The 71,265-nt window shown below is 43.0% G+C and overlaps 3 protein-coding genes across 5 annotated transcripts; 1 reads left to right on the forward strand and 2 right to left on the reverse strand.

Moving 5' to 3' along the window:
• Positions 1 to 30,255: 30,255 nt before the first annotated feature.
• LOC124511252 (zinc finger protein 181) lies at positions 30,256 to 39,371 on the reverse strand. 2 transcript variants are annotated; one of them, XM_047078279.1, is made up of 4 exons: positions 39,056 to 39,371; positions 34,012 to 34,132; positions 33,689 to 33,775; positions 30,256 to 32,494 (listed from the first exon to the last, which is right to left on the reverse strand). In XM_047078279.1, the coding sequence occupies exons 1-4, from the start codon at positions 39,062 to 39,064 to the stop codon at positions 31,017 to 31,019; spliced, it is 1,695 nt and encodes a 564-aa protein (XP_046934235.1). In that variant the 5' UTR covers positions 39,065 to 39,371; the 3' UTR covers positions 30,256 to 31,016. The 2 variants fall into 2 exon arrangements, with proteins under 2 accessions (XP_046934235.1, XP_046934236.1); XM_047078280.1 differs by having other exon boundaries at positions 33,689 to 33,772; positions 39,056 to 39,370.
• An 11,494-nt stretch (positions 39,372 to 50,865) lies between these two features.
• Positions 50,866 to 53,089, reverse strand: LOC124511611 (major allergen I polypeptide chain 2). Its single transcript, XM_047079013.1, has 3 exons — positions 53,028 to 53,089; positions 52,333 to 52,514; positions 50,866 to 51,086 (listed from the first exon to the last, which is right to left on the reverse strand). The coding sequence occupies exons 1-3, from the start codon at positions 53,086 to 53,088 to the stop codon at positions 51,000 to 51,002; spliced, it is 330 nt and encodes a 109-aa protein (XP_046934969.1). The 5' UTR covers position 53,089; the 3' UTR covers positions 50,866 to 50,999.
• A 3,591-nt stretch (positions 53,090 to 56,680) lies between these two features.
• LOC124511202 (major allergen I polypeptide chain 1) lies at positions 56,681 to 58,582 on the forward strand. Of its 2 annotated transcripts, none has more exons than XM_047078208.1 (3): positions 56,681 to 56,749; positions 57,013 to 57,200; positions 58,432 to 58,582. In XM_047078208.1, exons 1-3 carry the CDS (start codon positions 56,701 to 56,703, stop codon positions 58,459 to 58,461), a joined length of 267 nt encoding a protein of 88 aa, XP_046934164.1. In that variant the 5' UTR covers positions 56,681 to 56,700; the 3' UTR covers positions 58,462 to 58,582. The 2 variants fall into 2 exon arrangements, with proteins under 2 accessions (XP_046934164.1, XP_046934163.1); XM_047078207.1 differs by lacking the exon at positions 56,681 to 56,749 and adding an exon at positions 56,795 to 56,856.
• The last annotated feature ends 12,683 nt before the right edge of the window (positions 58,583 to 71,265 follow it).

The raw sequence follows: 71,265 nt of genomic DNA on the forward strand, positions 1-71,265 counted from the left end.
CTCGGGGCGCCTGGGTGGCACAGTCGGTTAAGCGTCCGACTTCAGCCAGGTCACGATCTCGCAGTCTGTGAGTTCGAGCCCCGCGTCGGGCTCTGGGCTGATGGCTCAGAGCCTGGAGCCTGTTTCCGATTCTGTGTCTCCCTCTCTCTCTGCCCCTCCCCCGTTCATGCTCTGTCTCTCTCTGTCCCAAAAATAAATAAACGTTGAAAAAAAATTTTTTTTGAAAAAAAAGTCAAATTATCTCATTTCAGAAGCTGAAAACAACCTGTGAGGTTGAAGAGTCCCTTTAGGATGCAGGCGGGGGCAGACCACAGAACCACACAAAGGTCCCCTTTCCTCACGTTTGGTTTCTTCACCCCACAGCGCTGCTGTCTGTCCAGTGGAGCAAAGCAGGTCTCTCCTGACTTCCCCCACGCCCTCCCTGCTTGCCTAGCCCCACACTCAAGGTAGCAATTTAGTAACTTTGGGGACTTGCTAGTTCCCTATTTTCTGAAAATATGTGTATTTTTAGATGGTAATTGTCATGGAAACCTCTCTTAGAAGGGATTTCACTGTCCTTCATCCAGAGCCTGAAATCCTGCATTTCCCTGCCCTGCTTTTTCCCTTTCACATGTGAAACACAGAGGGAAGTCACCAATAGCCCTTTCTTGCTTTTAAACTCTAATTCTAAATTGTATGTTTTTCTGTGCCACTGCTGAGTAACCAATTTTCCCTAAGATCATTCGGAACGTATTTTGTCCCTAATGCAAACTTGCAGTGTCCCTGTGGGGCTAGTGGAGCTTCAGACCTTGTGGCAGCAGAAGGAAATCCTGCTCTCAGGTCTTCCTGTCCCCTTCCTCCCTCTGTCCTGCAGCCACATCTTCAGAGTGGAGGGGGTTCCCAGAGCTGGCCTCTCAGACCTTTCAAGCCCTGTCTACCCCCAGAGGCGTCATGCCCACCTCTGACTGTGGGACACAAAGAATTTAACAAAAATCCCCTACCCCTGGACAAGCAGAGCAAAACTAATTCCATTTTGTGCTACACCCACCATCTCATGTATAACCCCCACATGACCTACTTATTGCCTAAGACATTCCCCCACCCTAGTCAAGCCGCTGAGCACACCCTTACTGGAAACCGGCTCATATAGGAATATAAAACCCCTAACTGCCAAAGAATGTAAACCCCGCCTTTTGATCACCAAACTTGCACACCAATTCTGACCAGAGTGATAGGCTAGTTCAGTTACTATAGGGTAAATTGTAATTCAATTGGCCACCTGCGTGTGGACTGACATGACTATGCAACTTTCTGTGTGTGTTACAATCTTATTGGCCACTGACCCCTATAAAACTGCTACGCCTCTTAACCTAGGGGTCCAAGTCCCTGCTCCGCTGTGTCGGGTATACTTGGGCCCAAGCTCGAGCTTGCAAATAAACCCTCGTGCGCTTGCATCGGTATCGGCTCCTTGGTGGTCTCTCGGATTCGAAATCTGGGGCATTACATGACCCCACAACTCAGCTGTAAAGGAACAGGGTTGTGGCTCTATCCCTTCTCATTTCTCATGTTGGGCTTTAGCCAAAACATTGGTTGCTTTTGTAAAGTGTGACCATCTCCCGTTGAAAGCCATCTATTGTTTACAATGTAGACTCTACCAGAGCGCCTGGGTGGCTCAGTCGGTTAAGCATCCGACTTAGGCTCAGATCATGATCTCATGATCCGTGTGATTGAGCCCCGCGTGGGGCTCTGTGCTGACAGCTTGGAGCCTGGAGCCTGCTTCAGATTCTGTGTCTCCCTCTCTCTGACCCGCCCCCGTTCATGCTCTGTCTCTCTGTCTCAAAAACAAATAAACAAAAAAACTTTTTTTTAATGTGGACTTTACCTGGAATGATTTGCCTTCACCGTGTTTTAAGTTTGAAGAAAGCAGGTCTAATGTTCTGTGTACCTTGGCCATTGTTCCGTTGTGCCAAAGGCAAACTAACTCTGAGGAACAGGAGAGAAGGGGGTCTGTCAGGGGGCTGTGGTTGCTCCTCTGAGGGGATTGGGAAGCCCTGCCCAGGGCCCAGGGGACGCTCATGAAGCACCTCTTCCTCCTCCTGTTTCCAGCTTCCAGGCCACATTTACTGATGTGGAAAACAAAGGCAGAAGAAAAACAATTGAACAGCCTTACAACTTAGAGCCCATTGATAAGGCCTTGAGACGACAGACAGTGACCTTCCAGGAACTCAGCTGCCTGGATGTTAGTAGTTTGCTAAGGGCAAAAAGCAATCTTAGCTTAACATTAGTCCAACCTCCTGGATCCTGTAAGTCTCCTTTAACATAATAAAAATTCCCTTGGAAACTTCCTTTATCTCTACCCACCCTCCCCCAGATGTATGTTAGCAATCATCCTCCAAGCATATGGTCCACTGACATACATCTGAAGTATCTCATGACTGAGGTGTTTCTAGAAAGTAATAAATGACCTTTTCCTAACACCAGTGAGCACCTGGAAACTTTCCTTCCAAATTCGTTACACTTCTGCTATCCCTAACCCCCTCCCGACTTGAAAGTATATAATGGGCCACTTCACACAACCCAGTGCAGCTCTTTCTGCCCAACGGTCCTGTCCCTGTGCTTTCCTAAAACCTCCCTTTTTGCACCGAAAACCCTGCAAGAATTCTTTGTTGACCATTTGCTCCGGACCTGAACATTTCACATCATTACCACCAGCAAGGAAAGCATCTTCATGACAATGATGGCCACTTCCTAAATACAGCCCGAGAATGTAATCTAACTCAGCAAAAAAAGAAAGCCACTTAAAAGTGAAATGAGAATGGTGGAATATTGAAAATGTTTTTAAGAGCATTTTGTTATGCCCAGAATTCCTGATCCCCAAAGACCACCAGGGAGCCGAGTCCGATGCAAAAGCAAAGAGCCTTTATTCGAGGTAGCTCGAGCTCAATCCCCTACCTGCACCGACGCAGCGGTGAGATGCTGGGGAGAGAGAGTGAGTTTCAAAAGCACAAAGGTTTTATAGGGGTCTAGGGGCAGTTGGTGAGGTAATGGCTGTGGCCTCAGCCAATTGGCTGGGGAAGGGTCATGGCCTCGGCCGATTGGCTGGGGGAGGATCGGAGTCCTGTTATGCAGGTCGCTGGGCGTGTTTTGATCGGGAAGTTTCAACGGGTGAGCGGGAGGTTACTCAAGGGGAGGAGGTGTGGTCAAGGTGGAGGACACAGAACAAGATGGAGTCGGCCGGTGTAGGTCCGTCCTTTCACATGTAAAGATGTTAAACATACATATAAAATGAAAAGTAAAATTTTAAAAAGAATGTGAATCTATTTTTGTTCTTGTAATGTGTCTAAAAAGGAATATATATATATATATATATATATATATATATGAGATGGGGGAGCATAAGGCAGGATGAGGGCAACATACAAGCTAGCACACCTCTCCCCCACAGGTGGGATCTGTGTGATATCCCTTAGTCACTCCTGGCTGCCCAAGACCAAAGGAAAGGAAAGAAAACAAATGCTTAACTGATAGAGATCACGGTCCTGCAGGACTGGGGGGGGGGGGGTCTTCATTAGTTTACACATATCTTAGTAAATTACAAGAAAAAGGCAATCTTATCAACGGCCAGCCAGCGGATCTCCAGAGCCCTATAGACTCAGTTTCCTGGAGCCCCAACCTCACCCTCCCCTCCAGAGTGAGGTAGGGAACAAAGGCAAGAAGGGAATGGCAGACAGTGTTGAATTTCCTTATAACCTGGGGCCCATTGACAAATACTTGAGGCTGGCAGAGGAAAACATTTCTCCAGGGACTCCCTACCTACTTGATATTAATGCTTTGCTAGAGGAAAAACAACCTTAGCTTGGCAACAGCAGGCCTGCACTGATCTCTGAGTCTTTAGCATATGAAAGTCCTTGGAAACTTTCCTTTTGACTTTACCTCCCTCAAGTCCATGGTATATAACCAGCCTTTCTACACAATCCCACTGCAGCCCTTCCTGCCAACACGGGCCCGGTCCTGTGCTTTAATGCAATCACCTTTTTGCACCAAAGGTGTCTTCTAGAATTCTTCCTTGGCTGTCATCTCCGGACATGTGATGAGGTTTTGGAGGGTCCGGAGATGACACATATACCTGACCCATGGTCTGGAATTCATCTACCCTTACCACAGAGTATTCTTAGAAATGGAGGTTTCCCTTGGAATCCAGGAGTTCACCAGAAAGATGTGGTCTCCAAGGACTTAGACGTGGATGGGATGTGCTCCAGCTCTGGTGTGGCCCCTCTCTCATCATCTTGCCACTGTCACTGCCACTTTTCATCCTCGTCCTCGCCCTTCCAGGTGTCTCAGGTCAGCCTCCTTTGGACGAGGGTCTGGGAGAGTGACTGGGACAGCAGAGCTTCATAGAAGTTCCTCTCCCCCGGTGGGGCAGGAGGGCTGGCCGAGGAGAGTATTTGCGCCCTTCGGGAAGGATCTTTATCCTTCCTGAGCGGCGAACACACTGGAGGTGCCAGCAGACACAGTGGCTTCTCTCTGGGAGTCCCGCCTGCTCACCGAGCAGGGACCCCGAGGGAAGCCGCGGGGCCAGATACGGCCTCTGGGGGGCGACCCAACAGCGAGGGGTGCAGGCCCAGGAGGCTGCATGCATCCGAGGTGAGGGGCGGGGCAGAGGTGACCCAGGATCCATGGGGACACTGGGGGGCACCGGCGGGCGGGGGAGCTGCCTGCACAAGGTGCCACGAAGAGCCGTCCGCTTGCGGGCGAATCCCTGGACTCTGTAGAAAAGTCAGCGGGGTGTCCTAGCTTGCGACCTCCTCGGCGGCCAGCGCGCCCTTCGCCCCAGGCTCGCGAGGGCCACCGGGCCGGGTTGACAGAGAACGGGCGCGCAGCGGGCCACGCACGGGCTCCAGAAAAGTGGACGAAAGCAAAGGGCGAGGCCAACGGTCTGGCCCCGCGGGACTCGCTAGCCTCTGGCCGCGCGCACCGGGCTGCAGTCGGAGGGACCAGGCGTCGCCTCGCTCGGTGGGACCGGCCACGACCGCGGCGTGGGCGCCCAACCGCCGCCTCAGCGCCCTGGGTCCTCCGCCCTTTCCCTTGGGTCCCCGAGGGCGGCGCCTGTCGCACGCGAGTCCCGGCAGCCGGGACCCTCCGATGGGGGACCGGGCTCAGCGGCGGGGCCAGCCAGGTTCGGCCGGATGCGGGGGACGTGGGGGAGCTGGCCCCGGGAGGGAGAGCCCCAGGTCGCCGGACAGGCGGCAGCGGGGCCAGCGTCCAGGTGCTGAGGGACACGGGACAGAGCGCCCCGGGCGCCAGAGCCCCCGGGCGCGTCTCTCCAAGCGCCGCCGCACAGGACAGCAGTTAGGCCGTCGCCCCGCCGCCGCGTGCGGGTGGCCCAGGGCCCGGGACAGCCACCTCCAGATGCTTCACGGGGTGGCCCGGCATCCCGGAGCCGGCGGCGGCGCGGCCGCCCGGGGAAGCTGAGCCCGCGGCACCCGCAGCTGGGCCGCCGGGATCCTGAGGTGGCACCCAGGTGCCCCGACCTGCCCGCCCGCCGCCCCCACGTCAGCCGGTCCCGGGGGGCAGGGCCTCTTCACTTAGCTCTACGCATGTGGGCACACGGTCTTCAAGGCCCAGAACTTGCCTCGGCTCGCCCAGGTGGTGGCGGCCCTGCCAGGGCTTGACCCGGGCTGCCTGGCACACCTGGAACCATCAGATCCTGGCGAGTCCTCGTCATGCGCACGTCACGAATGACTTCGTTGTGTTCTGTTTCGATGGTCCTTAGGGCGCTCGGCGCCGGGGCACACGAGTGATGGATGAGCGCCCCGGAGGGCCGACTCGGGGGCACTTGCAAGTGCGCCTTGGGCACACCGGGCCTCCGTCTCTCAGAAGATGAGGGCGGGGCCACGCGTGGTCAGAACACCTCCGTGGCAGATTGCTCCCGGAACTGAGTCGCGCAGCAAACCCCGCGGCTGTCAGTGAGGCGTCTTCTCCCAGGTGCAGGGACGGGGGTGCACATGGGGAGGGGGAGGGGCCCAGGGTCCCCTGCCCCGGAAACTCCTGCCCGGAAGGCACCGACATTTCTTAGAATCAGTCCATAGACCAGGCTTCGGAATCCTAGTCCGACTCGGCAGTTTACTAACGCTAACTTATCCAGGCGGCAAAGATGCTCTGTATCTATCTCCATCTGTTCAGGGCTTTGGAATTTTCTCTCGGCAATATTTGGTACTAGGATAACAGGCTTGTGGGCTAGATTCCACACATGCCTGTGTTTGTAAGACCCCAGAGCTAAGAACCGTGCTGGCAACTTTAGTTGTAACACCCCTGCACGCGCGCGCGCACACACACACACACACACACACACACAGAGAGAGAGAGGGAGAAATATGTGACAGAGATCTGTCATCCACAAAGCTATAATATATATGTATTATCGGGCTTTTTTCGAGAAAGTTTGAAGCCACTGCTCTATGGTTTTGGGACTGTAGGTCTTCCACGGCTTTTGCCAATTTGTTTGTAAGTACTCAATGGGATTTGTGCATCAGTAGAGGTTGAATCTGGAGCTTGTACTGGGACTGCCAGATTGCCCATAGGGTGAGAGCTAGCAAATCTATCGGCGGGGGGGGGGGGGGGGGGCATGTCACATGGACCCTGGGAGGGGCTTTGTGGCCATATCAGTTTCATCAGAGGCAAAGGCAGGCTTGCTTGGAAGCCCAGGTGGCTGAGGTCCTGACCGCTGGAAAGCAGGTAACTGCGAAACCAGTTACGGATCGACTGGTAAAGACAGACACTGGGGAGAGTGCCTCTCTGCTACTGCCATCAGGGCCTCCAAATGTGACTGAGGGGTGGCTCCTAGGCTCAAGGAAAGGCTCAGAATTGGAGGTAGGGCTCCTGGTCGTAAATGCAGTGGACTAGTAGAGACTGGACGTGTTGCACACTGAATTTTCCTGCGTCAGGAGGAGATAACTCACAGCGGATCCCCGGGGAATCAGGAGGTGAATGCCTGGAAATGGTGAGCCGAGCTAATTATGTTCAATATATGTTCAATAATTATGTCAATTATATGTATAATATAAGCTTTTAACTTTCTCCAATATAAGCTTTTAATTTTATTTGTTTTTGAAATTATTTCTTTTTATGTAAGGAAACCCAAAAACATCTCATTTTCTGCTTCCTTAGAAAAGAAGTTGCAAAATGGAAAGACTGTAGTGGAGCATATTAACAACAACTCCCACTCCTCCTCCTCCTCCTCCTCCTTCATCTTTTTCTTCTTTCTCTTCTTCCCCTGCCCATCTCCTGCTTTTATAATGGCTTGAAATTACTGTACTGAGCAGTATACTGTATGAATGAGGCTTTGTTCATTCAGCAGACTCCCTGTTGTTGAACATTTCAGTGGTTTTTAGTTTATTTCACTTTAGAGATATTACTTCAATGAATAAGTGTTTGCATGGTTCAGGACAGATTATCAATGTTAATTTTAAATGGGAAACGTGGGTTAAGCATTAAGGGAATAAGGAAGACGTTAGTATGATATTGTGATTTTCCTCTAGATTTCAATGAGTAAAATTAAAATCCATACTCCCTAGATATTAATGTGATGGATTTGACCATTTTAGAAACGTGGATTATTTTCCTCACTTAGATGAAAGCTGGAATCCTGAGAAACTTCACCCTTCTTTTTATAACATGAGTATGTTTACTAGAGACAACCTGAGACCCACAGACAATATTGTTAATCAGCTGGTGTTGGCTGTTCTCCATAGGGATCCTTCAGACAATGGAAATTTTGGGAATGAAACACTTTCTGGTTGATGTCTACTTGGCTTCTATTGACAGAGGGATGGGAGTTTTTGCTAAGAAGGGGGCAATATGGATCCATTCTCAAAGAATTGTGGTTGTGTGTTTTGACCCCCCTGAAGCTCTCAGAGGGTTTGACACAGGGGTTTATTTGCCTTTCTTTTGGCAGACTTGGGATTTTCTCAGGGCTGGAACAGCCTTCCAAGCAACACTTGCCAAAAACAACTAAAAGCATATACTAGCCACTGCTGCCATGGATAGAGATAACAGACATTGGAAGCAGTAGACAGACCAGAATTTCTAGGAAGAAGCCAGTTGGAGAAGGAGGTACAAGGAGTACTAAGGGCTTTGAATAGCTCCCACATATACCAGAGAATCTAGAAGGCCATGTACATTCCCAGGGCAAGTGCATGCTTAGAAAATACCTGAAAAGACCCCAAGCTTTCGCTTCTGGGTGATATTTAGGCTCCATACAAAGGAAATGCAGGCTGAGGCAGGAATGTAAAAGGCATAGCCAAGCATATTAGCACTGCTTGAGCATAAAATAGTTGAAAGCTTTTAAAATACTTGTCTTTGGAAAACATGATTCTATTAAAAGAGAATATTCACTGGTATCAAGATCATAACTAAAGTATTCAGACTGGGAAGTGCTTAGTTTATTAGGTTGGGCAAAATGAAATTGCAGATATTTGGCTCTTTTTGACCTAAATGAATGATAATTTCATATGGTTCACCTAAAATAAAGTGTGAAAAAAGTAGTATGCTATCCTATTATTTCATTAGAAACGTGTGATATGTTTTTACATGAGTTTTTGAAGCAAAGCAGAATGAGAATTAGCAAAATGTCTGATATTTGATATGGTTTCTTACCAACAAAAATGCGTTTTTCCATTTAAAAAGATGCTTATTACTTAACTGCTATTTGGAAAGATTAACATTCCAATTTGACATAAGGTCAGAGAGCAAAGTCCACAGCTGAGAGTGTTGAGGCACTGGAGGAATAAAAAAATGACTCTCTGATGACTACACTGATGGCTTGTCCCACAAACTGACAAAATGCCCCCCCACCGTCCCATTTTCTCTTTTCTGATGCTCAGGAGGACACACATTCCAGCTTCTCTTACACGTGATATGGAGCCTTGTGAAAGAGTTGTGGCTAATAAAAGATTGTGCAGTGTTATCTTCACTACATTTTCTCTTTTGTGCTCGAGTTTGCTTCCTTGACCCTAGTAGTTTTGTTTTTTCACTTTAACATGATTTAGTGCTCCCTTGGGGAATGTAGTTTCCGGTCATGCTGATGGGGTCTCGATGAGGAATGGGACCCACTGCCCCTGAGCTGGACGTCTGGGCTATTTCACATTCACACATTTGTAACTGTGCCTGACTATCCTGAAGCCAGCAGGAAGACAGGAGAAAGAGTGAGGCCCTGGTTCCTGGGAATTAGAAGTAAATAATGACCTATCAGCTTATCCCACAAACTTGGAAACCATGTCAACTTCCCTGTTTACTTGGGCCTCTGGGCACTTAGTCCTGATCTTCCCAAGTATTGAATCATATGGTTCTGAATGACTGAGGAACAAGCAACAGGGCCAACAAGTAAGGGTTTCATGCCATTATTCATGGCTACCCTTGACAGTGGGAGCCATTGAAGGTCTGGAATGGTACTGAATCCTGCTTATATTTGCCAAGCACAACCTTGATGTTATGTGGTGAATAACACATAGGCCAAGGAGAGATTTATGGCATGAGGCAGGGAGGTGGTGGTGGTGGCTGTGGGTCTGGAAATATGAGAGAGGTGCCATCTGAATGTGTGTGTGGAGAGAGAATAAACTGATGTTACCAGGGCCTGGGCATTGGGGAATTAAAGGTGAAGAAGGGACCCAAGTGTGGTTGGATTTAGGAGGCACCATCTTGAAGATCTTCTGGGAATTGCCTGGCAGGATGGGTGGAGCCCTGCATGGCAGGCCCAAAGCTTAAATTATGTCTATGTGCCCACCTACCTAATGTTGCTGAGGGTCGGACACAGGAATTAATGATGCATGAGGTCTCATTGGCACCAGGGTGATAATTCATGTGAGTTGTGCAGCTTGGGAGAATGTTGAGCATGGTGTCAATATGTGGGGAGATGGATTGGGGGTCTTTGGGAGAGATACTGTTCATGGCTTCAGCTCTCCCATCATGGCAGGCAGTGTAACCTGTGAGGACATGGCTGTGTATTTTTCCTGGAGGAATAGGCTCCCCCAGAGGAGGCTTAGAAAATCATATATTGCAGTGTGATGATGCTGAAAAACTTGGCACTTATGGCCTCTCTAGGTAAGACTCATATCCACCCCAGTGCTTCAGGCCAGGCTCTGCCTTTCCCTTTTCCCTGTGGGACAGATTAGTCAGAACCATACGCAGTGCTTCCTTCCCCAGTTCCCTGGGTAGGTGCTCTGGTTGTTGGGGAGTTATTTGCACTGCCCTATCCTCTTCTCATGCAGCCCCATTACCGGCTGCCACAAAGCCTTGCAGGAGGGAAGGGGTCAGGAAACTTGCAGTCAACCTTTTGGATCCCATCTTGCTTTCCCTCTCTGGCCAGGTGGCCTCTCTGCCCCAGGTTCTGATCCCCTTTTTTAGCTGATATATCCCTATATCTGCCTAGTCTAGGAATTATAGTTACTGACATCGTTGTTAATACTTACGTAGCTCATGGGCTATTCTTGAAATGTCCTCCTCTGAGGTTCTTTTTGTAATATTTAGTTTTCTTTCCTATGGTCTGTTGCTCTGAGTTGCTCTGGGACAGCCCTGGACACTCACCTGTCACCAATACGAGGGCCCTGTTGACATTATTTCATATTCTCTCTGCATGTGCACATTGTTTTTTAACCTGTGCCTCTCTCATATGTCAGACCCCACAGCCACTACCACCACCTCCCTGCCTTAGAACTTGCATCATCCACAGAGAAAGAGGATCTCTTTTGCACTGCTGGTGGGAATGCCAACTGGTATAGCCACTCTGGAAAATGGTATGGAGGTTCCTGAAAAAACTCAAAATAGAACTACCCTACAACCCAGCAATTGCACTACTAGGTATTTATCCAAGAGTTACAGGTGTGCTGTTTCGAAGGGGCACATGCACCTGAATGTTTATAGCAGAGCTATCGACAATAGCCAAAGTATGCAAAGAGCCCAAATATCTATCGACAGATGAATGGATAAAGAAGATGTGGTGTATATATACAATGGAGTATTACTAGGCAATCAAAAAGAATGAAACCTTGCCATTTGCAACAATGTGGATGGAACTAGAGGGTATTATGCTAGGTGAAATTTAGTCAGAGAAAGACAAATATCATATGACTTCACTCATATGAAGAATTTAAGATACAAAACAGATGAGCATAAGGGAAGGGAAGCAAAAATAATATAAAAATCGAGAGGGGGACAAAACTTAAAAGACTCTTAAATATAGAGAACAGAGGGTTGCTGGAGGGATTGTGGGAAGGGGGGATGGGCTAAATGGGTAAGGGGTGTTAAGGAATTTACTCCTGAAATCATTGTTGCACTATATGCTAACTTGGATGTAAATTTAAAAATTAATTTTTTTTTCGGGGCGCCTGGGTGGCTCAGTCAGCTGAGCGTCCGACTTCGGCTCAGGTCGTGATCTCACGGTCCGTGAGTTCGAGCCCCACATCGGGCTCTGTGCTGACAGCTCAGAGCCTGGAGCCTGTTTCAGATTCTGCGTCTCCTTCTCTCTCTGACCCTCCCCCATTCATGCTCTGTCTCTCTCTGTCTCAAAAATAAACGTTTTAAAAAACTTTTTTTTAAAGAGAAAAAAAAAGTGCACTCATTTTCTCCACATCCTCACCAAAGCCTGTTGTTTCTTGTGTTGTTGAGGTGATATTTCAGTGTAATTTTGATTTGCATTTCCCTGATGATAAGTGAAGATGTCCATCTTTTCATGTGTCTATTAGCCACCTGTATGTCTTCTTTGCAGAAATGTCTGTTCATGTCTTCTTCCCATTTCTTAATTGGATGATTTGTTCTTTGGGTGTTGAGTTTTATAAGTTCTTTATGTATTTTGGATATGTCATATGCAGATATCTTCTCCCACTTCGAAAGCTGCCTTTCAGTTTTGTTGATTGTTTCCTTTGCTGTGCAGAAGCTTTTTATTTTGATGTAGTCCCAGTAGTGTATTTTTTCCTTTTATTTCCTTTGCCTCAGAGACATATCTAGAAAGAAGTTGCCATGGCTGATGTCAAAGAAGTTACTTGTGTTCTCTTCTTGGATTCACTCCTCACATTTAGGTATTGAATCCATTTTGGTTTTATTTTTGTGTATGGTGTGAGAAAGTGGTCTAGTTTCTTTGTTTTGCATGTTGCTGTCCAGTTTTCCTAACACCATTTGTTAAAGAGACCGTCTTTTTCCCATTGGATATTCTCTCCTTCTTTGTTTAAAACTGACCATATAATTGTGGGTTTATATCTGGATTTTCTATTCTGTTCCATTGATCTATGTGTCTATTTTTGTGCCAGCCATACTGTTTTGTTGACTAGACCTTTGTAATAGAAATTAAAGTCTGGAATTGTCTTTTTCAAGATTGGTTTGTCTATTTGGAGTCTTTTGTAATTCCATACAAATCTTAGGATTGTTTGTTCTACTTCCATGAAAAATGCTGTTAGTATTCTGATGGGGTTACCTAAAATGTGTGGATTGCTTATGGTAGCACAGACATTTTAACAATATTTGTTCTATCAACCCATGAACATGGAATGTCTTTCCATGTCTGTGTGTCATCTTCAGTTGTTTAAATCAGGGTTTTATAGTTTTCAGAGGGCAGGTATTTCACCTCTTTGGTTAGGTTTATTCCTAAGCATCTAATTATTTTGGGTGCAATTGTAAATGGGATTGTTTTCTCAATTTCTCTTTCTGATGCTTCATTATTGTACAGAAATGCAACAGATTTCTGTAAATTGATTTGCGCCCTGCAACTTTACTGAATTCATTTCTCAGTTCTAGCTGTTTTTCAGTGGAGACTTTCAGGTTTTCTATAGTATCATATCATCTGCAAATAGTGAAAATTTTACTTCTTCCTTACCTATTTTGATTCCTTTTATTTCTTTTTGTTGTCTGATTGCTGTGGCTAGGACTTCCAGTACTGTGTTAAACAAAAGTGGTGAGAGTGGACATCCTTGTCTTGTCCTAATATTATGGGAAAGGCTGTCAGTTTTTCCCCATTAAGGATGGTATAAGCTGTGGGTTTTTCATATATGGCCTTTATTATGTTGGTGTATGTTCTCTTTAAACCTATTTTGTTGAGGGTTTTTATCATGAATGGATGTTGAACTTTGTCAAATGCATTTTCTGCATCTATTGAAATGATCGTATGTTTCTTATCCTTTCTCTTATTGATGTGATGTATCACATTGATTGATTTACAAATGTTAAACCACCCTTGCAACCTAGGAATAAATCCCACTTGGTCATGGTGAACTTTTTTTTAATAAGAGAATGAATTAGTAATTTATTTTTAATTTTTTTCTAAGTTTTAATTTAAACTCGTTAGTTAACATATAGTGTAATATTAGCTTCAGGTGTAGAATTTATTGATTCATCACTTGCATACAACACCCACTGTTCATCACAAGTACCCTCTTTAATACTCATCACCTGTTTAACCCATCCCCCGACCACCTCCCCTCCATCAGTTTGTTCTCAGTAACCATCAGTTTGTTCTCTATAGTTAAGAGTCTGTTTCTTGGTTTGCCTCTCTTTCCCCCACTATATCCACTTGTTTTCTTTCCTTAATTCCACATATGAGTGAAATCATATGATATTTGTCTTTATCTGACTTACTTTATTTAGCATAATACTCTAGCTTCATCCACATCTTTGCAGATGGTAAAATTTTATTCTTTTTTTTATGGCTGGGTAATATTCCATTGTATATATGTGTGGATATATATATGTATATACATGTATGTATATGTATATATATATGTGTGTGTATATATATGTGTGTGTGGGGATATATATATATATGTATATATATATATATATATATATATATATATATATATATATATCTCCCCATCTTCTTTATCCATTCAACAGTCAGTGGACACTTGGGCTGTTTCCATAATTTGTCTATTGTTGATAATGCTGCTATAAATGTTGGCGTGCCTGTATCCTTTTGAATCAGTATTTTGTTTTGTTTTTTTTTAACGTTTATTTATTTTTGAGACAGAGAGAGACAGAGTATGAACGGGAGGGGCAGAGAGAGAGGGAGACACAGAATCTGAAACAGGCTCCAGGCTCTGAGCTGTCAGCACAGAGCCCGACGCGGGGCTCGAACTCACGGACCGTGAGATCATGACCTGAGCCGAAGTCGGACGCCCAACCGACCGAGCCACCCAGGCGCCCCATTGAATCAGTATTTTGTATCCTTTGGGTAAATACCTAATAGTGCAATTGCTGGGTCATAGGGTAGTTCTATTTTTAACTTTTTGAAGAACCTTCATACTGTTTTCCAGAATGGCTGCACCAGTTTGCATTCCCACCAGCAGACTAAGAGGGTTCCCCTTTCTCTACATCCTTGCCAACACCCATTGTTTCCTGTGTTGTTAATTTTAGCCATCCTGACAGGTGTGACATCTCATTGTAATTTTGATTTGTATTTCTGGATGATGAGTCGTAAATGATTCTTTAAATGTATTATTGGATTCTGTTTGCTAGTATTATATTGAGAATTTGTGCATTGGCCTGTACTCTTTTTTAGCGGTGTGTGTATCTGGTTTTTGTATCAGGGCAATGCCTCAGAAAGAATATGAAAGTATTATTTCCTTTTCTACTTTTGGGAATAGTTCAGAAGAATAGATGTTAATCCTTCTTTAAATGTTTGGTAGATTTGACCTGTGAAGCCATCTAGGCTTGGACTTTTGTTTATTGGAAGTTTTTTTGATTTACTGACTCATTTTCTTTGCTGGTTATCAATCTGCTCAGATTTTCTATTTCCTCCTGTTTCAGTTTTGGTAGTTTATGTTTCTAGGAATTTATCCATTTCTTCTAGATTGTCCAATTTGTTGGCATATAGTTTTTCATAATAATTCTCTTATGATTGTTTGTATTTTTGTGATGGTGTTTTTTTACTTTTCTCTCATTTGTAATTTTATTTATTTGAGTTCTTCCTCTTCTTGATAAGTCTGGCTAAAGGCTTATCAATTTTATTGATTTTTTTTTTCAAAGAACCAACTCCTGGTTTTATTGATGTTCTCTTTTTTCTCTGCTCTAATCTATATTAGTTCCTTCCTTCTGTGGGTTTTATACGTTGTTTATTGTTCCCTTCTAGATGCTTTGGTTGCAAGGTTAGGTTGTTTGAGATTTTTCTTGCTTCTTGAAGTAGGCCTATATTCCTATAATTTCCATCTTAGAACCACTTTTACTGCATCCCAGCAGTTTTGGACCAGTGTGTTTTCACTTTCATTTGTTTCCATGTACTTTTTAATTTCTTTGATTTCTTGATTGACCCATTCATTATTTAGTAGCATGTTCTTTAACCTCCATGTATTTGTGGTCTTTCCAGATTTTTTCTTGTGGGTAACTTCTAGTTTCATAGTACTGCAGTCAGAAAAAATGCATGGTATGGTTTCTATCTTGAATTCATTGAGGTTTATTTTTGGGGCTAAATATGATCTATTCTGGGGAATTTCCACGTGCACTTGAAAAGAATTGTGTATTCTTCTGTTTTAGGATGGAATCTTCAGAGAATACCTGTTAAATCCATCTGTTCCAGTCTGTCATTCGAAGCCATTGTTTCCTTTCTGATGTTCTGTTTAGAATAACTGTCCATTCATGTAAGTGAGGTGTTAAAGTCCCCTATTGTTGTTGTATTATTGTCAATTAGTTCCTTTATGTTTGTTATAAACTCTTTCATGTATTTGGGTGCTGCTATGTTGAGTGCATAAATATTCACAACTATTATATCTGCTTGTTGGATTGTCCTCTTTATTATAGTGTCCTTGTCACTTGTTACAGTCTTTGTTTTAAAGTTTCCAAAATAGGGGCGCTTGGATGGCTCAGTTAAGCGTCTCACTTCAGCTCAGGTCATGATCTTGCATTTCATGAGTTCAAGCCCCACATCAGGCTCTGTGCTGACAGCTCAGAGCCTGGAGCCTGCTTCAGATTCTGTGTCTCTCCCTCTCTCTGCCCCTCTCCTGTTTGTGCTCTCTGTCTCTCAAAAAATGAATGTTAAAAATAAAATTTTTTAATAAAAAAAATAAAGTTTCCAAAATAAGTATTGCTGCTCTGGCTTTGACATCTGTTTGCACGATACATGTTTTTCCATCCTCTCACTTTCAATCTGCAGGTGTGTTTAGATCTAAAATGGGTCTCTTGTAGGCAATATATAGGTGAGTCTTGTTTTTATATCCATTCTGTCAACCTATATCTTTTGATGGCAGCATTTAGCCCATTTACATTCAGAATAATTATTGATAAATATGTACTTATTGACATATTATTACTTGTTTTGTGGTGGTTTCTGTAGGTTTTCTCTGATCCTTTCTTGGTTTTCTCTTTCATGTTTTGCTGATTTTCTTTAGTGATATATTTGGATTTTTAAAATTTTTTTTCATATTTATTAGTGTTTTTTGACATATGGTTACCACTAGGCTTATATATAACTTCTTCTGCATATAGTAGTCTATATTAAATTGATAGTTGTTTAAGTTCGAACTGATTCTTTTCTCCTCTCCTCCCCACATTTCAGGTATATGTTATTATATTTTAGATCCTTTTTTGTGATTTCCTTGACTGACTTGTGACAGAAATACTCATTTTTACTCCTTTTTTTTCCTACCTCTGTACTGTCAGTTTTGGTCTCTCCTTTCCCCTCAAAGCATCCCTTTTAATATTTCTTGCAGAGCTGATTTTCTATCACGAACTCCTCTAATTTTTGTTTTTCTAGGAAACTCTTCTATCTCTCCTTCTATCCCAAATAATAGCCTTGCTGGATAGAGCATTTCTTGGCAGAAGATTTTCCCCATTCAGCGCTTTGAATATATCCTGCCACTCCCTTCTGGCTTGGAAAGTTTCTGCTGACAAATCCCCTGTTAATCTTATGGGTTTCTCTGTGCCTCCTGGATCTGGATATCTGTTTCCTTCCCCAGATTAAAAAAGTTTTCAACTACTCTTTCTTCCTATAAATTTTCTGCCCCCTTCTCCCTTCTTCTGGGACTCCTATAATGTAAGTGTTATCATGTTTGATGGAGTCACTGAGTTCCCTAAGTCTATCCTCATTTTGCAGAATTCTTTTCTCTTTCTTTTGTTCAGCTTACTTTCCATTACTCTGTCTTCCAGATCACTAATTCATTCCTCAGCTTCTTCCATTCTGCTCTTCATTCCATCAGGTGTGTCTCTCATTTCATTTATTGTGTCCTTTATCTCTGCTTTGTTATTCCTTATCTCTGTGTTATGGGTCTCACTCATGTCTTCCACTCTTTTCTCAAGTCCAGTGAGTATCCTTATCTTTGGTTTAAATTCTCTATCAGGCATTTACTTACTCTGTTTTGCTTAGATCTCTGGCTATAGATAGCCATGTCTTATTCTTTCATTTGGGATAAATTTGTCTCATTTTGCCTGCTTCTGTGTTTCTGTTCCTGTGTGTTAAGAAAGTCAGATAAAGGGGTACCAGGGTGGCTCCGTTGGTTAAGTGTCTGACATCGGCTCAGGTCATGATCTCATGGTTTGTGAGTTCAAGCCTCTCATCAGGCTCTCTGCTCTCAGCACAGAGCCTGCTTCAGAACTTCTGTCTCCCTCTCTCTCTGCCCCTCCCCACCGCCTCTCTTTCAAAATTAAATAAACATTAAAAAAAAGAAAGCTAAAAAAATGTCAGCTGTGTCTTCTGCTCTTGAAAGTACAACTTTATGAAGAAGAGGTCCTGGAGTGCCCTACAGTGCAATGTCTCCTGTTCAGAACCTGGCACTTCAGGAGAGTATCCTACATGCGTTGCTTATGCCCTGCTGCTGTGTCTGAGTCAGTTTTCTTTTCAGTGCAGCTGTCTACACTGACTTTGCCTGTTGTGGGCTGTGCTTGTTCTCTGTGGTGTTAGTGGGACCCAGTCAGGCCACCTTTTGGGGGTAGTACCTGCCTAGGAACTTGGGAGCAAATTAGCTAAATTTGCACTGGGCCGCTAGTCCTATGCAGGATCTCCCTAATCACTGTGGTGGCTCGATGTGCCATTCTGAGCATGGTGCACAACACTGGCTGGGGTGGGAAGCTAGGTGGAGTGCAGTGGTTGGGCCTGGCGTGGTGGCTGGGTGCAGCATGTGGCAGCACCTGTGCACCTGGTGGCTTGGCACAGTGCACATTGGTGACAGGGTGCATGACTGGTCACAACCCACAAAGGTGGTCGGGGCACATGACTGGGTGGGCCATCTGATGGTTCCTGGTGGGGCATGAGTTGTGGCTGGGCACAGAATGGGACACTTCCCTGGCATGTGTGATTGGGTAAAACATGGGGGTGGCTGGAGCACACAACTGGGTGTGGCATGGTGGATGTGCACTTGAAGTCTGGGCAGGGTGCTCATGGCTTTAACAAATTTAAACCCCTGAGCCCAGGGTCTAGGCTAGTAAGCTCGGAATGGGCAAGTCCTCAGGAGAATCCATGGGTGTGGCACACTGCTAGTGGGTTAGGTAACAAGTTCTGTGCAGCCCTGCTCCCTGCAGGTGTCTCTATGCTTATGCTAGGGGGACAGGGAGGAAAATGGCATGTGCCAGCTCCCTTGTTTTAGGAGAAGTCCCCCTAACACACTCCAAAATCAATATGAACAGATCTGTCTCCTATTTGCCCCCAGCATTGTGTAAACTGCCATTTTTATGTTGTCTCTCCATGCAGGCTGATGTCCTTTTAAGGGCAGCAACCCAGTTATCACTCACCTTCCTGGCTCCCCCAATGCTGAGTTAGCTGACCTCCAAACCTCCAGGTTCCAAGTCCCACTGGTTTTACAGACTCACAGAATTCAGCCCCTCTGGTTTTTATTGTTTTATTTATTTGAGAGAGAGAGAGAGAGAGAGAGAGAGAGAGAGAGAGAGAGAGAAATCTTAAGCAGGCTCCATGCTCAGCATGGAGTCCAACATAGGGCTCAACTCATGACCTGAGCTAAAATAAAAAGTCAGATGCTCAACTGACTGATACACCCAGGCTCACCTCAGCCCCTCTGCTTTTTAAAGCCAAATGCTATGGGGCTTAGGTTTCCCCCATGTGAGCTCCCTGGTGTGAGGGCCTGTTTCTCTGCCCTCTTTGCAAGTGCAGCTCCTTCCCTCCTTCAGGCAGCCTCCCTTCACCTTTCTGACCTTTCTAACCTTTGAGATACAGCTTCTTCCCTGTATTTAGTTGTGGAGTTTTCCTGCCAGTCTTTGGATCCAAGTTGAAAATGTGGGACAGGATGAGCTCAGCTTCCTCCTATTCCACCATTTTCCCAAGCTCCAGCCTTGGTGAGATTTTCTTGTGCTCCTTTGTTCTGTAGGTTTATAGTTTCCACCAATTTGGAAATATTTCAGTCATTATTTCTTCCAATGATTTTCTGTCCCTCTACTTCTCTTTCAGGGCCTTCAGTTATATATGTGTAGTAGTTCTTTTGAAGTTGTCTCACTGCTCATTGATAATTTTTTCTTTTTTAGTATTTTCTGTTTCATTTTGAATAGTTTCTACTGCTACATCTTCCAGTTTCCTGATCTTTTCTTCTGCAATGTCCACTTTGCCCTTAGTGACATCATTTCATACCATAATTTATAGTTTTTATCTCTTTTAGTTAGATTAGGGTCTTCCTTAAATCTTTCATGTCTCTACTTAACATGTTCAGTCTTCTTGATTCTTGGACATATGGAACACGTTTTTGTTTTTGTTTTTTTAGAGGCAGAGAGAGGGGGTGAGTGGGGAAGAGGGGCAGAGGGAGAGATAAAGGGAATCCCAAGCAGGCTCCACACTCAGCACTGACGCAGGACTTAATCCCACAACCTCAAGATCATGACCTGAGCCGAAATCAAGAATCAGACACTCAACTGACTGAGCCACCCAGACACCCCTACATTTTTGTTTTAATGTCTTCCACTTTGTCATTCTGTGCTTATTTCGAATGATTTGTTTTTCTCCTCAGTTGGATTATATTTTGTTTCTGTGTATCACCACTTATTTTTTATTAGATTTCAGACATGATCTGTGAATATGTTTGTATTTCTGTAAATATTCCAGTGGGAAGACTGGCGTCTTTGCAAAAATTACTTAAACAAATGTAAACTGACAACTCTGGAAGTACCTTTGAAAGGTGGGTCCTCAGAAGGGCCATGAAGACCTCTCTCTATTCTCTGCATTTATGCACCTGTAAGTCTGTCTTCTAGTATGTCTCCTGGCGGCTCAGGTGATTGCTGATTAGCATTTATGTTTTAGTAAAAGGAAACCTTTCAAATGGATAGCATTTGTATAGTCATGAGTAATCTATTCATACTCCTTCTATTTGCACTGAGTGTATGTGTATCTGATATATGGAAGTGTAACTAAATGGCTTAGAGGACCAAACTCTGCTCTGTCTCCAACCAGGTTATTTCTTGGGAGTCCACCTTCAGCCTAGAGGGGTAGGTTGAGTCTCCCCAGACAGTTTGTGAACAAACAAACAAACAACTAGTGTGAATCAGTTTCCACTGTGGAGAATCTGGGTAATTTTAAAATAGCTCTGAGCCTTTTCTCCTGTGGAAAAACTAGAAGACCCTCCTACAGAGGCTGGAAGTCTGCAAGAGGGCCTTCTAGAGGTGGTCCATTCTTCAGTATACCATAGCCATACCCAGCATTTTTTCCCCTTATTAATGACCCAGTCTGTCCCTGGGGCATGAAGAGGGTTCTCTTTTATTTCTAGATTCTCCATTGCTCTTGGGATGAAATCCAAACCCCTAATATATCACGAAAAATAGTTTAAGCTCCAACCCCTCCCCTCTCTACCTTGATGAATGCTGTCCCAACCACCCCAAACTGTATCTTCCCAACAGACCTTCTTTCCCTCCCTAAATCCCAGTCTGTCCAGCTATCAGGCTTTTGTTCAGGTGTTTCTCTCTGCCAGGAACAATGTTCTGATAATTTGCATTTACCCCAGGTTTCAAGGTGATGCTAATGTTGCAGGTCCAGGGACCATACTATAAACTACTGATTCATTCAATTATTACCAGAATTCACATATTCTCTGAACATTTCCCACGTCTATGTCTTAGGCCTTATTTCAGTGCCTCAATTCTCCCAAGATTTACAATGAGGAAATGGGTTTGTATGTTCCGTATCAATTCCAAAATTTAAATAATTACATAATTAGCAACCTAAGGTCATCAACAAATGGTTGCACACTTCGTTATTTTCGTGCATAAGTACTGACCGATTATCAATGAGAAATCCTGTATGAGACTATTATTCCTACAAAAATAATGTTTAAAGGAGAAATAAAACTCCAAATAACTAAGCAATGTGTTTACATGTTAGAACCTGCCACCCTTCCAAAAATCAGGTTCTTCTCAGTGTAATTGGTGAGTACTTACAGACTTAGTTCTGTATTTTCTTGACATGTTCCATTCCAGTCTTAGTGTGTAATTTCCATTAACTTGTCTACTAGTGAATTCCCTCAGAGATAAGTTAGCTCAGTTCCAAAAGAGACAAAAGCTAGCAGGTACGGTTTGTGGCACTCTGAAAATTACCATGAAATATATATTATCTTATAGAAGATTTGGATCATTTGCTTAAGTTTTTCCCTTTTACCTTACTTCTGTTGGAATCAAGACAAAGCACTGAACTTCCCAAGAACAAGAAGGCTATGTTATTATGCATTGAGTTTTTTTTTTTCTTTTTATTGTAGGATATATACCATTTTAGTCATTTTTAAATTTACAACTTATTAGCATGAAGTACATTCACAGTGCTGTGCATCCATCAGCACTATCCATTTCCAGAACTTTTTCATCATCCCAAACAGTAACTGTTCAATTAAACAACAACTTCCCCTTCCACACTGCCCTGAGTGGCTGGTAACCTCTATATCTCTATGAATTTCCCTACTCTAGGTACCTCATATAAATGGAATCATACAATATTTGTCCTTTTGTGTATGGTTTATCTCACTTAGCATGTTTCCAAGGTTCATAAATATTGTAGCATGCATCAGAAATCTATTCCTTCTAAAGCTGAATAATATTCCATTGCATGTATATGCCACAATTTGTCTATCAGTTCATGTGTTGATGGATATCTAGATTGTTTTTCATCCTTTTCACCTAATGTAAATAATGCTGTCACCATACATGTTGGTGATCAATTATCTGTTTAAGTCCCTGCTTTCAATGCTTTAGAGTATATGTCTAGAAGTGAAACTGCTGAAATATATGGTCGTTCTATATTTAACCTCTTCAGGAATCACAATAGTGTTTTCCACAAGGGCCATACCATTTTACATTCCCATAAGCATTGCACAAAGGATTCCATTTTCCCCACAATGTCACTAACACTTATTTTCCCTGTTTAAAATATTCCTCATAGTCATCCTGGCAGTGATATCTCATTGTGGTTTTGGTTTGCATTTCTCTAATGACTAATTCTATTGACCATTTTTCATATGTTTATTAGCCATTTATAGATCTTCTTTGGAGAAATGTTTGTTGCTAGTCTTTTCAGTATGTTTGCATCCATATTTGTAAGGGATACTAGTCTGTAGTTTTCCTTTCTTTCTCTTTTTCCTTTTCTTTTTTCTTCTTTCTTTCTTTCTTTCTTCTTTCCCTTCCTTCCCTCCCTCCCTCCTTCCCTTCCCTTCTTTCTGTCTTATAGTATCTTTGTCTGATTTTGGTATCAGGACAATTCTGGCATCATAAAATGAGTTAGGAAATGTTGCCTGCTCTTCAACTTTTTCAGAGTGTCCCTCCCCTTAAAAGGTCTTGGCATCTTGTTGAAAATTAATTGACCATATGTGTGAGGGTTTATTTCTGGGCTCTCTATTCTATTCCATTGGTCTGTATGTCTGTCCTTATGTCACTGCCATACTGCTGTAATTAATGTAGCACTGTAATAAATTGTGAAGTTGGGTAACTTTATTCTTTATTCTTCTTAGGATTGTTTTGGCTATTTGGGGCCCTTTATAATTCTGTATGAATTTGGGGATTGACTTTACCTTTTCTAAAAAAAAAAAAAAGGCAGCTGGAATTTTAATAGCATTGAATCTGTGTATCTCTTTGGGTAGTATTAACATCTTAACAGTGTTAAGTCTTTCTGGGTTTTTCTGAACATGAGATATCTTTCCATTTATTTGGGTCATCTTTGATTTTGTCCAGCATTTTGGTTTTGTTTTGTTTTAAGCATACAAATCTTTCACCTTGATTAGACTTACTACCAAATATTTTCCTCTTGTAGGTACTATTATAAATGGAAGGAATTTCCTAATTTCCTTTTTGTATCATTCATTGTTGTTCCATGGATATACCATTGACTTGGGTATTGATTTTTCCTGGCAACTTTGCTGAATTCATCTATTAGCCTTATTAGTTTTGGGGAATTCTTTTGTGAATCCTTTCTATATACGGGATCATTTCAACTGCAAAAAGATAGTTTTACAACTTCCTTTCCATTTTGGGTACCTTTTATTTCCTTTTCTTGCCTTATAGCTTTGGGATAAAACTCTGAGAACAATGATGAATAGTAACTGTGAAAGTAGGTCTACTTGTCTTTTTCTGACCTTAGAGGAAAAGCTTTCAGTCTTTCACCACTGAAGGTGATTTTAGCTGTGGGTTTTACACATAGCCTTCATCATGTTGAGGAGTTTCTCCTCTATTCCTAGTTTTCTGAGCATTTTTATCATGATGGTTATTGAGTTTTGTCAAATGCCTTTTCTGCATAAATTGAGATGATCATGTGAGTCTTCTCCTTCATTTTATTAATGGAATGGATTACATTGGTTGATTTTCTTCTCACTCTTGCATTACTGGGGTAAATTGTACTTGGTCATGGTGAATAAATCTTTTAATATACTGGTGGATTCTATTTGCTAATATTTTGTTGAGGATTTTTGCATCTATATCCACAAAGAATACTGCTCTGTAATTTTCTTTTTTTTTTAATTTTTTTTTCAACGTTTATTTATTTTGGGGACAGAGAGAGACAGAGCATGAACGGGGGAGGGGCAGAGAGAGAGAGGGAGACACAGAATCAGAAACAGGCTCCAGGCTCTGAGCCATCAGCCCAGAGCCCGACGCGGGGCTCGAACTCCCGGACCGCGAGATCGTGACCTGGCTGAAGTCGGACGCTCAACCGACTGCACCACCCAGGCGCCCCTGTAATTTTCTTTTCATATGATTTCTTTATCTGGCTTTGGTATGAGAACAATGTTCTCATAGAGAATTTTTTTCCTCTAATTGTTTAGAAGCTTGAGAAGAATGATTGGTGTTAAATCTTCATTAAATATTTGGTAGAATTCACTTGTGCAGCCATTTGGTACAGGACTTTTCTTTGTTGGGAGGTTTCTGATTACTGACTCAATCTCTTTACTTTTTATAGAGTAAATCTGGTTTTTTTTTTTAACTTTTATAAAGCAGATCTGTTGAAATATTCTATTTCCTCGAGTCAGTTTAGGTAATCTTTGTGTTTCAAGGAATTTGACCACTTCTTGATTATATAATTTGTTGGTGCACCAATATTATACTGTATGTTAACTGGAATCTAAATAAAAATTTACAGAAAGAAAATGATTTGCTGGTGTACAGTTGTTCTTAATATTGTCTTATGATCCTTTTTACCTCTGTAAGGTTGGTAGCAAGATCTCCATTTTCATTTCCGGTTATTTGTGTTTTCTTTTTTTGTGTCAGTCTAGGTAACGTTCTGTCAATTCTGTTGATTTTTTTTCAAAGAGCCAACTTTTGGTTTCACTGATTTTCTCTGTGTTTTTCTATTTGGTTTATCTCCACTTTGTTTTTTATTATTTCCTTCTTCCATAGCTTTTTGGTGTAAAGTTAGGTTATGGATTCCCAGATCTTTTCTCATATAGGCAATTTATGTTACAAATTTCCCTCCTAGCACTGCTTTTGCTATACGACATTAATTTTGGTATGCTGTGTTTTCATTAGTCTTTAAGTATTTTCTGATTTAATTTGTGATTTATTCGTTGACTCATTGGTTGTTTTCTTAGTCCATTCAGGCTACTATAACAAGATACCAGAGATTGGATAACTTGTAAGCAGGATAAATCTATTTTTCACAGTTCTCGAGGGTGGAAGTCAGAGATCAAGGTGCCAGCATTGTCAGGTTTTCAGGTTGCAGGATTTGTTTTGTATCCTCACAGAGCAGAAGGAACAAGAGAGTTCTGTGGGATCTCTTTTCTAAAAGCACCCATCCCATTCATGAGGGTTCTACCATTATGACCTAAGCATCTCTAAGAAGCCCCACCTTTTAATACCAACACATCAGACAGTAGGACTTCAACATAGAAACTTGGGGGAAGACACATTCAGGGCATAACAGTTATTTATGACAGTATAGCTTAATTTTTGTATATCTGTGAATTGTCCACTTTTCCTTAATTTCTAACTTCCCCCTGTTATGATCAACAAAGTTACTTTATATATGTTAAAGCTACTGATATTTGTTTTATGGGCTAATACATAAATCCATCATGAAAAATATGCCATATGCAATTGAGAAGAATGTGTATTGTGCAGTTTTGAGGTGGAATGTTATTTGTCTGTTAGGTGTAGTTGGCTTGTTGAGTTGTTTATGTCCTTTATTCCTTTATTTATCTTTTGTGTGGTGATCCACCCATTATTTAAAGTGGAGTATTGACTCCACTTATTAATTATAGACTATTAATACAACAGTCTATTTCTCCCTTCAATTCTGTCAACTTTGCCTCACATATTTTTATGGGCCTGTTATTAGATGTGCAAATGCTTATAATTGGTATATATTTTTCCTGTGTTGAACATTTTAGTAATATACAGTGACCCTGTCACTCGAAATCTTTCAGATTTAAAGTCTATTTTGTCTGATATTAATATAGGCACCAGAGCTCTGTTTTGGTTACTCTTTGCATAAAAGAGCTTTTCCCACTCTTTTAACATATTTGTGTCTTTGGGCCTACTGTGACTCACTTGTAGACAGCATCTGGTTGGAACATTTTTCTAATCCATTCTGCCAATCTCTTATCAGAGAACTTAATCTATTTACATTAAAAGTAATTACTGGAGAGCAGGAACTTCTGCCTTTTTGCTCTTGGTTTTCTATATGACCTACAGCATTTTTATCCCTCATTTCCTCCATTAGTGCCTGAGGAAGCCTGGGTGACAACTGAAGTGAACTTTGCAAGGTGAACAGTAGTCCCTCTGACAGATGAGCATGGTAAAAAGGGGGATAAGAAGGGCATTCTAGGCTGAAGGAACAGCATGCTAAAGAGTATTTTTGTTTGTTTGTTTGTTCAAAAAGGCATGAGAGGACCTGTGTGGTTGCAAAAGAAACCTTAATCTTCTGAGACACAATACTGTCAGGGGCAGTTGCATGGTCTCTTGGGAGGGTGTTCAAATTTAGCCTGTTTGAGATGTGTGACTCTGGGAAACTTGCTAGAGCTGTCGAATCTCAGGTTGCTGACAATGCCATGGAGATGATTATGACACTCACCTCATAGTCAGTGGGAGGATTAATAAAAGTAAGAAAAACACACCAAGCAACTCACATGTACCAGCACTCCACTGTTTGCTTTAGGAGTATTTTCTCTTCAATTCTCAAAAACACCTGGTAAAACAGGAATTAATCTTGGTTCGATGTAGAAATCAAGGCTTGAGAAATGAAAGGACTTCCCCGAGGTTATACAGGCATACCTCATTTTCTTGCACTTCACTTTACTGTGGTTTACGGATATTGCATTTTTTAGAAACTGATGAAGGTTGGTGGCAATCCTGCATCAAACAAATGTCAACATCATTTTTCAAACAGCATTTGCCTTTTCATGTCTCTGTCATATTTTGGTAATTCTCACAATATTTTTTTTTCTTTATTATTATATTTGTTATGGTGATCTGTGATCAGTGATCTTTGATGTTACAGTTGTCATGGTTTTGGGGTGCCAGAAACTGCACACATATAAGACCATGAACTTAACCAATAGTGCATTCTGACTGCTCCACTAACCACCTGCTCATCTCTGTCTGGTCCTTAGGCCTCCCTGTTCCCTGAGACACAATATTGAAATTAGGCCAACAGATAACCCTACAATGGCCTCTAAGTGTTCAAGTGAAAGAAGAGTTACACATCTGTCACTTGAAATCAAAAGCTATGATTAAGCTTAGTGAGGAAGGTGGTCAAAAGCCAAGTTAGGCTGAAAGCAGCTAGGCCTCTTGCACCAAACAGCCAAGTTGTAAACGCAAAGGAAAATTTCTTGAAGCAAATTAAAAGTGCTACTCCAGTGAACACACAAATGTGTGAACAGAAGTCACAATATTCCCATAAACCAAAGCCTGATCCAGAGTGCGAACTCTTCAGTTCTTGGTAGGCTGGGAGAGGCGAGGAAGCTACAGAGAGGAAATGGGGCTAACGGAGGTTGATTCGTGCAGTTTAAGAAGCCATCTCTGTACAAGTACAAGGTGAAGTAGTAAGTTCTGATGTGGAAGCTGCAGCAAGTTGTCCAGAAGATGTGGCTAAAATAATTACTGAAGGTGGCTACACTAAGCAAAAGATCTTCAATGGAAAAAGATGTCATCTAGGACTTTCATAGCTAGAGAAAAGTCAATGCCTGGCTTCAGTTTCAAAGGACAAGCTGACTCTTATTAAGGGCAAATGCAGCTGATGACTTTAAGCAGAAACCAGTGTTCATTTACCATTCTGAAAATCCTAGGACCCTTAAGAATTATGCTAATTCTGCTCTGCCTGTGCTCTATAAATGGAACAACAAAGCCTGATGACAGCACATCTGTTTACAACATGGTTTACTGAGTATTTTAGGTCCACAGTTAAGACGTACTGCTGAAGAAAAGAAGGAAGGAAGGAAGGAAGGGAGGGAGGGAGGGAGGGAGGAAGGAAGGAAGGAAGGAAGGAAGGAAGGGAGGAAGGAAGAGAGGAAAGAAGAAAAAAGAAAAGATTATTTTCAAAATATTACTGTTTAATTGACAATGTCTCCCTTATTCTGACTTTTCTCCAAAACCATCTTTAGGGCACCATTCTTCCTTCCTGCAGCCCAGGTGGATTTTTGTCTCATCTTCTCTTATCTGGTGCTCTTTGTGTCTCCTTGGGAGTATACAGGGTAATAAACATATTCCCTCTGGAAATGGCTCAAATATGAAAGGTGGATGTGTTGGAAGGAAATGGGAGTGTCTTATAAGGACCCCCCGAAAAGTGAAACAGTAAGTAGATAAGAGTGATGAAATTAATAGCTAATACTCACTGAATGCTTTTGAGGTACAAGACACTGCAAACATTTTATACAAATTAACTCATTTATCTTCATAAAATCCTGTGAGGTATTACTATCACCATTTATAGATGTTGAAGTAATTTATCCAAGATCATATAAAGCCACTATACACGCAACTTGGATTTATAGTCGGGTGACATGACTTCTGGGCATAGTCTTCACACACATGCACACATACACTTTTGAGCTCTTGAAAGGTATAGAGTGTCTTTTATTTACCTGGCCCACAGATGCTCAAGAAATGGTTAACAGAAATGATGGAGTAGGATTCTCCATCAGTGACACTGTAACATCATGATCTTAGCCCAATCTGCAACAAGGTAATACACTCTCACCACTTTAAGTCCTCACTGTCTTGATTTAACTCTGGCTTTCTTTTCCTAGTTCAGTATCACTGTGAAGAGAGGGGCCAAGATGGCAGAACAGCATGGAAGTTTTGTGTGTGTGTGTGTGTGTGTGTGTGTGTGTGTGTGTGTGTGTGTCTCGTCCCTGAAGTGCAGCCAGATCAACATTAAACTATCTTGCTAGAAAACCGGTATGAGGATTAACACAACAATCTGCACAACCTGAACCACAGTATCACTGTGAAGGCACTTTAAACCAAGAATTGTAAAACGTTATCATGTGCATGCTTATACTTTTTAATTGTATGTGTTTAATTCATTCAAAGTTTGAATATTTGGATGAATTCTCTCGTAACAAAATAACAAGGTAACATCAAACTACATGCAGTGAAAGCAAATAAAATCTAGGGATTAAAGTACTACTTCAACTGTGTGGTACCAGTGCTCGAGACAGGAGGAACGACAAAGAATGGGAGAAACAGAACACTTGCCATTATCCCACAACTGTACATATATAGTGGCCAATCTATCCATAATTATAACAGTTCTTAATCCTTGACACCATGCTGTGCTTAAGTCTCTCAAAGATCCTTCAACATTCCTTAGAATTTTACAATGTCTTAAATAAAACTAAATCAAAGGAAAGATAAATGTCTGCTTTTTAAAAACTCACCATCCCATCCCAAATCTACTATCTCTATTGAGAATTGCTATGGAATGTGCCTTCATCTCTTGGCTTTGTTAGGGTTGCACAAATACTAGAGTATTTTGTCTAAAGTTGGAAACCCTATCACTCATTCCACATCACAATTACATGTGATATAATACTCCTTTTTAAAATGTCTTTCTTATGACACGAAACACCATAGAGAGCATAACCTGAAATATAAGCTATATAAGTGCCGTTTACTCCCATGTGTCCAGACAGTCCTAATCCAACCCAGACAGGATTCTGTACTATCCTTCTACTCACAAGATAGGAAACCATGAGACAAGACTATTCCATTTATCTAAAACTTAAGACTACTTGAAGCCAGCCCCTTTACAAACCATAATTACCTGTCAAGGTTCAGTGTAGAAAATAAAATGCCTCTCAAACATTTCAAGAAGGCACATATTACAAGTAGCTGTTTTCAAACTTGGTGGGCAGGCTGGAGGAAGGGTAATGGGGACAGCTCTGTACTATTAATTTCAATGTAAACTCCCATAACTATGATCCAGGATGGAGAAATGAGTGTTGCTGTTATCAGTCATGCTCCCAGCAGGGATACCTTAAAGCCACAAAGCATGAAACTAGGCTCTGGGTCATAGAGTCCAGATAGAGTTAACATGACAGAACAGGCCTGTGTACTTTGCCTAGAACGACTCCCAGAGTGTATGTGCCCACACACAGGTAATTAGAACTCATCCTTTGATTCAGATTGAAAAGCACATCCACCATTAAGCCTGCTCTGATCTTTCATAGTTTGTTGTTTCTTGGCTATGTTCTCACTGCACTGGTAAAAATTAAAATGTATGAATTAAGCCAACTGGAAATGGACTGTGAATTATCTTCACGAAAATAAGGATATTCTTAGCACAGAGATCAAGCCATTTTTCTCTAGCTTAGCTAGTCTCCCGCTAAAGCACACGGTAAGGCTTAATGCTTCAAGAGGAAAGTAAAAAACTTTGCAAGAAATATCAGTGTCACAGTGAAAGAGTTCATTATATACAAACTGATTTTATTAGAGACCAAAAACTTTATTCACACCACCTTTTACTTCTCTTGCAGCTTTAATTTTTAACTTTAAAACATTTCCTGGATCCACTGGGTGACTAAATTATCTTCACATGCCCATTAGCTAAAGAAACTTCTATGCAGGACTCGAGTAAAATTGTTTGCTATTGCTATAAGAAATGCATATTCATTTATAATCTACTCATTTGCTCTCCTGTAGAACTGCTTACAAATAACATCATTGTAAAGAAAGATTTACACATAACTCCTATGTCCTTCAGGCTGTTCTAGCATTAATCTTGTGAGGTCTAGCAAGATAACGCAATGAACAGTTTGCTACATTTCTCATACAAGCTTTCTCTCCAGTGTGAATTGAGACAGAATAAGGGATACACTTTCACTGAAGGACTTCCCACAATTTTTATATTCATATTGCTTCTCTCCTGTGTTCAATAAGAGATTCATATTGCCTAATGTCTTTCCCATATGCTACATATATAGGGTTTTTCTCCTGTGTGTACTTACTTCTGTCAATTAAGGGATTAACAGTGGCTAATGGCTTTCCCGTATTTATTGCCTTTATGAAGGCAATAAACATTCTCTCTACAGTGTGAACTGTGATAGACAGTAAGGCTTGTATTACTGCTAAAGACCTTCCCGCATTCATTACATTCAAAAGACTTTTCTCCAGTATAAACTTTCAGGAAGGATCTATGGCTAAGTGTATTATGACAAATATCGCATTCATACAGTTTCTCGCTTATATGATTTTTCACACGTAGAAAGATTCATATGGCCTAAAGGCTTTTCCACACTTATTGCACTACTGGGTTTCTCTCCATTATGGATTTTCTGATGGGCAGTAAGATTTGAACCTTTGCTAAAAGCCTTCCCACACTCATTACATTTATATGGCTTTTCTCCAGTATGAATTCTCTGATGTACAGTAAGGTTTGAACTACAGCTGAAGGTCTTCCCACATTTAATACATTCATAGGGCTTCTCTCCAGTGTGAATTCTGTGATGTTGAAGCAGGGATGACCTATGACTGAACGCTTTCCCACATATACTGCATTCATAAGGTTTCAATCTAGTGTGATTTCTTAAATGCATGTTCAGTGATTCTGGCTGGTTGAAGGATTTCCTGCATTTCTGACATTCAAAAGGTTTTTCTTCATTATGAATACTCTGATGCTGAATAAGAAATGACAAGCTGCTAAAGACTTTCAGACATTTGTTGCATTCGAACTGTTTCTCTACAGTGTGAATTCTCTGATGTCGAGTAAGGTGTGAGCTACAGCAAAAGGCTTTTCCACATTCACTACATTCATAAGGTTTCTCTCCAGTGTGAATCTTCTGATGGTGAATGAGAGATGACCTATGAATGAAGGCCTTCTCACATATTCGACACTCATAGAGTTTTTCTTGAGTATGAATTCTCAGATGTTCAATGAGATGTGAAACACGACTGAACGACTTTCCACAGTTCATACATTCATACGGTTTCTCTCCAGTGTGAGTACTCTGATGATTAGTAAGTGATGACACGTGGCTAAAGGCCTTCCCACATTCAATACATTTGTAAGGTTTCTCTCCACTGTGACTTATCTGATGCCGAGTTAGGGATGAGCCATGGCTAAACGTCTTCCCACATTCATGACATTCGTATGGTTTCTCTCCGGTATGAATTCTCCAATGGCGATTAAGGATGGATTGCTTGCCAAAGGCTTTCCCACATTCATTGCATGTATAGACTTTCTCTCTATTATAAGAATGGTTAAGGGTAAGAGATTTGCTCTGGCTGAAGGCTGCCACACTTTCTTTAGGATTCAAAAGTTTCTTTCCACCATTGATATCGTCATTTTTTATAACAGGTTTTTTTGGTAAGCTCTTCTTAAATATATCATGTTTATGTGATTTCCCTTCAGCAGAAATTCTTTGTGGTTCAGAAAGAATAGACTTTAAATGGAGGATGCTTCTAAATTTGTGAATACTTTCCCCAGTGGGACTTTCTCTAAAGGTGAGGGTCACAGGTCTGAAATGTTCTACCTGATTTTCACGCTTCCCCTCCAACGCCTCTATAAATTCCCAGTCCTTGTTAAAATTTGAAAATTCATGACTTTGTTTTGTAATTTTTTCTATTATTACCATTTGGGGTGAATCTTCATCATAAATATCCTCCTTCATTAATAATTCCTTGTTTTCCCATCTTGATTCCCAATCTGAAATATATCAAGAAAGCAAAACACTACTTTTTCTGTACTTCTTAAAAAGAAACTTCTATGGAAGGATTAGAGAACTAGAGGAAAAATAGAGCACATCTTCATCCCCAGAAAGCACATAACTGACAATTCTCATGTATTCAATCATTTCTGAACAAAGTTCAAATGGAGCAGAAAACAGAGACAGCTTACAGAGACGGGAACAGAGAGTAATAAGGAAAATGAGTTAAATACAGGCAAACAGTCTGTGGAAAAAAAGTGAAACTGTAAGGAAAAACAATGCACAAGGTATTCTGGATTCCAAGCCAACGTTCTATTCTGTACCTACATTTATGTGAAAGACCACATTTTGGTCTCACAGCCTTGGTTCTCCAACCTTCAGTTATTCTCAATTTACTGTCAGTATGCTTAAAATGCACAATTTATTTTCTTAAGTTTATTTATTTATTTTGAGACAGGGGAGGGGCAGAGAGAGGGAAAGCGAGAATCCCAAGCAGGCTCGATGCTGAGTCCGGAGTCCAACATGGGGTTTGATCCCATAAACCATGAGATCATGCATGACCTTCGCCAAAATCAAGAGCTGGATGCCCAACCGACTGAGCCACCCAATCTCCCCAAAATGCACAATTTACAGTACTGCATTACACAGTTAACAACGAACAAAATAAATATTCTTTATCGCTCTAAAAGATTTAGGCTTTGTTTGTGTAGGATCTGTGTAAAATCGTATCATTTATTGGACATTAGAAAACATTGTTCCTAGAAACTTTTTTATACATTCTTTACTTCCTCTATCATTCATGTCCACATTTGACCCTCGAAGCTCAGCCTTAGGGGAAAACTCATTTGCCATCTAACTGACAGCCTTTCTTTGCCTAAAACCATTTGTATATTTTTCCTTAAGTGGACTTAAAGAGAATAATTTGCTTTATTTTGTTGCAAATAAAATAACAATCTGAATTATAATGATGGCAAAACCTCCATTTTTGATTAGATAACATAAGTAATGCAGAAAGATAATAACCCGGGGTGGAGGAATGGCTGTTTTGAAATCTAAGGATCCCTCATATGTTACATTTGGGATCTCTGAAGAGAGTACCCCTAAAATACGCAAAAATGCCTCTATACTTTCCACAAGCATGTTTAACAAAGACTTCTTTTGCCTGATTCTCCACGACTCATCTGGAAACATACCTTTTGACAGTTTCTTCTGCACCATCCAAGGTTCTTTCCCATCCTCCAATAAACTGATCACATACGGCTTAGGTATGGAAAGACCTGCTTACAGGAAAAATACAGAACCTGTTTAAACTGTGGTCCTCATGAAGGAGAGGCCATCATCATAAAAGGAATGAAAGGAAGTTTCACTGAAATGGGAAGATAAGCTTCAGGCAGGGCACAACAGAACTCTACACATCTTGGGAATCTGAAACAAAATTTCAGCCATTTACTCAAGACGATCTCCAGTAATTGACAGAAAATCTCCCCCACTGGGGTAGAGAAGGAGCTATGCTTACCTAGAGAAACCAGGTTCTCATAATTCTGGACCATCACATCCTTGTATAAATCCCTCTGAGCAGAATCTAGCCATCCCCACTCTTCATGAGAGAAGTCTATGGCCACATCACTAAATGTCACCTGAAAGAGCAAACATATTTAGGCTCAGTCATAGCCAGGGCCACTTCTGTCACTGACTAAGGGACAAAATTACCCTGGTTGTAGAAGAAAGGGAACAAGATTCAGTAGTTATGGCAATGATCAGGGATCTAAGTTACATAGTAATTGGATAATTATGTGTTTGGCATTGTTTTACAATAAGGGTAAGAGAAATATGAGAGTTTTTGCTTCAGGAGAGTTTTTTCTGCCGAAGGGAAGAAAATTCTAGAATTTTTAAAATCAGCATTCAACATGTGACAGCATACAGTCAAGTACTTTGTATTTTTTTTATAGCTTACATGACAGGTAAATAAAAAATGATGATCCAATACAGTTCAAAAGAATGATCCAGTATGTTCAGAAAAAAGACATCTTTATATTAAAGAAAGATACATATATAACTAGTTTATAAACAAAAACCATTTATGGTATATAATTAAACCTTGTATTGATGATCTGTAATTTAAAAAAATTGAGACCCATGGGCAAGAAAACTAAAGAACAGTTTCATGCCATAGGCAGTCCTTGAATTGGACCTTAAAGTACAGGCAAAGAAGGGCACCTGGGTGGCTTAGTCGGTTAAACATCCGACTTCGGCTCAGATCATGATCTCAGGGTTTGTGGGCTCCAGCCCCACGTCAGGCTCTGTGCTGACAGCTCAGAGCCTGGAGCTGCTTTGGATTCTGTGTCTCCCTCTCTCTCTGTTTCTCCCCAACTTGTGCACTCTCTCTCTCTCTCAAAAATAAACACTAAAATAAAAAAAAAAAACAAAAAACAAACAAACAAACAAAAACATTAAAAGTACAGGCAAAGAATCAGAGAATACATTTCAAAGAAAATATTCTAAGAAAATAGTACCCATTCATGATATTATTTAAAATAGCAAACCTTTAGAAAAAGCTTAAATGTTCAGTAACAGCTTACTCATTAGTCAAACTATAATATGTGCAAAAAATGTATACATTTAAAATGGCATTATTATGATCTTTCATTGATGACATGGACATTGTTTGGCTATGATACATTTTTCACTCCAAGTGGCTGATTCAATATTCTATTATTTTATTTGGATATTTGGCCTGTATATTCATTAGTGATACTGGTCTTTGGTTTTATTTATTTAAGTGTATTTATTTACTTTTAAAAATTTTTTGGGGCGCCTGGGTGGCGCAGTCGGTTAAGCATCCGACTTCAGCCAGGTCACGATCTCGCGGTCCGTGAGTTCGAGCCCCGCGTCAGGCTCTGGGCTGATGGCTCGGAGCCTGGAGCCTGTTTCCGATTCTGTGTCTCCCTCTCTCTCTGCCCCTCCCCCGTTCATGCTCTGTCTCTCTCTGTCCCAAAAATAAATAAACGTTGAAAAAAAAAAATTAAAAAAAAAAAATTTTTTTGTTAACATTTCTTCACTTTTTGAGAGACAGAGACAGAGTGTGAACAGGGCAGGGGGCAGAGAGTGAGGCAGACACAGAATCAGAAGCAGGCTCCAGGCTCCGAGCTGTCAGCACAGAGCCCAACGCAGGGCTTGAAGTCACGAACCGTGAGATCATGACCCGAGCTGAAGTCACAGTTCAAGTACATTGGTCTATCGACCAATGTCAATAGACATTTCAGGCTGGATAATCGTGGTGGGAGCTATCCTGTGCATTGCAGAGTGTTTAGTTAGTAGCACCCTTAGCCTCTACCCATTCCCCTGCACCCCAGGGCTGTGACAACCAAAAATGTTTCCTCCAGACATTATCAAATGTCCCCTATGGGTAGGGCTAAAGGAGACAAAATCACCCCTGTTGGAGAACCACCACTTTAGAAAATTTTCACAGTTCCTTGAAAGATTCTTAGCCCTATCTACCTGTGCTCAAGATGTTCTCTCAGTCTGGTATAACTTCACTACTATCTCTGCCTCCCTGGTACCCTGGGTCACCAAAACCAGTTCCAGCCTTGCCTCCTCAGGGATGCTTCAACTCTTCTTGCCCCTTCAGTTGCCTGGGCAGCCTGGGATGTTCATTCATCTTTGTCCCCAGAAGAACTTAGGATATTTATTCCAGCACCTATCTTAATTTCTTATGCTTTCTTACTTTTCTACCAGCCCTGTACTGGCTCAAAACAGTAGCCACTAGCCACATTTGGCTATGTACGTTTAAATTAATAAAAATTAAAAATTAAGTAAACTTTAAAATTTAGTTCCTGAGTCACTTTAGTCACAGTTCAAGTACTCAAAAGTCACACAGGGCCGGTGGCTCCATATTGGACAGTACACAAAAAGAACATTTCCACCACAGTTCTCTTAGGGGGTGCCTGGGTGGCTCAGTCAGTTAAGTGTCCAATTCTTGATTCTGGCTCTGGTCATGACCTCATGGTTCACAAGTTCGAGGCCCACATCAGGCTCCACGCTGACAGTTGAGGAGCCTGCTTGGGATTCCCTCTCTCTCCTCTCTCTGCCCTTCCTGTGCTCTAAATAAGTAAAACAAATGGAAGGAAGGAAGGAAGGAAGGAAGGAAGGAAGGAAGGAAGGAAGGAAGGAAGGAAGGAAAAAGAAAGAAAGAAAAAAAGAAAGGAAAAAAGAAAAGAAAAGAAAAAAGAAAAGAAAAGAAAAGTTCTCTTAGTATTGCACTAGATTACAAAGTCCTGTATGTCACGGGATAGGACGCTCAAACCTATGTAAGATTCTTCCCAACAGATAGTTCACAAGTGTTTACAAAATGTATCAATGAATGATTTTGGCAACTAGTTCACTTTAGCTTTTACTTAAAAAAAAAGTTTTTTCCCCTAGTTATCTAATATTCCCAAGAAACCAGACTCTGCCCAACGTGCACATATGCCACTAACACTATGGCACTAACATATGCCAGGCTTCACCTTCCACCTGATGATCCTACCCGTTTTTTTCAAGGATCCTAACCGTTTTTTTCAAAGTTCATTCACTCAACAACGATTTACTAATGTTCCGTGTAAAGCTGTTCATGTGACTTGTTACACATTTCTGCCCAGAGCCACACATACACAATCATGGGGGCTTAGTCAGCTTGTATGCCATATCTGGCCTCAAGATCAAAACTGGCCCTTCTGTTCCTGACGCCAAGAGGGATTAATGTGCCTCATGTTCCTCCTTGAGCCAAGTCAGGCTGGCCTCCTAGAATGGATCAGGAAGGGAAAAGGAATATGCAGATGCCAGGCTCCTGGGTGAGATATGATAAGAGAAACAAAAAACAGCTTGCTCAGCACTGCACTTAGGCAAACTTAATGACTAACCATAAATCACACAAGGGTAGTATATGTATATATTGCCCTGGCAGGATAGCTACTCGGAAGTCACACCTGAGGGGAGGATGCTCCTTCCAGGACCCTTGGGACTCCAACTGGGCTGGTCACCGCAGGGTTTCCCAAGCCAGAAGGTCAGATGTTTTAAGTACCTGATTTGCTGTATTAAGCCTTCTCTGTTCTTCTCTATACTTCTCTCCCTCTTTATGTTTACTATAATTGTTTAATTCCTTATATTCCCATTCCCTTATAATTAATAAAATCTTCCTCCATGAAACCAAAAGTGCGGCTATGGTGAAAACTTATTATTTTGAACAACCAAGCATCAGTTTTGTGCCAGATGCCACTCTGGGTCCTGAAAACAGTCAAGACAGGGGGAAAAAAATCCCTCCTAGAGGGAGGAGACCAACAACGAGCATATGCACTTACTAAATAGCGTGTTATCTAGTGAGTGATAATCACTTTGGAAAACAACAAAGCAGTGAGGAGTAGAAGTGATTGTTAGAAAAGTTGACTGCAGGTGTTAGGAGAAGCTTTCCTGAGAAAGTAACCACTGAGCAAAGCTACGAAGGAGGTAAGAATCAAGCTTCTACATATCTGGGGAAAGAATATTCCAAGCAGATGGTACAGCAATTTCCAAGGCCTGGAAGCCGTAGCCAGTGTGGCTAGAGCTCATGGGAACAAGGAGACAGAGTAGTAAGATGAGATCAGAGGGATAAAAGCGTAATTGCACATTGGTCTGTCTTCCTTCCTTCCTTCCTTCCTTCCTTCCTCCCTCCCTCCCTCCCTTCTTTCTTTCTCTTTCTTTCTTTCTCTTTCTTTCTCTCTCTCTCTCTCTCTCTCTCTCTCTCTTTCTTTCTTTCTTTTCTTTTTGAGAGACAGAGAGAGAACAAATGCAAGAAGCCGGCAGGGGAGGCACAGAGAGAGAAGGAAAGAGAGACTCTTAGGTTCTTAGGTTTCAACAAGGATCCGATGCAGGGCTCGATCTAACAAATGTGAGATCATGACCTGAGCCGAAATCAAGAGTTGGACGCTTAACCAACGGAGCCACCCAGGCACCCCTGCACAAAGCGTTTTAAGTCACTATAGAACTCTGACTTGAGTTAGGGTCACTGAAGAGTTTTAAGCTGAGGAATGACAGGATGGTGGTGGCGGTGGTGGTGATGGTGATGTTGCAACCATTGGTGAGATTCTGTAGATATCCGGGATGTATTTCAGATTCAACTAGGGCGTCTGAATGTGTTACAAGAGAAAGGAAAGAATCAAAGATGACTCCAAACATCTCTTGACTTGAACAACTGAAAGGACTGGCATACCATTAACTGAGACCACATGATACTGCTTTGACAACTGTAAAGCAAAGAGCCTAAAATTCTAAACATGAATTCTGAATTGTAATTAAAAAAAATTTTTTTTTTTTTGCTCAAGATTCTACAGAGGCTTCAAGCAGAAAAATGGCAGAAGAGGAGCACTGAGAGTAGACAGTACTTTGGGAGTTCTTCTGTGGGCTCCATCCTTTGCTATAATGAAAGGAATCATAGATCCGGTCCCTAAATGGACTTTGTTAGGTAGGAACTCGTAAGAGAAGCAAAGCAAACACTCAAGAGTTCTGCTAAGGTGTTTCAGGAAGATCCGGGGACCTTACCGACTTACCTGCAACATGGCTTTGCAATTTCCAAGTCAACACAGTCCTCTTTTCAGGCTCTTGTCTTATTAAAGAAGAGTAGTGTCCTGAGAAGGCAGATCAACACAAAAAAGAAGCCATGAAAAATGAGGCTTATCTTGCAGCTCTGTAACACACTTACAAGGAAAAGTACACTGGGAATCACTTTCTAAGACTCCATTCTTCCCCTGAACTAGCAGAGTGTTCCTTAGCACGAGGTAATCATTCACCAGGCGCCAACGGTGTGTAAATCTACTATATATGTGCGTGTGTATATTTATGTATGTGTGTGTGTGTGTGTGTGTGTGTATATATATATATATATATAGGTATATATAGGTATATAAGTATACATTTATTTTATACACACACACACGAGACAGGCTCACAGAACAACAGTAATCATGTGAAGAGCTCGTTCAATCTTCACAACTATGCATGGTGGACATTCACATTATTCCATATTTCTCTTCTAAAGGGTGAGAAAACTGAAACTTAGCGACACTGAACCCATCTGTTGAAGGCTGCACACGTGAAAAGCGTCAGTTTCATGACCGGATTGGCTAAAAACCACTGCGGATGGGGTTTTCTTTCAGTGCGTACCCTGCACACTCACTCGCCCATTTCCTTGTCACAACTCTAGGAGGTAAGCGATACCCCTTTTACAGAGAGGTCCAGGAGGCTAAGGCCCAGGCGGTGCTCCCCCCGCGGGGTAGACTAGGCAGCAGCGTGCCCGGCGCCCCGCCGCCCTGCTGGGACTCACACTTGCCTCAGTTCCGGCGGGCCCTCCCTGGCCCCGAGGCAAGGGCCGGGCGGACCAGAGCCCGCACCTCCGCGGACCAGGGCCGCCGCCGTCACGAGAACCGCACTACCCCTGGAAAATTCGGCCGCCTTCCCGACACTACCGCGGGGTGGACGGGGTCGGAGCCCACACCAGCTTCGCATTTCCCAGACGCCTCCGCGTCGGGGACAAGTTACCGGCGCTTCGCACGTCCCCCCGTAAAACCACACTTCCCAGAAGGCTGCGCGGCCGTGCGAGCTCCGGGCGCCCGGCGAGAAAAACGGCCGCGCTGTCTGAGGAACGCCCCGGCGGATGGCTCTCGTCGCAGAGCTGCTCCACCGGGACGCGCACGCGAAGCTTCCAGGGGACAACAGGATCGCCCTCTGCTTGCTTCTTAAGTACAATGGCGCCCGAACCACGAAACTACACTTCCCAGAAAATTAGGCGGCCGCGAAAGGTCTTCCGGGTCGCCGGTCTGCTCACGCGTACGTCCTCCTGCCGGGACGTGGGCCGCCCTTGCTTGGTGCCGGCGGAGAGCTGGCCTCTGCCAGCGGAAGGTCTCCTCTCGTACAAAAGCCTGGGCCACTGTGGTCAGCACGTGAGGGTCTTGAGTGTTCGGCGTCCGCTTGCCCAGTCCTGTCGTTCCCTAAAATGCCCTGTGTCCGGGCTTTCATGGCAACAGTTGTCAGCGCACAGACGCCACTTCCCGGAAATGTGTGCGGTCGCGTCGCGGCTCTGACACTGAGTGCCGCCGTCACGTGTACAGGTCCTCGAAGGACTCAGAAATGACAGGCTCGAGCGAACGCTTTGAGGAAAAAGACCGTCACTCCTCCGATAACGGGCAGAGCCTCCCCCCGCTCTGTCTCCAGAAGCGCTGACCTCGCCCCGCCCACCTAAACGCGCGCCACCTGCAGATGTCCGCAGGCCAAACCAGCCTACTGCCGGTGTATCTGTGGGTTTATCCTTTACTTTCTTTTAATTTATAATTGTTGATTTCAATTGTATTTATTTTTAAATGATAAATTGTGTGGCTATGAATTTTCTTGTATATTTCAAGTACTTATGTGTATCAGATTCATCAGTGTGCCTCCACCTCGGTATGTATCTTGTGGGTGTGGTGCTTAATTCCTATAGCAAGAGTAGTTTGCAAAAACACTGTGACACCACCTAGATTCTTCTTAAGGCTTACAATATGTAAGAGGAAAAGATTTGCCAATGCAAAATACAGTCCCATCCACGTCTTTATTATACAATGACAAATTGTATTCCAAAATTGTACCAGTTTGCACTCCCAGCATGGTTGATAGTTATTTTGGTTGCCAGCTATTACTGCCAGCACTTGATTTTGTGAAATTTTCAGATTTTGCCAGTCTGCTAAGTGTGAAATTGTGGCTCAATGTGGCCTAAATTTGCATATCTTTTGTCGTTAATAAGGTTGAGAATCTTTTCATGTGTCTGTTGGCTTTAATATTTCCTTCTCTGAGAATTGCACATCTCTTGGTCATTGTTCTTTTAGAGCAAAAGCCTTTTCGATATTAAAATACATACCCTACGACCCAGCAATTGCACTACTAGGTATCTATCCAAGGGATACAGGTGTGCTATTTCGAAGGGGCACATGCACTCCAATGTTTATAGCAGTCCTATCGACAATAGCCAGAGTGTGGAAAGAGCCTAAATGACCATTGACAGATGAATGGATAAAGAAGATGGTGTGTGTGTGTGTGTGTGTGTGTGTGTGTGTGTGCGCTCACATCCAGCTGAGCCATCCAAGTGCCCCAGACAAGTTCTGGACAAGTTCAGACAAGTTCTGGGATTACTACCAGTCTGCAAACACTTTAAACTACATTTAGATATAACAGTCCCTGCTTGGTCCATCCAGTAAATTTTACATACGGATTCTGCATTGTTGCTGCTTTTTCTCATAACCTTCCTGAGAGAATTATGAAGTCTTCCCATTATGAGCCTTCAGATATTTGGCACATAAATTAAGTTCACGGTGGGGTGAGGGGAGTGGCTAACCTTAAAAGACTAGATGGGGCTGGGGCAGAGGTGAGAAGTTTAAATAAAGGGCTAGTCCTTTTGTTTCAGTAGCTCTTTATGTCCAGCTCTTAAAGAACTTGCTTCAAAGCTGAAACCCTAACATGTGAGCACTCCAAAAAGGATAGAGGCACTCTAATGAGTAGAGAATAAAGAGAAATCCAGGGGCAGGTGGAGCGGGAAGTCACAGGCATAATAAGCAAGCTGGTTTTAAATATGCCAGTCACTGGAGAAAGGAAATAGGGCCAAAAGAAATCAGTAAGGAGATAGGAAAATACATGCCATACTGAACCCACTCCTCCACTAGCCCTGCCTTCGTTTTCTGTTACTCACTATTTACAGTAAATGGTTTTGCTGCTGGAAATTAATCCAGGGCAAATTTGAGAATATGAATTTGGGAGAAGAAAAGCTGATTCATACTGATTCTGAAACTGTTCCAAGACTCATGGCAATAAGTAAGTTTGGAACTCTAGCTTCCAGAGACATCAAAAAAATGACATAATTTTGCCATGGGGAGAGAGATTCCTGCTGAGACCTCTGGTAGAGATCCTTATCCTTGTTATTGTCCCATCCTCCATCTGTCACTTTGTAATAAGCCTACACACATGCATTATAGGCCAAAGTTTTGAATCCAAGCGTCTAGTCCCAGTTCTGTCACTGATTGGAAGACCTCTCCGTTCCCAATCTGGCCCAGGCCTGACCCCAGAATGCCCAGTATAGAACCTGTGCAGAGCCTCCAAAGAAAACCTTCATGTTCTCTCCTTCCATCCTTGAGGAACTCTGACATCCTACATCTCCGATTATTTAGATGACCAGTATTAGGTTCACACTAAAGGGTGAACTCAGTGGGAAGTGTCAAGTGTGCATACGTTGACCAACAGTGTATAGCCATTGCTTTGGGAGGTTGGCCAGGTTCCCTGAGGAAAACTAAGGGCCGGTGTCAAGAGCCCCGTTTGTGGGCACACCTGGGTGGCTCAGTTAAGTGTCTGACTTTGGCTCAGGTAGTGATCTCACGGTTCATGACATTGAACCCTGCATTGGGCTCTGCACTGACAGCATGGAGCCTGCTTGGGATTCTCTCTGCCCCTCCCCCTGCTGACTCATGTTCTCTCTCTCTCTCTCTCTCTCTCTCTCTCTCTCTCTCTCTCTCAGAATAAATGAATAAACATTAAAAAAGAAATCCTAGTACTCACATGTAACAAGGGGCCAAGTATAATGCCATGCTTTCCTATCTTTTTCTTCATGTATCCACTCATTGTTATAAGCCCTGCTAAATCTCTCTATTTAACCCTACTTCCTTAAACATTGGGGCGGGAGGTAGCCTTCTATTGCCCAAAGCCACGTAACTCTTCATATTTACGAATGCCACTCATACATTAGAGATGCCATTCTAAATGAACACCTATTATTAAAACTGCATACACACAGTTAAGAGAAACCTGACCATGCCTATCATAAGCAGGTGATGAAGCAGTATATTTAGCACAACCAGGTCTCATCCTAAAATTGGATTCTGTTTAAAAAAATAAGACTTTCTGAACTCTACACAAATTGGGGAACTTAAAATTTCAGATTGCAGGAAAGTTGGGCAGAATACTACTTATTACAACCACACAATACCGCCTTCAATATCTCCAGCATGGGAAAAACTTCTTGTCCTCTAGCAAGAAATGTAACATAACCCCTTAGAACAAAAGTCAAAATGTGTCATGAAGTAAAATAACTCAAGATCAACTATTACAGGAACTTAAATTGCTGGTGGAACTGTCAATCTTTTGTAGATATCTTGAAGAGTAATCTATTTAATGTATTATTTTAAAATTTACAGTACATGTATTCTTTGACCTAGAAACACACTACCAGGAATCTTATCTATAAAAGGAACTAATGGCTATTCCACAAGAAATAAGAACATATGGGGCTGGGAAGATGGTGGAGCAGGAGGAACCTACGTGCACCTCATCCCATAGACACAACTAGATGACACAATAGTGTAAATAACCCAGAGGACAATCTGAAGACTCGCTGAACAAACTCCACAACTAAAGATAGCAAAGAGGCCACATCAGAGAAGGTAGGAAGGGTGAAGACGTGGTTGGGAGCAAAGCTGTCTGTCGTGGAGAGGGAACCAGTAGCACTGAGAAAGGTGAAAAACAGACATTCATGCCAGGGAGCCCACAAACAGGGAGGATGAACAAGCAGAGCCCACAACAGGCAGAGAGTCACGCAGATGACTGTCCTGCAAGGAAAAGTGACTCCAAACCACAGCAGGGTGGAAGCAACACTTCTCCTGAAGTGCCAGGTTCTGAACGGGACACTGCACTGTAGGGCACTCCAGGACCTCTTTATGAAGTCACTACTTTCCAAACAAGACTTCCAGATCACTGACAGACACATGAAAAGATGTTCAACATCCCTCATCATCGAGGAAATACAAATCAAAACCATGAAGAGATACCACCTCACACCTGTCAGAATGGCTAAAATTAACAACAGAAGAAACAGAAGGTGTTGGCAAGGATGTGGAGAAAGGGGGACCCACTTGCACTGCTGGTGGGAATGCAAACTGGTACAGCCACTCTGGAGAACAGTATGGAGGTTCCTCAAAAAGTTAAAAATAGAACTACCCCATGACCCAGCAATTGCACTAACAAGTATTTACTCAAAGGATACCAAAATAAATGCATCCTGATGTTTATAGCAGCATTATCAACAATAGTCAGACTATGGAGAATGCCCAAATGTCCATTGACTGATGAATGGATCAAAAAGATATAGTATATATGTACAGTGGAACATTACCCAGCAACCAAAAAGAATGAAATTTTGCCATTTGCAACGACATGGATGGAGCTAGAGTATATTAAGCTAAGGGAAATTAGTCAGAGAAAGACAAATACCATATGATTTCACTCATATGTGGAATTTAAGAAACAAAACAGATGAACATACGGGAGGGGAGGAAGAGAAAAGAGGGAGAGAAACCCCAAGAGACTCTTAACAGTAGAGAACAAACAGGGTTGATGGAGGGAGGTGGGTGGGGGTGGGCTTGATAGATGATGGGTATTAAGGAGGGCACCTGTTATGATGAGCAGTGAGTGTTGTATGTAAGTGATTCTACTCCTGAAACCAATATTGCATTGTGTGTTAACTAACTAGAATTTGAATAAAAATTTGAAAGAAAAAAAAAGTACACAGACATTTCAAAGGAAAACAATAAAGGCATAGAGAAACATGAAACAGGTTTATGTAACAGATGAAAAAAAAAAAGGCAGGATGAAAATAGTTTCTGCCCAGATTGTGACTACATGAAATATGTATGAATAAAGACAAGGATGGAAGTTTAATTAATTAACTGGTTAATTTGGTAGTTAAAATAAAAATCTTCTGCATAGCAAAACAAATTAACAAAATGAAAAGGCAACTTATGGAATTGAAGAAAATATTTGTCAACCATCTATCTGGTAAGGGGTTAGTATCTCAAATATATAAATAACTCCTACAACTCAATATTTTAAAAACCCTTTTTTTAAAAAAAAAAGCAGAGAAAGTGAATAGACATTCTTCCAAAGAAAACATACAGATGGCCAATAGGCACACAAAAATGTGCTTGACATTGCTAATCATACACACACACACACACACACACACACACACACAGAGATAAACTTACACAATGTTATGTGTCAATTATATCTCACTAAATTGGGGAGTGGAGAGAAGGAAATCATAAAAGCTTCCAGAGGAAAATGACACATTACATATACAGGAGTACTGTCATAAGAACGACAGCTGAATTCTCATGAGAAATTATGGTCTATGGAAGACATCTCTGGAGCACTATGAGACAAAAATCTATAAAGCAGTCTAATTTGGTCATTTGTATCTTCTCTCGATCAATTTAAATTAGAAATCAGTAATCAAAAGATATTTGGCAAGTGTTCAAATATTGGGAAATTAAATCATATACTCCTAAACAATCCACAAGTCAAAAAGGAAATGAGAAATTAGAACGTACTTTGTTCTGAATGAAAATCAAAGAACACTCATTAAGAATTGTAGGATACTGCTAGCAAATTTATAGCACTAAATGCCAATGTTAGAAAATAAAGATCTCAAATCAATGACTCTCTCAAGAAACTAGAAAAGGAAGAGCAGACAAAATCCAAAGTAAGCAGAAGAAGAAAAACAACAGACTAGAGTAAAAGCCACTCAAATATATAACTGTAAAATAGTAGACAAATTTATGAGACCCTATATCTGGCTTTTTTTTTTTTTTAACGTTTATTTATTTTTGGGACAGAGAGAGACAGAGCATGAACGGGGGAGGGGCAGAGAGAGAGGGAGACACAGAATCGGAAACAGGCTTCAGGCTCTGAGCCATCAGCCCAGAGCCCGACGCGGGGCTCGAACTCACGGACCGCGAGATCGTGACCTGGCTGAAGTCGGACGCTTAACCGACTGCGCCACCCAGGCGCCCCTATATCTGGCTTTTCAAAAAATTCATAAACATCTAGCCACATTGATCAGAATAAAAAGAGAGAAGATGCAAATGACATTTGTTTTTTGTTTTTAGCGTATATATTTTGTCTTTACATTTAAAGTGGGTTTCCTATAGGCAGCATATATTGGAGTCTTTTGTATTCACTCTAACAATTTCCATCTCTGAAAAAGAATTGTTAAACCATTTATATTTAAAGTGATTACTGATATATTGGATTTATATCTACAGCATTGCTATCTATTTCCCATTTGTCCCATGTGTCCTTTTTCTGCCTAATTTTGAATTATTTTATTTAGTTAGTTATTTTGAGAAAGACAGAGACAGCTCAAGTGGGGGATGGGCAGAGAGAGAGAGAGAGGGAGAGAAAGAATCCCAAGCAGGCTCCACATCATCAGCGCAGAGCCTGATGCAGGGCTCAAGCTCATGAATGGTGAGATCATGACCTGAGCTGAGATCAAGAGTCAGATGCTTAACTGACTGAGCCACCCAAGCATCCCTTGAACTATTTTTACAATTCAATATTTTGTTATATATTCACTTATTTTTTAGTGATTTTAAAGTGGTTTGTTTCATTTTATAGTATGCATCTTTAACTTATCACAATCAACATTCAAGTAATATTATATCTCTTCACATATGGTATAAAAAATACCATAAGAACAGTAAGCATCCATTCTTCTCCCCTGGCAGTTGTGCAATGTGTCATACATTTTATTTCTACATGTGTTATCAATCCCAATCTAGATTGTTATTCTATTCTTTTGTTTTAAAGAGGGAATTTTATTCCAAATAGAATTTCAATGTGAAAAAAAAGTTTCGTAAAAGTATTATACTCTCAGGGGTGCCTGGGTGACTCAGTCGGTTGAGCATCTGACTCTTGATTTTGGCTCAGGTCATGATCCTAGGTTCATGGGATCGAGCCCTGCACTGGGCTCCCCACTGAGTGTGGATCCTGCTTAAGATTCTCTCTCTCTCCCTCTGTCCCCCTCCCCTACTCACACTTTGTCTTTCTAAAACAATTTTTTAAAAGTATTATACTCTCTGTATGTATATATAGTAATATATGTTATGATTATATTATATACACACACACACACATATCTTTGGGAAGGTCTTCTTTAAGGTTATAAAAATATTCTACAATTTTTTCCAAGACTTTTATGGGATTTTTCTGTCTCACTCTTTAAAATATATAAGCCTTGGGGCGCCTGGGTGGCGCAGTTGGTTAAGCGTCCGACTTCAGCCAGGTCACGATCTCGCGGTCTGTGAGTTCGAGCCCCGCGTCGGGCTCTGGGCTGATGGCTCTGAGCCTGGAGCCTGTTTCCGATTCTGTGTCTCCCTCTCTCTCTGCCCCTCCCCCGTTCGTGCTCTGTCTCTCTCTGTCCCAAAAATAAATAAACGTTGAAAAAAAAATAAAATAAATAAAATAAAATAAAATATATAAGCCTTGGAGCACCTGGATGGCTCAGTCAGTTGAGTGTCTGACTCTTGGTTTTGGCTTAGGTCATGGTCTCATGGTTTCATGAGGTCAAGCCCCATGTTGGGCTCCATGCTGACAGTTCGGAGCCTGCTTGGGATTCTCTGTCTTCCTCTCTCTTTGCCCCTCCTCCACTTGCACTGTCTCTGTCTCTCTCAAAATAAATAAACTTAAAACATCTTTTAATATGTAAGACTTTAACTTATCTGGAGTTTATTTTGAAGAAAACTGTAAGTGAGGTATCCAATAGTTTGATTTCCCCAAATGTTCAATCAATTGATCCAGCACCATTCCATTTATGAAATAATCCTAATTTCTTCACTTACTTGCAAGTTACCTTTATCATAAAACCCAGGATTATTTACATCTATGTCTGGCCTTCTTTTCGCAGTCCATTTATCTGCCTGTGTTTATGTTTTAATATTTCATAGGGGCACCTAGGTGGCTCAGTCAGTTGAGCATCCAACTCTTGGTTTCAGTTCAGGTCATGATCCCAGGGTCGAGCCCCGAGTCGGGATCCGTGCTGGGCATGGAGGCTGCTTGGGATTCTTTCTCTCCCTCTGACCCTCTCCCCTGCTCATGTGCACTCTCTCTCTCAAATATAAATAAATAAATAAATTTTAGTACTTCATAGGCCTTGCTGCCCCTGATTTTGTTTTAAAATTTTTGTTCAGGGGCGCCTGGTGGCTCAGTTGGTTAAGTGGCCAACTCTTGATTGCAGCTCAGGTCATGATCTCAAGATTCGTGGGATTGAGTCCCATGTCAGGCTCTGCGCTGGACATGAAACCTGCTTAAGATTCTCTCTCCCTCTCCCTCTGCCTCTCCCCTGCTCACTCTCTCTCTTTCAAAAAAAATTTTTTAAATAAAGTACTTTTTTCTTCAAAAAAATCCTGTTCAAAAATCCAGTTTATAAAAAATAAATAAACTGTTATTTTTGGAGGGAAATGACATATTTATGCTGTTCAAAATTCCCATTCAATCTTTTGTTTATTTAAGTCCTCTGTATATTTGGGCCTGAGGAGGAATTTAGGGTTTTTTCAATATTAATTAATTCAACAAATATTTAGTGAGAGCCAATTTTGTGCCTTTAAGTGTTTTAGTACGGGGTTTGGAGATTTAAATTTGGAAGAAAGCAAGTCTGTATAGAAAAGAGATGCAAAGACAATGATCGCTTGTATAAGACACAAGTAACCAGAAAAAAAGCTGAGAAAGATGCCCCAATAAGATAGAGAAAAACCAACAGACTATGATATCACGGAAGTCAAAAGAGAGAGACAGAGATCACTCATGACAAATGGATAATTAACTATTGGAACTTTGGCAATTAAGTCATTAATCCACAGGGAAAGGCTTGGCAGATCCATCTTAATTTCTTAAATATTTTGGTCATTTTGTTCAATGCCACTTAAAAAAAAAATCCATTCTTTCTCCATGACTCAATAAGCTGTCACTATTATATCTTAAACTTTCTTTGAGTCTATTTATGTGTTTTCTCTTCTATCACAATGACCATCCATTTCTCTACTGAAACTACATTGTTAGTCTTATACCTATATTGTGATACCTAGTGAGAAAGATCTTGCTCGTGGTTCTTATTTTTCTAAATTGTCTTGCTTGATATCAATTCAAGAATTTATTCTTTTGGAGGAACTTTAAATCAATCTTCATTAGAACAAAGATTAATTTAGATGGCTTTGGGAATAGTTGACATTTCTATAGTGTCAATTTATCCCCTACATGTATGGGATATGATTTAGCCCCTTATCAATTCAAATTTTATTTTGTACTTCTCAATAAAATTGTAGACCTTTAGTCTGACCTGAACAGTTAATGTTAGGTCTAGCAGACTTCGTAGGTGTGAAACCCAGATGTAAAATGAGTAAACAGGTGAATTAAAATGCTTAAGTTCAACCACTAGGCCAGAGAAGAGCCAGATCTCCCCCATGACAGCCATTCCCTCTGGGTTAGTTTCTTCCATCCACTTCTTTTCTCCCTTCCTCCTGAGCCAAGACTGCATAGTCATGGTTCCGCTGGCAGAACCCAAGAACAGCAGTGGAACTGAGAGTTCCTGCAGAAAGGTTGGCCTCCTCAGAAGACATCTACCAAAGAAGCAGAAAATGGTGGGGTGCCTGGGTGGCTCAGTCGGTTAAAGTGTCCAACTTCGGCTCAGGTCATGATCTCACAGTTTGTGGGTCTGAGACCCATGTCAGGCTCTGCACTGACAGCTCAAAACCTGGAGCCTGCTTTGGATTCTCTCTCTCTCTCTCTCTCTCTGCCCCTTCCCACTTGTGTGCACTCTCTCTCTCTCTTTCTCTCAAAAATAAACATTAAGAAATTTTTTTAAAACGAAGCAGAAAATGGCAAATACCACTGAGACACAGAGAGGATTTGTGATAAACCCACTCAGGTCATCACCTGAGTCACCTTTAAATTGCCAGGGTGACATTTTTTTTTAACGTTTATTTTTAAGAGAGAGGGTGAGCGCTTGCACACGTGCAAGTGGGGGAGGGGCAGAGAGAGGGAGACACAGACTCCAAAGCAGGATTCAGGCCCTGAGCTGTCAGCACAGGGCCTGATGCCCCGCTCGAACTCACAAACCTTGAGATCATGACCTGAGCTGAAGTCGGTCACCTAACCGACTGAGCCACCCAGGCGCCCCTGCCAGGATGACATTTAAGGGACTAGAGGCTCTGCTGCTGTGACAAATGCCAGAGTTGGAAATATGCTACATGGACAACATTTTTATCCTTCCATGGTGATGAATCCTGGGGTTACATGTATGTGATTTAATTTAATCCTCACACATAATCCCCATTTTGCAGATGAGAGAATAGCCCGAGGAAGAGGAAACCGCTCACATATGCTCCTGATTCAGCCTGCCTCCAGTCCCCATGCTCTCAATGAGCACATGTCACCTCTCTTTGCCATGTCCCAGGATCTCCTGCCAGGCCTCCCACGCTTCCCGCACAGAACACAGACACGGGGCACCCGGGGGTGCTAAGATGCAGTTTTTTTATTCTAGTCTGCCTGATTATGAGTGAATTAGGTGAGGACAGGTGTCTGGATTCCAGCTTTAGGTGTAAAGAACAGGGCAGGAGGATGGGGCTCAGAAGGGGCATCAGCGGCAAAGATTCATCTCCCCAAAGTGTTCAGCTTGAGATCTTCTACTGTGTTCTGAACTGCTTCAACGATGCAATCTTTGCTGGAGCTGATGGTTATCTGGGAGAGAGTAAGACGAGGAGGGACAGAAGACCTGAGCGCATGGCAGCGCTATCCATTCCCCCAGGATCACCTCATGCCTCATCCCCAGTGATTCCGCTCCGTCCCTAGCAAGAACCTCTAGCCCACAGACCGATTTCTGGAGAGAGGGCCGCGATCAGTCAGACCAGGATGGAGACGGCTCCCCCATCACCCACGCACATGTGTCAGGAGGGAGTCTGAACAACCAGTGAGGGAGGCAAGAAGAGGAGAAGATTCTGGAGGGCGTGATGGGGGCTGGGCATGGGTGAGGGGCAAGGTAGCTGAGTCTGGGTCCATGCGATGTCTCCCTCACCTGAGACTCATCTGTCAGGTGTACTGGATGTATGGAATCTGTATGTGTGTGTTGTAAACAATCCCATGTGCCCTGGGTGCCCGTAGTCATGCAAGAAATTCTCCTTCTTCACAAAGCTCTCATTTTACAGAATCAGCACTTAACGGCAAGTAGAGGTAAGAGACAGACTAACCAAAATCTACCTAACTGTGCAACAAGAAAAATAACAGAAAAAGATAGTTCACCAGAAATACACTGACTAGCGCTGGGGTGCAGCTGCACGTAGCTAGGAGCTGCCTCGAGGGCCTCAGGCACCAGAACAACAGAGTGGAAAATCTGACTTTAGACCCTGAAATGATACAGATGGAAGTGAGACTCTGAACCAAAGGAATAGCAGCCATCAAGGTGGGCACAAGGGGAAGTAAAACAGAAGCCAAAAACCAGAAGCTTCCCAAAGCCAGGGAGTCCCTTCCTGGGAAGAGAGTCTGAGGGCAGGTGCCTTAGTTTCAATATTCCTCAACTAGAACTGACAAGGCTCCTACATGTGCAGGAGCTGAATGAAGAACTTTCTCTTTCCTGTGGAAGGCTAAAATCCTACTCCTGCAATTCTGACACCCCTAACCTAGAAAGAAAAAAATCCTATGAGTCAACACGCTTTCTGTGTCACACCGATATTAGTCCCCTATTTTCCAACTGTGCGTAAGGTAATTCGCACACAAGGGACACGTGTGGTAGAAGAACAGGCTGGGTGTGCACATGGCGTGAGGTTGCGTATTCTATGTGCTGTAGAGCGGAGCAAAGGTTTATGTGCTTGATTCTTTATAGCTCTTACCTGCCATGTAGCCCCTGACTGCATGGTCTGTATGTGGAATATTACAATCTGCCGCACGCGCAACGTGAAGGTTGGGGAGGCCGGGAAGGACAGGAAATTACCATGACTAGTGCATCCAAGCCCGTGGATACGAGTCCGTTCTCCACGTAGCAATCCTGGATTTTTTTCATGGCTGTTCTCTCTGGTTCAGTAGCATTGACTTTTGTGAGGGAGGAGTCCAACAGTAATTCACTTCCACTGGCCACCGCAGTAAAGACGTCATAAAAAATGGGGCAAGTTTCCGCTGAAGACACAAACAGAAAACACCTTAACAAAAGAATCAGCAGAGTAGGAGGTTCCTGTCGGCCCACCACTTGAAAGCAACTCACATATATCCAGGGTCTTCTGACTCACCTTCCGCAGAGACCTGCCCACTCCCAGGACTGCTTACATCCCAGACAGACGGAACATTTTCTATGAGGCACTCTCAGCAGAAGAGAGCAGCCGGAGAGACCCCTGACCGGTGCCTCCGGGCATCCCAGCCTGCCTGTTTCTGCCTTTCAAATAAGCACCACTACCCCCAACTAACTATCCCCTATTGTGTGCACAACTAATGACCCCTCCATCTCCAAACCTCTCCCTCCGTTCAACGACTAAAAACATCAGGGGGGTTCTGCAGGACTCCTGGACAATGATCTCCCAGCTGCCACCTAACTTTGTGGCTAGAACCTGTTTGGAGATCACCATGGGAGGTGAAGGAGTGAGATAGAGCAGGGCAAGGATCAGGAAGGTCATCTGTCCCTCCATCTGCTCTCACCCATCTTGACGCCCAGCTCTTGGGTCACCAGCAATGCCAGCACAAGCAGTGCCCCCCTCATCGTGTCAGCTGCTAGAATGCTCTGCTCAGGACAGGATTTCTGCTGCTTTATAAACTACTAGCACCCTAAGCCCAGCCCACACCCCCCCCCCAGAAGCTCCAAAGGCCTGTGGGCAGGGACCTGGCACATGTGGCTCCCTCAACCCTTGGGCTGTTAAGAGTGGGAAGCCCTTCCTACTCTTGAGGACAAAGCTCTTGGAGAGGATGTAGTTTTTTCTTTGCCAAAGACCAACTGGAGGTGATGTGTCTAAGTGATTCCATGCTGAGCCAACTGCTCTGTTGTCCCAGCTCCAACTGTCACCCCTGTTTCCTGCTACTCCTTCCCTCAAACTATCCAGGTTCCCAAATGCGATACTCTCCCAAGACAAAGAGATAAAAATCACAGGAGGGGTCAAGGACAGGTCTACACCACTACAGGTAGACAAAAAATCATCCAAAAACCTTACTTGTGCCCAAGTTTAAGTCCTGGAGATAAGTATGGGGTGCTAGACCCACCTCAAGCCTCTTGAACACCTTAACTGCTGCAGTCTGTGGATCAAGCCCTGAGAATGGGTGGACACCATCCTTGGGCTACAAATCACTCCCTACTAGGGGAGTCTCAGGACGCTTGGGCATGTAGGCCTCCTCAAGGGCTGGTAACGCTCTAAATTAGGATCATGTCACCTGCTTCCCTCTCACCCTTAAGGAAGCAAATGCCTGGGCACCTTCTTGACTCCCAGTAGCTCCAGCTTTGGCCCTGTCTCACCCTCCTCCATCAGTAAACTTAATCCCAAGAGGAGGTTGGACTTACTAGCCCATCCAGAAACATTAGTGAATAGTTGTGGGGTTGTACCGTTTGTCTCTTATGTCCATTGTGAGTTGGAGCTCCACATACCAAGGTGCCAGGTCAACCAAAGGTGCTTAAGTGCTCTCAAGAGCTAAACTCAACCTTCTAATCTAGGAAAGTAGTTTATTGGCACAAACATGACGAGATAGTCCATGAAAATTATTGAAGGAAACTCCCAGTGGCCAAATCTGAAACAATTTGAGCAAACAAAAGAAATAACATTGTATTGGTTGATAACCCAAAGTATACAATTAAATGTGTGAGTCCATACTGATATAAATGTTTAAATAAATAAATAAGGAGATAAGAGACAGATATTCTTTACAAAAGCATTCTAGATAATACACATAGGTACTCTCCCTTAAGGAGGTGGAGCTTATTGCCTGCCCTCCTTGTGAGTGGGTTAGACTTAATAATTCATTTCCAAAGAGTAGGTAGGAGAAGGGGGAAACCATGCAGAAACCTGGCAAAGCCAACATTAATCAAATGATCAAGGCTAACGTAACCAGGGATGATACATATTACCATGTGACAATACGACACTTCACCTCTTTGGTGTCTCCCTAAACCCCATACCTAAAGTTCAGACTCTTAAACTATGAGAAAAACAGCAGACAAAGTCAGCTTAGTGGACATTCTGTAATACCTGGTCCTCAAGACTATCAAGGCCATGACAAACAAGGAAAGACTAAGAAACTATCACGGACCAGAAGAGACTGGGAAAACATGACAATTAATGCAGTGTGTGTAGGATGTGGACTGGATTCTAGAACACAAAGAGGATATTAATGAACAAACTGGTAAAATTCGAATAAAGTCTGGAATTTAGTTAGTAGTAATATGCCAATGTCAGTTTTGACAAATCTTTGCAACTTTTCTGTAAGTCTAGAACTATCCCCAAATAAAAATGCATTAAAAAAAAAAAAAACAAACCAAACACTTGCATTAGGAAAGGATTGCACATACTGGCAAGACTTCAGCCAGCAAGTTCCCCTGACCTCGGCGAATGTCCCCACATGAAGAGATATCTCAGACGGACTTGTGGCACCCAGTGGGTCTGCACGGACATCAGCATCCTGACTGTGTTGCTCCAGCACTCCAAAATCTGGCTTCACCATCTCACAAAGCTGGGGAGAACTTGAAGGAAGGGCCTAGTGAAGGACAGCAGACGTGTGATCCTTGCCCAAGCGCCCTGACCACCCTGAAATTCTGTCCCAGTAAAGAAAGAGCAAGCATGGCCAGTCTGGGGCACATGAAGCTTGTGTTCCCAGGCGGATAGGTGCCCAGGAACCTCTGAGGGACATCTGCAGTGACCTGAGCTCGTCATGAGGTGACCATCATAGGTATGACCTTGGGGCCTCATGACTGGAGTGGCTCCATGGTGGCTAACTGACAGCTGGAGCTCAGGACTCGATTCCTCTTAGCCAAGAGCAGTTACCGGATGTGAATCCTGTTTGGCATAGAGTTCTGACTGGAACCAGAAAACTTTTGTCTTACCTTCAGCTCCAGCAAACCTCCTTCTGTCACAGAGACTCAGAGAAAAGGCCCAGCAGGTACCTCCAGCAAGCAAGCGTTAAGTACAAATGTTCTCGGTTATCAACTCCACAGAAATGAGATATTCCTTTCTTCCATCTAACAAACATTCGTGAAGTCCCTGCTACGTTTTGGCTCCTCTCCTCATCCTGGGGATGCAGCAGCACACACGGCAGAGCCCTCGCTCTCCTGGAGCTCATTATGCGTCTAAGGGGGAGGGGAAGACGATCAACAAATGACGAGGAGTGCTATGGAGGGAGACGAAGTGGGAGAGAACAGCATGTGCTGCTGGGGGAGGTGGGGGGCCCTGACATAAGGGATCAAGCATGTGGGAAAGTCTCTCTGATAAGGCGGCGTTTGAGGAGCCCTGAGCAATTATGCCATGAATCATATACTTGTTAGGAAGAGCATCCTGGGCAGTGGCAACAGCTCGTGCAAAGGCCCTGGCGTGGTCAAGAAGCAGAAAGGAGACCCGTGAGGGAGGAGAGAATGGCAGGAGTAGATGCAGAAAAGCAGCAGGTCTTTGGTGGGGTGCTGGTTACGCAGAGCACACGACGGTCCCAGGCCACAGAAGCAGTCTGGCTTTTCCTCGGATTGTATCTCCAGAGAGATAATGGTGTGAATACTATGAACAATATAGAGAAACTCAAAGGAAGAAGCCAGTTGGGGGGAAATGATATTTCTGTGTCTGCCTGAGGTGCTATTAAAGTGACCAGGTGACAGGACTCGGTCAAGAGACGACTAGAACCTGGGCACCAGTATGTAGGGGAGGGTTCAGGGCTCCAGAATCAGATTCAGGAGACTGGCTCAAGGGAGGCCACTGAGCAGGTCAAGGACACAGATTATGATGAAGGCAGGGCAGGAGCCACCAGAGACCGGCCTTCTTTTGGTACTTGCTAGCTGTGAGGCCACTAGCTAAGCACTGGGTTTCCTGAAAAATCCGTAAGTTGAGACCAGACCATCTTCAAGGTCACATGTAATGACAGGCTGACATTGGCCATCATTCGGGAGGCCTGATTTGGGAGACTCTCTTGCCCCTTTCCCCAGTCAACCTAGAAGATTTCAGTTCTGAAATTACTGGTGTCAGCTGACACTTGGACAGAGCCCTCAAGACGGGGAAGGGCAGCCAAGGTAGTGTCATCTGTTGACTCGGGGACTTAGGATCCTGCCCACACATACATCTCCTCCCTCCACAGCCCCCAGGCAATTCTGAGTTGCAGCCCAGAGAGGCCTGGCGGTGCCTCCTGGAAAAGGATGTTAGACGCAGCCCTCCCACCCTGCCCTACTGTTGCGGCCACAGCAGGTATAAAAGGGTTCCAGGCTGGGGAGGGAGCACCTGCCACTGCATCATGAAGGGGGCTCGTGTTCTCGTGCTTCTCTGGGCTGCCTTGCTCTTGATCTCGGGTGGAAGTAGGTGTCTGGGACATGAGTGTCTGGGGACACAGATTCTCCAGGGGTTCTAACACCTTCCCAGGGCACTTCTGAGCATGGCAGGAAGGGGACGGGAAGAATGTGTCCTGATGAAGGTCTTTCAAAAGGGAGGGTCAGCTTGTCTTTGTGTTCCAGATTGTGAAATTTGCTCAGCCGTGAAGAGGGATGTTGACCTATTCCTGACGGGAACCCCCGACGAATATGTTGAGCAAGTGGCACAATACAATGCACCACCTGTAGTATTGGCAAATGCCAGAAAACTGAAGAACTGCGTTGATGCAAAAATGACAGAAGAGGATAAGGAGAATGCTCTCAGCGTGCTGGTGGGTCTAGCTCTGTGTCTGTGCCTCTGACGCCTGTCTGGGGGGTCTGCTCAGGGCAGTGCAGGAGGGGGGTTGCTCATGTTTCTTCTCCACCATGGCCCTTCCCTGGGAATCTGGGAGGAGAAAGACGCCATGGCTGGGGAAGTAGAGGGGATCATGTGGGGAAGATTCAGCCTACCCCTCAAGCTTTGGGGCTGGCCCAGGCTGCTCAACGCTGCTTGGCCACCAGCTTGAGAGTCTGCAGGCCCTTCTGTGTCCCTGGCATCACTTGGCCTCAGTGTCAGGCCCTCAGCTCTGGCCTTCCTGACTCCAGCCTCTCCAGCACGTGAGACTGGATCTTCAAACTGTTTGCACTAGGTGCTTCCTATCTCCAAACATCAGTTCCTTTTCTCTTAACTCCTCAAGTTCCATATTCCACCCCCCCCCCAAAAAAAACCCTCATCTGTCTTCATTCCCTGGGTCTCAGAGGGCCATTCTGTGCCTCAAATACTGAGAGAGAGGAGGAGGGGAGGGGAGAAGAGGGGCGGGGCAGGGAGGGGCGAGGGGAGGTGAGATGAGGCAGCTTCCAAAAGCCCTCCTCCTGCCCTGCCATTCTGTGCCTCACATACCAAGAGAGAGGATGATGGAAGAGGAGGGGAGGGGAGGGGAGGGGAGGGGAGGGGAGAGGAGAGGAGAGGAGAGGAGAGGAGAGGAGAGGAGAGGAGAGGAGAGGAGAGGCAGCTTCCAAAAAGTTCTCCTCCTGCCCTGCCCAGGCCTGGGATGCCCTGAGTGGAGAATTCCAGTGAATCTTCTCTCTGCTGTCCCAAAAGTAGGAACAAGGTACTGCTTCAGCAACAAGTGTCCAAAGGACAGAAGGAGGAAGCAGGCTGGACCAGCTCATTCCTGGAGTCTCCCAGATGCCCACAGGTGCATCTGGAGCCCTGCCAGGACCTTCTTGCCAGCCTCTTTCTATCCAAGTCTACCACTTCTATCCGAGACTGCCCTCCATCCCATCATAGTCACCCCTCTTCTTCACTCTGTTTCATTGGAGGAAGCTTCTAGGCACACCCTGGGATTCTCTTGTTGTGCAGTAGATTGGGAAGAACCACCTTGGCCTGCTCAGATCCAGAAGCCACCCTCCAAACAAGCCTGCAGGCTCCTCCCCACAAAGTGTCCAGTGCGTGCCCAGTAGAGCTTGATGTCTCGCGTACCCCTCAAGGTCTCACCAGGTCTCCTGACTTTCTCTTTGCAGGACAAAATATACACAAGTCCTGGGTGTTAATGGAGCCATCACTGCCAGGAGCCCTAAGGAAGCCACTGAAGTGATCACTAAGTAGTCTCAGCAGCCTGCCATGTCCAGGTGTCTGACTAGAGGATTCCAGCAATAAAAACCTTGCAATTCATGGAGAGTGCTTGCTCCTTGGGCTGGGCTTGGGGGGGGGGTGGAGGGGTGTTGCAGCAGGGGGACCACCAGTGTGCCTTCCAACCGTGGCTAGATTTGAATGCAGTCAGATGTCCTTCCTCCCCTGAATCCCAGAGGTGGGGGGAAGGGTGATGACCATTAGCACAGGTGGCATGTCTGAGCACTTCCGTGGACTAGGACCTACACCTCACATGCATTATCTACCAAATTTCAGCCTCCCAGTGACCTCAAGAGACGGGAGTAATCATCCCAGTCTTACAAGCGAGGAGACTGGGGCTCGGAGAGGTAAAGTATCTGCCAAAGATTACAGGCTCCCGGGCGTCAGGACCTGCTGCATCTGTGCACCCACTGCCAGAGACGGCTCAGCTCACCGTGTGGCTGTGCACGTGTTAGTCCTTCTCTGGGCCTCTGATTCCCACCTATAAAATGGAAATACCTCCCCTCTCCAGGGCCTCTTTGGTGGGGCCACAGAAAATCATGAGTGAGAAACAGCCCCTGTCCCAAGCACCTGGATGGAGAGAAAGAACAAGGGTCAAGGTGCGAGTGGTGAACCCCGTCACCTCCTGCACCTCAGTTTCCCCTAGTGCCGACCACCCAACTGTGGATTCGGCTGCCCCCTTGTACTTAACACACTACAAGTTGGGTCTAATGCTCAGAGTGGATGTCCAGGGTCCTGGAGCTTCAGAACTCCTCTTGTGGCTCTGCTCTATGGCCATGATTCCGGAGGCTTCTCAGGCCCTGCTGCCCTCATCTGTCTCCTCTTGGCCAGGATCCTTGCCTCCTCTCTTACGCTTCCATCCCCACCACCTGAGCACTCCCCCAGAAAAGAGTCTGCTGAACTTACACCGCAGGGCTTCCCCCAGGAGGGGTATCTCTGTGATCATTTTGGTGAAGAGGTTGAGGAGAGGTTCCCAGAGGGGATCTCTCTCTCTCTCTCTGTGGAGCACGTCATGGGGACAGGGGAGGAAGGCCACCTTGCCCAGAGTGAGACCTGGCTCTTGGCCTATGGCCCACCACTCTGACCCCCAGGGTCTGGCTGGGGGCTACTTCTGAAATGGAGCACTGCCCCCACGGTAGCAAGGGGAGTCCAGAGGTCATAAGCAGGTTGTGGGGCAGAGACCCTTCTCATCACCCTCCCATATGTGACTCAGGGTGTATATTCCACCACTCCCCCACCATACATACTGAAAAGTTCTTGGGCTTACAGAAGGAGAGCTGTCACCCAGATGAGTGGGCCGGGTCTTCCAATGTCATAGATGAAGACTCACTCTGGTCCACAGCAAGTGTAGGGAGTGAGGGGCACCCCACCCAAAGGTGAGAAGGCGATGAGCAACGGGCAGTTTGTCCTCACCAAGACACAACCAGTCCCCCAACTGCTGCTAGACTCGCACAGAACTCCCTGGGGACTGATGGCACCTACGACATCTGGACGCTTTCTGTGTAATCCCTCCCCTCTGGCTGCCTTCCTGCAACCTGTGGACTCTTTATCTAATCTGTGGCCAAGGAAAAATAAGGTTCAGATGCCCTTCTAAATCCCTTTCTGTCTGACATCCAAACCTCAGATGGCTTGAAAGGTAAATGTCAGGAACGTAAGGGTGACGCTTTTGATCTCTGATTCACACATGACCTTGCCTCGAGATCATAAAAGCCCCGCCCCACTTCTCCGTGGTCTGACCTAAATTCGCCCAAAACGGTGGTGGATAATCCCCTCTTGGAGACATCTTCCCTCTTCAAACATTTGCATCGTTCTTCACTGTTGGCTGGTTTTCTCCACCACCTGGGACCTTGCTGAACTCTGTTCAGCTCCCTCTGCGTGTGTGAAGCCGATCATGCCTACAGGGCAACCCTGAAACAATTCGGACCCCAGCCTCCTCAACTTCTGGCGGGTCAGTTCTGAAGTGAATTCCACACGGTCTCTGATAGGTGCCCAGTGGTCTTGAGTCCCATTTGGCCAATCTTGCCGCTTTTCTCATTTTCCTGTTTCACTGGAGCACCCTGAGGTCGCTTCCCAAATAAAGTGCCTGCCCTCATGTCCCTGTGTCTGGGTCTTCTTTGCTGGGAACTCAAACTGACACGATGACCGACATCCATCCGCCTGATCAAGAAGGAAAGGCGACGAAGTACAGTAGAAGACATTTGCCGAAGGCAAGAAGACAGGACTGTTAGAGCCCGAGGCACAGCTTCCAGACGGAAGCCATGAGGGGTGAGCCCATACTACATTCTTTCAAGAGAGACACAGAAGGAATCAGAATAAGTCAGCAAGTTATCTAACCCATTTTGGTCTAGTTGCCTGGGGGGGAAAAATAAAGCAAGGCCTAAGATTACTGGGAAGCCCCAGACTAAGAGAGACCCTGGAAGGAGTCCAGGAGGAACAAGGCTGATCACCAAGGTCCAGGGGAACTGTGCCCACATGCAGCGTGGTGTACAATGTGCTCCCTGCATAAGCACAGGCTTACGAAACACTCCACCGCTCAGCAAATGCCTTGAAGTGGGAAAAACATAGTGAAAAATAAATCTCTCATTCTCTTTTCCTCCTCAAAGGCCCACGAAAAAGACAGTAAAACAATTTAAAAGCATAAGCCCACATGGAATACGTTGCTCTATGTATTTAACCACAGGAACAAGAGTTTTCATTTCCTCTAGAACACTTTGGGAATAATTCAGTACTATGCAGATAATAACAAAGTGTGAGCAAGCCTAACCTAAAAAATGTATAAAAATATATATTTTGTAAAAAAAGGAAAGTTTATTTTGTTCCAAGAATGTAAACATAACTTAGCATTACAAAAATACAGAATTCCCTGCCTTAAGAGACTAAAAGAGAAAAAAAAAAAAACAAATGGTCATCTAAACTGGTGCAGAAAAAGTTTCATAATACTGCACACTTACGATTTTCAAAAATTAACAAAATGGGAATAAAAGAGGTTTTCATGAGAATGCTAAAGTGCATTTATAAAAAAAACTAAAGGGGCACTAAGGAATCTACTCCTGAAATCATTGTTGTACTATATGCTAATTTGGATGTAAATTAAAAAAAAAAAAACTAAATGGGTGATGGGCATTAAGGAGGGCACTTGTTATGATGAACACTGGGTGTTATATGTAAGTGATGAATCACTAAATTCTACTCCTGACACCAATACTACGCTATATGTTAACTAACTAGGATTTAAATTAAAATTTGAAAGAAAAATTAATAAATAAATTTAAATGTTTTTAAAGAAAAATAAAAAAAAATTTTAAACTATGACAAACTTCATACTTGATGGTAAGATATTACAAGAGGTCCACTTAAAATAAGAAATAAGCTAAGATGCTTATCAAGGTATCACTTCTACTATAAACATTATAGTATACTTACTAACCAATTCAGGAAGAAAAGAAAGTATGACATTAATGAAGTAGAAAACAGATAAGAAATTAAGAATATCGGGGCGCCTGGGTGCCTCAGTCAGTTAAGTGTCCAACTTCAGCTCAGGTCATGATCTTAACAGTTCGTGGGTTCAAGCCCCGCATCGGGCTCTGTGCTGGCAGCTCAGAGCCTGGAGCCTGCTTCGGATTCTGTGTCTCCCTCTCTCTCTGCCCCTTGCCCACTCACGCTCTCTCTCTCTCTCTCTCTCTCAAAAATTAAAGAACATTAAAAATAAATTTTTTAAAAAATTAAGAATATCAATAACACCAAAAACTGTTTTTTTGAAAAATCAATTAAAGTTGATAAACCTGTACCACTGATCGAGAAGAAAAGAAGACACAAATTACCAATCAGAAATTGAAAAGAGGATGGCTTTAAAGAATTAAACTTTTAATTAAAACTTTGCACGTAGTTAGTGAGCCCGGATGGCTCCGTCGGTTGAGCAACCGACTCTTGGTTTCAGCTCAGGTTATGAACCCAAGGTCGTGGGATCAAGCCCCACACTAAGAAATGTATAGAATTGTTTACCTGAAACTAATACAATATTGTATGTTACTTATACTTGAATTAATTAAGATAATACCGATTTATTGCTTCTTGGACCGGTATACCCCTTAAGAGGACATCTCCTGGCACTTCCAAGAAGTTCTCGGGGTGCCCAGAGTGCAAACTAATGCCCCATCCAGGCAACCCCACTCAGCATAGCCCCGTCTAGGAATTGCCAGGGGATTGCCCTGTTACCTTCCAAGCAGCTGAATATTCTTTTGCATTAATCCAGTTACTTCAGGCCCTTACATAGTTGTGGCCACTCACTGCTGATTTTGCCCCTGCTAATAAGTCATACTTATCAGTCTGGGTCCAGTCAGGAGACAGGAATCACACCAGTAATTTGAACATCTATATATGTAGGATGTTTTCACTGTGTCCCATGTATTTCCTACATATTTTTCTATATTTTAGATTCTTCCATCTTTCTGTTTTATTCTATATATTTTCCTTTGATCGAAATTACCACTTAATTTTCTCAACAGCTGCACCTAATCTGCTCCTTAATATATTGCTCGAATACTTATCTTGTTTCTCAGCTCCAGAATGTCTATTTTGTTCTTTTTATTTTAAAAAAAATGAGATTTTCTTTCTTTTTTTTTTAATGTTTGTTTTTGAAAGAGAGAGCTGAGGAGGGGCAGAGAGAGAGGGAGAGAAAGAATCCCAGGCATGCTCCACGCTGTCAGCGCTGAGCCTGACATGGGGCTTGATCCCACGAACGGTTGAAATCATGACCTGAACTGAAATCAAGAGACGCTTAACCGACTGAGCCACCCAGGTGCCCCAAAAATACACATTTTTTAAAAGGAAAAAAAAAATGATGCAGCAAAGTCAGTACTAAGAAGAAAATACAATGCAATCCAGGCCTATCTCAAGAAACAAGAAAAATCCCAAATACAAAATCTAATGGCCTACCTAAAGGAACTAGAAGCAGAACAGTAAACACACCCCAAACCCAGCAGAAGAAGAGAAATAATAAAGATAAGAGCTGAAATAAACAATATAGAATCCAAAAAAAAAAAAAAACAACAACAACAACCAGTAGAACAGATCAATTAAACCAAGAGTTGGTTTTTTGAAAAAATAAACAAAATTGATAAACCTCTAGCCAGGCTTCTCAAAAAGAAAAGATAGAGGACCCAAATAGATAAAATCATGGATGAAAATGGAATTATTACAACCAATCCCTCAGAAATACAAGCAATTATCAGGGATGTACAATGAAAAATTGTATGCCAACAAACTGGACAACCTGGAAGAAATGGAAAAATTCCTAAACACCCACACACTCAAAAGGGAAGAAATAAAAAATTTGAACAGACCCATAACTAGTGAAGAAATTGAATCAGTTATCAAAAATCTCCCAACAAATAAGAGTCCTGGACCAGAAGGCTTCCCTGGGGAATTCTACCAGACATTTAAAGCTGAGTTAATACCTATCCTTCTCAAGCTGTTCCAAAAAATAGAAAGGGAAGGAAAACTTCCAGACTCATTCTATGAAGCCAGCATTACTTTGATTCCCAAACCAGACAGAGACCCAGCAAAAAAAAAGAGAACTACAGGCCAATATCCCTGATGAATATGGATGCAAAAATTCTCAACAAGATACTAGCAAATCGAATTCAACAGTATATAAAAAGAATTATTCACTATGATCAAGTGGGATTCATTCCTGGGCTGCAGGCTGGTTCAATATTCACAAATCAATCAATGTGATACATCACATTAATAAAAGAAAAGATAAGAACCATATGATCCTGTCAATAGATGCAGAAAAAGCATTTGACAAAATTCAGCATCCTCTCTTAATAAAAACCCTCAAGAAAGTCAGGATAGAAGGAACATACTTAAACATCATACAATCCATTTATGAAAAGCCCACAGCTAATGTCATCCTCAGTGGAGAAAAACTGAGAGCTTTCCCCTGAGATCAGGAACACGACAGGGATGTCCACTCTCACCACTGTTGTTTATCATAGTGCTAGCATCAGCAATCTGACAACAAAATGAAATAAAAGGCATCAAAATTGGCAAAGATGAAGTCAAACTTTCACTTTTCACAGATGACATGATACTCTACATGGAAAACTCGACCGACTCCACTAAAAGTCTGCTAGAACTGATACATGAATTCAACAAAGCCGCAGGGTACAAAATCAATGTACAGAAATCGGTTGCATTTTTATACACCAATAATGAAGCAACAGAAAGAGAAATAAAGAATCTGATCCCATTAAAAATTGCATCAAGAACCATAAAATACTTAGAAATAAACCTAACCAAAGATGTAAATGATCTGCATGCTGAAAACTACAGAAAGCTTATGAAGGAAATTGAAGAAGACACAAAGAAATGGAAAAATATTCCATGCTCATGGATTGGAAGAATAAATATTGACAAAATGCCAATCCTAGCCAAAGCAATCTACACATTCAATGCAATCCCAATCAAAATTGCACCAGCATTCTCCTCAAAGCTAGAACAAACAATCCTAAAATTTGTATGTAACCACAAAAGATCCCGAATAGCCAAAGTAATACTGAGGAAGAAAATCAAAGCGGGAGGCATCACAATCCCAGATTTTAGCCTCTACTACAAAGCTGTAATCATCAAAACAGTATGGTACTGGCACAAAAACAGACACATAGACCAATGGAATAGGATAGAGAACCCAGAATTGGACCCACAAATGTATGGCCAACTAATCTTGGACAAAAAAAGAAAGAGTAGCCAATGGAAAAAAGACAGTCTCTTTAACAAATGGTGCTGGGAGAACTGGACAGCCACATGCAGAAGAATGAAACTAGACCACTTTCTTACACCATTCCCAAAAATAAACTCAAAATGGATAAAGGACCTGAATGTGAGACAGGAAACCATCAAAACCCTACAGGAGAAAGCAGGGAAAAACCTCTTTGACCTCAGCCGCAGCAATTTCTTACTCAACACACCTCCAAGGGCAAGGGAATTGTGAGCAAAAATGAGTTATTGGGACCTCATTAAGATAAAAAGCTTCTGCACTGCAAAGGAAACAGTCAACAAAACTAAAAGGCAATCGACAGAATGGGAAAAGATATTTTCAAATGATGTATCAGATAAAGGGCTAGTATCCAAAACCTATAAAGAACTCACCAAACTCCACACCTGAAAAACAAATAATCCAGTGAAGAAATGGGCAGAAGACATGAAGAGACACTTTTCCAAAGAAGACATCCAGATGGCCAACAGACACATGAAACAATCCTCAGCGTCACTCCTCATCAGGGAAATACAAGTCAAAACCACACTGAGATACCACCTCATGCCGATCAGAGTGGCTAAAATGAACAAATCAGGAGACTATAGATGCTGGCGAGGATGTGGAGAAATGGGAACCCTCTTGCACTGTTGGTGGGAATGCAAACTGGTGCAGCCACTCTGGAAAACTGTGTGGAGGTTCCTCAAAAAATTAAAAATAGATCTACCCTATGACCCAGCAATAGCACTGCTAGGAATTTACCCAAGGGATTCAGGAGTGCTGATGCATAGGGTACTTGTACCCCAATGTTTATAGCAGCACTCTCAACAATAGCCAAATTATGGAAAGAGCCTAAATGTCCATCAATTGATGAATGGATAAAGAAATTGTGGTTTATATACACAATGGAATACTACGTGGCAATGAGAAAGAATGAAATATGGCTCTTTGTAGCAACGTGGATGGAACTGGAGAGTGTTATGCTAAGTGAAATAAGCCATACTGAGAAAGACAGATACCATATGTTTTCACTCTTATGTGGATCCTGAGAAACTTAACAGAAACCCATGGGGGAGAGGAAGGGGGAAAAAAAATGAGGTTAGAGTGGGAGAAAGCCAAAGCATAAGAGACTCTTAAAAACTGAAAACAGGGGCGCCTGGGTGGCTCCGTCGGTTGAGCATCCGGCTTCAGCTCAGGTCATGATCTCGTGGTCCGTGAGTTCGAGCCCCGCATCAGGCTCTGTGCTGACAGCTCAGAGCCTGGAGTCTGTTTCGGATTCTGTGTCTCCCTCTCTCTCTGAGCCTCCCCCGTTCATGCTCTGTCTCTCCTTGTCTCAAAAATAAATAAACGTTAAAAATAACAACAACAACTGAAAACAAACTGAGGGTTGATGGGGGGTGGGTAGGAGGGAGGGGAGGGTGGGTGATGGGTATTGAGGAGGGCACCTTTTGGGATGAGCACTGGATGTTGTATGGAAAACAATTTGACAATAAATTTCATATATTGAAACAAAAAGAAGATGTGGCTTACATATACAATGAAATACTATTTGGCAGTGAGAAAAAATGAAATTTGGTAATTTGCAGCAATGTGGATGGAACTGGAAGGTATGCTAAGTGAAATAAATCAGTCAGAGAAAGACAGATACCGTATGTTTTCACTCATATGTGGATCCTGAGAAACTTAACAGAAGACCATGGGGGAGGGGAAAGGGGAAAAATAGTTACAGAAAGGGAGGGAGGGAGGCAAACCACAAGAGATTCTTGGATACTGAGAACAAACTGAGGGCTGATGGGGGGTGGGGGAGAGAGGAAAGTGGGTGATGGGCCTTGAGGAGGGCACTTGTTGGGATGAGCACTGGGTGTTGTATGGAAAACAATTTGTCAATATATTTTTTTTAAAAACTGAGATTTTCTTTCTTTTTTAAAAATGTTTATTTGTTTTTGAAAGAGAGAGCTGAGGAGAGGCAGAGAGAGAGAGAGAGAGAGACAATCCCAAACATGCTCCAGGCTGACATGGGGCTTGATCCCACGAACGGTTGAGATCATGACCTGAGCTCAAATCAAGAGTCAGACGCTTAACCAAATGAGCCACCCAGGTGCCCCAACAATACACATTTTTAAAAGGAGATTCGCATAACTGCCAGGTAAAATGGTATAAGGAGCGCACGAGTTTAATACCTCTAACAGACAAAAACTAAATCTGACAGAAAGCACTACAAAGGGATTTTTTTTTTTTAGGACATGAAGCCGTAAGAACAACAGCAACCAGAAACAAATAAAGTGCAACTAAATTTTGAATGCTGAAGGGATGCCTGGGTGGCTCAGTCGGCTAAGGATCTGACTTTGGCTCAGGTCACGATCTCGCAGTTCATGAGTTCAAGCCTCACATCAGGCTCTGTGCTGACAGCCCGGAGCCTGGAGCTTGCTTCGGATTCTGTGTCTCCCTCTTTCTTTGCCCCTCCCCTGCCTGCACTCTCTCTCTCTCTCAAAAACTAAATAAACATAAAAAAATTTTTTTTTTGGAATGACGAAAACCCTAACCCTAACCCTAACCCTCCAAAATGCTGGAAATTGAGAGTGCTCTTATAGTAACAGTGAAGGTAAGGACTTGAAACAGGATTAAGTGAAAATCTAATATTGAAGATGTAAGATTCCCAAATCCCTTCTCCCACTCCAGACATCCAGGAAACTATACTTTCCCTCACCTCAGAAGATTGGACTTTTATTCTCTGAGAGGGTAAAACACAGGATGTCTGCACTGAGGAACAAATGAACTTATTCATCTTACAACTGAGAGTTTGTACCTTTGACCAACACTTGCCCATTTCCCCCACTATCAACCCCTGGCAACCACAATTGTACTCTCTGTTTCTAGGAGTTCAGCTTTTTTTTTAGAATCCACAGATAAATGATATCATACTTATTTGTCTTTCTCTATCTGCCTTATTCCACTTCACAGTATGCCCTCAGATTCCATGCATGTTGTTGCAAATGGCAGGATTTCCTTCTTTTAATGGATGAAAAATATTCTTTTCTATATGTAATGGTGACTTTAAAAATAAGTTATTTCACGAGCAATATGGGTTTCTTCATGAATTGAAAGAGCAGACCTAGGCCGGCTGACTAGTGACTATGTCCCCGACATGGCCGCAGAAAGAAGTTCCTGCTCAAACCTCAGAACATGCCTCCTCCCCTTTAGTAACTTACTGATTGATGCCTTCTTCCGAAGTCTGAGGTGGGAGGAAGGGGAGTGTGAGAGGCGTGGAAAGTGTGAGTAGAAGAGGGAGGGCTTCTCTCAGGTAGGGGCCAGAGGCAGGAGCCCTCAACCCTGTCCAGGCTTAGAATGACCTGGGAGCATTTACCCCTCCCCAAACCAATTAATCAGAGTCTCTGGGGATGGTGTTTGGTGCTAGGTATTTATCTAGCACAGCAAGGCTGACAGCCAATGGTTAATAGGTGACCAGTGAGAAACGTTCTGTATATACTGAGGCCAAACATGTTAGAGATCCTCAGACACAGTGGTTCTTAAACTTCAGGTGCATCAGAATCTCTTGGAAGACTTGTTCAAACACAGATTGCTGAGCCCCACCCCCAGAGTTTCTGATTCAGTAGGTCTGTGACCACCAGGCCCAACATTTGCATTTTTAACAAGTTCCAGGTGACGCTGATAATTGCTGATCTGGGACCACACTTTGGCAGCCAATCGGCTGAGTCCACGACCCTTCCCCAGCCAATCGGCTAAGGCCATGATCCCTATAAAACCTTTGTGCTTTTTGAAACTCCCCCTCCCCCTCCCCCCCTCCCCTCCCCTCCCCCCCCTCCCCTCCCCTCCCCTCCCCCCCCTCCCCTCCCCCCCTCCCCCCCTCCCCCCCTCCCCCCTCCCCCCTCCCCCTCCCCTCCCCTCCCCTCCCCTCCCCCTCCCCCTCCCCCTCTCTCCCCCTCTTTCTCTTTCCAGTATCTCACCGCTGCTTCAGTGCAGGTAGGAGATTGAGCTCGAGCTAGCTAGCTCGAATAAAGGCTCTTTGCTTTTGCATCGGACTCAGCTCCCTGGTGGTCTTGGGATCATGAATTCTGGGCATCACAAATAACAGAATTACAATTCAAGACAAGCAAAACCATATATGCAAATCCAGAGTCCAAAGAAGAGGAACTCTCTTTTAGAGAAAAAGATGGCGTTGGGAGGGGCTGTTGTGAACAAAAAGTCCATTGGAGTAAACCAGGCGTTCAAAGTATAGTAGTTTTTCATTGGCTGAGTTGTGACAGTCTCTCATTGGCTGGGCTGTTGTTGGGCAAGGGAAAACCTTCTTTCCTGCTGCGGTAGTAAAATAGGAAAATGCAAGGTACACCTCTTTCGGTTAGTTCTGTAATTGATGTGGAGTTAGTAGAGCATGAGAGCTCTCCCTCTTGCCCTCCTGATTCCATTTTTTAAAAAGTTTATTACTGGGGCACCTGACTAGCTCAGTCAGTAGAGCATGCCACTCTTGATCTCCAGGTTGTAAGTTCAAGCCCCATGTTGGGGATAGAGAGTGCTTAAAATTTTTTTTAAATCTTTAAAAAAAAATGGAGCGGTGGGGGAGGTGACTGGCTCAGTTGGAAGAACATGTGACTCTTGATTTGGAGGTCGTGAGTTCAAGCCCCATGTTGGGGATAGAGATTACTAAAATATTTATTTTTTTATATTTATTTATATATTTATATTTATTTTTATATTTATATACATATAATGTGTATAAATATATATAAATATATATATATACACACACACACATATTACATACATATATACATATATCACATTCCTTTATCCATAAGTCTGGCAATGGACACTTGGTTGTTTCCATATCTTGGCCATTGTAAGCAATGCTGCAATGAACATGGGGGTGCAGATATTTCTTCAAGAGAGTGATTTCATCTTCTTTGGATAATTTTGCAGAAATGAGATTGCTGGGTCATAAGGTAGTTCTGTTTTTAATTTTTTAAGGAAACTCCATATTGTTTTCCATAGTAGCTACACCAATTTACATTCCCACCAATAGCACACCAGTCCTTCTTCTCCACATCCTTGCCAACATTTGTTATTTCTTGTATTTTTTTTTAAGCTTATTTACTTATTTTGGGAGATAGAGAGCTTGCAAGTGGGATAGGGGCAAAGAGAGAGCGGGAGAGAGAGAGAATCCCAAGCAGGCTCTGTACCATCAGCACAGAGCCTGATGCAAGGTTGAACTTATGAACGGCTAGGTCATGACCTGAGCCGAAGTCAGACGCTTGACCGACTGAGCCACCCAGGCACCCTCAAATCTTACATTTAAGTGTTTAATTCATTTCAAAATCACTTTTGTAAGTGGTGCAAGATAAAGGGCCTGATTTCATTCTTTCACATGTGGAGATCCAGTTTTTCTAACATCATTTATTCTTTCCCCATTGAGCTCCCTTGTCAAATATTAGTTGATCATATATTTACAGAGTTATTTCTGAGATCTCTATTCTGTGCCATTGGTTTGTGTATCTGTTTTAATGCTCTCTAAACAGTAACATACTGTTTAGATTACTAAAGCTATGTAATATAGTTTGAAATCAGGAAGTGTGATGCCTTCAGCTTTGTTCAAGATTGCTTTAGCTATTACGGTATTTAGCGATTCTATACAAATTTGAAGATTGTTTTTTCTACTTCTGTGAAAAATGCTATCAGAATTTTGATAGAGATTACACTGAATCTCCAGATGGCTTTGGGTCATATGAACATTTAAACAATATTAACTCTTCTGACTCATGAACACAGGATAGCTTTCATTTATTTGTGTCTTCTTCGATTTATTTCATCAGTGTCTGATAGTTTAAAAAATTTTTTTCAACGTTTATTTATTTTTGGGACAGAGAGAGACAGAGCATGAACGGAGGAGGGGCAGAGAGAGAGGGAGACACAGAATCGGAAACAGGCTCCAGGCTCTGAGCCATCAGCCCAGAGC

This window comes from Lynx rufus, unplaced genomic scaffold (assembly GCF_022079265.1).
Source record: "Lynx rufus isolate CCGP_SWC_20201006 ecotype Redwood Valley unplaced genomic scaffold, mLynRuf1.p SCAF_16, whole genome shotgun sequence".
In the NCBI taxonomy this organism is placed as follows: domain Eukaryota; kingdom Metazoa; phylum Chordata; class Mammalia; order Carnivora; family Felidae; genus Lynx; species Lynx rufus.

Coding starts and splice junctions, on each gene's coding strand:
- LOC124511611 (XM_047079013.1), bottom strand. CDS start 53,088: ATGAGGGGGGCACTGCTTGTGCTGGCATTGCTGGTGACCCAAGAGCTG. Junction 52,515..53,027: donor AGAGCTGGGCGTCAAGATGG/GTGAGAGCAGAT, acceptor TTGTGTCTTCAG/CGGAAACTTGCCCCATTTTT. Junction 51,087..52,332: donor GCTTGGATGCACTAGTCATG/GTAATTTCCTGT, acceptor ACTCTCTCCCAG/ATAACCATCAGCTCCAGCAA.
- LOC124511202 (XM_047078207.1), top strand. CDS start 56,796: ATGAAGGGGGCTCGTGTTCTCGTGCTTCTCTGGGCTGCCTTGCTCTTG. Junction 56,857..57,012: donor GCTCTTGATCTCGGGTGGAA/GTAGGTGTCTGG, acceptor TTTGTGTTCCAG/ATTGTGAAATTTGCTCAGCC. Junction 57,201..58,431: donor AGAATGCTCTCAGCGTGCTG/GTGGGTCTAGCT, acceptor TTCTCTTTGCAG/GACAAAATATACACAAGTCC.
- LOC124511252 (XM_047078279.1), bottom strand. Junction 33,776..34,011: donor TGAGAACCTGGTTTCTCTAG/GTAAGCATAGCT, acceptor TTTTCCTGTAAG/CAGGTCTTTCCATACCTAAG. Junction 32,495..33,688: donor GCAGAAGAAACTGTCAAAAG/GTATGTTTCCAG, acceptor GATATATTTCAG/ATTGGGAATCAAGATGGGAA.